At 38.5% G+C, this 72,089-nt stretch overlaps 2 protein-coding genes across 2 annotated transcripts; both read right to left on the reverse strand.

Moving 5' to 3' along the window:
• Positions 1 to 2,443: 2,443 nt before the first annotated feature.
• On the reverse strand, positions 2,444 to 8,579 carry LOC117305413. Its single transcript, XM_033790283.1, has 3 exons — positions 8,078 to 8,579; positions 4,960 to 5,268; positions 2,444 to 2,832 (listed from the first exon to the last, which is right to left on the reverse strand). Exons 1-3 carry the CDS (start codon positions 8,133 to 8,135, stop codon positions 2,444 to 2,446), a joined length of 756 nt encoding a protein of 251 aa, XP_033646174.1. The 5' UTR covers positions 8,136 to 8,579.
• A 27,764-nt stretch (positions 8,580 to 36,343) lies between these two features.
• On the reverse strand, positions 36,344 to 44,752 carry LOC117305414 (the record flags this gene model as incomplete). Its single annotated transcript, XM_033790284.1, has 6 exons — positions 36,344 to 39,459; positions 40,164 to 40,310; positions 41,189 to 41,548; positions 42,026 to 42,283; positions 42,833 to 43,174; positions 44,485 to 44,752. Coding segments are annotated over 6 exons (4,491 nt in total), but the record flags the coding sequence as incomplete, so codon positions are not given.
• Between the last annotated feature and the right edge of the window lie 27,337 nt (positions 44,753 to 72,089).

Consider the following 72,089-nt stretch of genomic DNA (forward strand, 5'->3'; position numbering starts at 1 on the left):
ACGAAGGCTCGAAATTTAATTATTGACTCTTGAACGACAACCCCCTGTTCCGATTGATATGGGGAGTCCTTGGGCCTATCGAGTTATTCCCCCTCCAAGTTAAAACACACCGGTGTAATTTACCAAACGTCAGAGCATGGATCTTGAAATCCCTACACCTCTCAGCAATTAGAACCAACTTTTTGTTTTTTATGACGTTGGGCCCTACACAAATTGGTTCTATTTGCTGAGAGGTGTAGGGGCATTTTTCAAGATCCATGCTCTGACGTTTGGTAAATTACACCGGTGTGTTTTAACTTGGAGGGGGAATAATTATTAGCTGTTCCGACCTACCGTCGGAACAGGTATTGTTTTCGTCGAGATTTTTATTAGCTGTTCCGACCTACCGTCGGAACAGGTGTTGTTTTCGTCGAGATTTTTATTATTTTTATTAGCTGTTCCGATCCAGTCGGAACAGCTATTGTTTTCGTCGAGATTTTTTATTATTTTCATTAGCTGTTCCGATCCAGTCGGAACAGCTATTGTTTTCGTCGAGATTTTTATTTTTATTATTATTATTATTATTATTATTCTTTGTTTCCGCCTAAAACCCCATAGCGTTTGTACAGCGTTTTTGTTTAGGCCCCGTCTCCTAAAGTATAAGGATAAAAGAGTTAAATCATATATCAAATTGAAGCTTAGAACATAAGCTTTACTGTAACAAAAAAGTGTTAAAATTCTTAATTAATGAACCACGTGGTCTTCATTTGAATTTTTAATTTGTAAACTTGATGCAGTCACTTTCATGTTATTGTGAATTATTCTCTTTGGTAATACAACACAGTATGTACCCTTCTATGAGTTGTTGACTTCTTGAGAGGAGTCTATACTATTTTGTTTCCTACCCGCGTTCTGGACACATTACTCTGTACACGCACAAAGTACGGACATTTAGGATTTTCGTTAGAAAGTGCGTTAAATCTGTCCTTGTAGTGTTTCAGTTCATTAAAATCAATCAAAGTACGTCTATAATAAACGATTAATTAAAAATCTTGGCATCATGGGTACAACGTAGTACCTCATAAACTGGATGCAGTCACTTTTAACGCATTGCAATAGCTTCTCCACGGTTAATGCAATACAAAATTGAGATTTTGCAAAAGGCATTGGATTGGGGTAAGTTGCATACCATCGTGTACCTTGTGAAATTTATTAGTACAAAAAATACAATTTTAAGACTACGACGTCATCACATGTTAATTTATGCTAATTAGATGCTTTAATGAGTTTTTCTTTGCAGCACTATATCTCAAGAAAGGTACGGCCGATTTTAAAGTTTTTTCAGTATTAGACTCATTAGGCATAGGAGAATTGCCTCGGGTAACCGTGACCCCGATTTGACCTCTACTTCTGGGTCAACCGGAAGTGGGACCATATCTGAAGAGTTACACAACCGATTTACTTTTTTTCTTTAGTAATAGATTCCTAAGGCATTACATTTTGTTGGGGAAATTCCGTGACCCCATTTTGACCTCTTCTTTTGGGTCAACCGGAAGTGGGACCATTTCTCAAGAACTACACAACCGATTTTCAAACTTTTTTTAGTTATAGACTACTTAGGCATTAAAAACTAACTTTGAAAACTAAGACCCCTATGTTGACCTTTATTTCCGGGTCAACCGGACAATCCCATCGGGTAGGTATGACCCCATGTTGACCTTTAATTCCGGGTCAACCGGAAGTGGGACCTTATCTCAAGAACTGCACAACCAATGTGCAAGTTCTCTTCAGTTATAGACCCTTTGAGCTCTAAAGATTGAACCTGGATTACCTTGACCCCAAATTGACCTTTACTTCCGGGTCAACCGGAAGTGGGACCATATCTCAAGAACCATGCAACCGATCTTCAGTTTCTTTTCAATTATAGACCCCTTGAACATTGAAAATTAAAAACGGAACAGCTCTGTGTTTGTTCACAAACACTTGATGTCTAGTTTATCTTTTTTCCTTTTGAGATTCAAAGTCGATGTCTCAACATTCGTATGGTCAATGCATGTTTGTTGTACGTATTACTTAGTTACTAGTTAAATTATTTGGATACTTTTTTAAACACAAAACACAATGTCCTTATTCAGGTCTACATTAAACTTTCACCGTTTGAAGAAATATTACTTGCTGAGGTGCTGTAGTTTTTGAGAAATTAGTAAAAAAGGGTCACGAAAATAATTTCCTTTCACGAGACGAACATTATTTCAGAATGTAAAACGTACTTTCGTAACACAGTTTTACTCATTTTTCAAAAACTATGTAAGCAGCTCAGCAACTGATATGTTAAGGTAAGCTTTCTACTATCATTATCTTCAAACTGTGTAAGTTTATTATAAATCTGTGGACATTCTGTTTTGTGATACCAAAAGTACCCAAATCCTTTGAAACGTGGGAACTTCATAAGTTAAGATCTACTCTACTTCATACCGTAATAGATCTTGACTTGAGCGGTGACTTCCAATGGCTCAATGTTCATATAACCACTGAAATGACACGTGACGTTAATCACTTCATCTTGATATTCATCCGCCCAGCGCGCTACATCCAGGCTACTGCGCGTGTCAATCAATCCATCTTGACCGTTCCCCGGGGTCACAGCTGACGTCACATAAACCTCGTCCCCAATAACCTCATCCCCATTGATTGTCCATGTGATAGTTGAGGCACCATCTGTGATGTTGTAAACATTGCAGTTGAATAAGAGGTTGCTTCTTGTAGTTCGTATGCAGATGGGTCCAGGTTCAATGTTATCAACTTGGTGCCAGACATTGCATGGGTCTTGCAGCTCAACAGTAGGATATGGGACTGTGAACAAAACAAAATTAACATTATTTAAAGGCAGTGGACACTATTGGTAATTACTCAAAATAATTATCAGCATAAAACCTTTTCTTGATTGTGGGGAGAGGTTGATAGTATAAAACATTGTGAGAAACGGCTCCCTGTGAAGTAACGAATTTTTTGAGAAAGAAGTAATTTTTCACGAATTTGATTTCGAGACCTCAAGTTTAGAACTTGAGGTCTCAAAATCAAGCATCTGAAAGCACACAACTTCGTGTGACAAGGGTGTTTTTTCTTTCATAGTTACCTCGCAACGCCGACGACCAATCAATTTAAAATTTTCACAGGTTTTTTATTTTATACATTTGTTGAGATACACCAAGTGAGAAGACTGGTCTTTGACAATGACCAATAGTATCCAGTGTCTTAAAAAAAAACTGGTTTTAGTTGATGTATTGATGTTTCTTTTAAATTTCGAAACACTTCAAAATTTGTACAGACACGTGCAATTTGGCCCTTGTGCCGCGATTTGTGGTTAAAAAAGTAAAAATAAAAATACAGTTTTTACATTCCGATTCGATAACATATACAAAAATAAATCAAAATGGCCTCTCATGCCATCAGCTAAACTAAACGAAAACTTTACCCGTCATTAATTTATGCATTTGACTTGAAAATCCGGAGCGGCTGTGTCCACACAGGAAGAGGTATCCTTGAAGGAGAATTTAATTTGCAAAGCATTTACGCTTCTCACATTTAAATTTCCGTGGCAAAAGACTGATATACTTTTAAACAACCACACTATTCTTCGAATTGAAATGTTTCTCCACAAGGTTAGAAAGCTGCTGTCTTGACTTCATAACCAAAAGTTTGTAATGTCATACATTTAAGAGTGAAAAAGTAATTATAGTCTATCGTGTAAAGAGTGAAAACCACTTGTTTTGTCTGCCATGCCACTCTTGCAAAGAGCCACATTAAGGAAAGGCGGCGAGAGCTTTTTCTAGAGTGAAATATGGATATTGTTAACTCATTGAGAGTGAAGTTCGTTCCGATTTCACTCAAAAAGCGTGAAACAGATTGATTTTCATTCTCAAAAGAGTGAAACTGCAACACTCGGACAAAAAAAAGTGAATTTGTCACTCTTGTTCCCAAACAAACTTAAAACATACTTTTGAAACATGTATTTACAAGAGCCGGCAGTAATAACTGTTGGATGTCATTGTACGCATAATAACTAGGAACACGTTGCCTTGGATCTGTCGAGTCGGTCTTTGAAAAGCGTCCTGTATCCGTTTGTTATAACATCGATATGGTTAGAAACATATTGTAAAAGTAGAATACAATGATCTACACAAATATGCCTCGAAATTGCGTGGTTTTCGTTTTACCTCGTCGACAAACACGGTCGGCCATTAAATATGGTAGTCAAAATTTTGACTCCCATAAATGGCCGACCGTGTTAGTTTGCGACGTAAAGTGAAAACCGTGCAATTTTGAGTGATACTTGTGTGGATCATTATATTCACCTTTTAAAACTAAAAAAATTCAAAACTAAAGTAAATTACAAGACACTGGTCACTATTGGTAAATTGTCAAAGACCAGTCTTCTCACTTGGTGTATCTCAACAAATGCATACAATAATAAGCCTGTGAAATTGTGAGCTCATTGGTCGTAGAAGTTGCGAGATAATAATGAAAGAAAAAAACACCCTTCGCACACGAAGTTGAGTGCATTAAGATGCTTGATTTCGTGACCTCAAATTCTAAATCTGAGGTCTCGAAATCAAATTCGCGGAAAATTACTTCTTTCTCGAAAACTACATCACTTCAGAGGGAGCTGTTTCTCACAATGTTTTATACTATCAACCTCTCCCCATTACTCGTTACGTAGTAAGGTTTATACTAATAATTATTTTGACTACTTACCAACAGTGTACACTGCCTTTAAAGGCAGTGGACACTTTTGGTAATTACTCAAAATAATTATTAGCATAAAAATTTACTTGGTCATGAGTAATAGGGAGAGGTTGATGGTATAAAACATTGTGAGAAACGGCTCCCTCAATACCGAGATAATGTAAAACAAATCAGTGTTTTAATTAACAAAGTCATCAAAAGCTGGGGCGGGGATGGGGGGGGGGGGCTACTTACCTACATGCAACTCTTTACTGCTCGTGAAATGGACGCCACCAACAACTCCATCACAAGTATACTCTCCGCCCGAAGACTCTTCAACTGACTCTAGAGTCAAGTTGCAGACCATTGTACCTGCTATCTCTAGTGTCTCATTAGGACCACAGCTAACAATTGGCTTAGTAGTGTTTACAGGGTAATTAGGCCTACTCCAATATAAAGAGATGTTAGTTATGTTGTTATGGAAATTTTGCACCGTGCAGACAAGAGTCACATTGGAACCAGCAAGTACAGTGGAGTGAGGTAGAAGCTCAAATGACTGTTGACCTAAATTTGTACCATAAAAAAAAATGACAAGAAAACAAAACATACTTGAATGGATGCTAAAACATAGGATCCGAACTGCCTATAGCTACCTGGCAATCTCGGTGGTATAGTTGGTACAATAACTTTGCTCTAGAATTGCAAGGGTCGTGGTTCGAATCCAACCGAATCCCACCCGAATCCCACATGAGTATGCTAACGTAAATATGGGTAAAACCAAATTGAATAAAATATATGTTGTTAAAGGAACACGTTGCCTTGGAATTGGATCGGTCGAGTTGGTCTTTGAAAAGGGTTTGTAACCGTTTGTTATAATATGCATATGATTAGAAAGATGTTGAAAAAGTAGAGTACAACGATCCATACAAATTTGTCTAGAAATTGCGTGGTTTTCCTTTCACTTTGCGAACTAATACTCGGCCATTTAAGGGAGTCAAAATTGACTCCCATAAAATTAATGGCCAACCGTATTAGTCGACGAGGAAAGGAAAACCGTGCAAGTTCGAGTGATACTTGTGTGAATTATTATATTCTACTTTTAAAATATCTTTCTAATCTTGATTTTATTACAAACGGTTACAAACGCTTTTCAAAGACCAACTCGACCGATCCAAGGCAACGTGTTCATTTAACAATGTATTCAAACGCTTACACGAGAATCGGGAGCAAAGTATATAAGCATCACGTTCACTTCAAGGTTTCAAAGTTGGTTTTGTTTCCACAGTATCAAATCTTTTCCAGGCAATGACGTATGCATATGTTTCAATAATAATACAGTTATAGCCAGGGTTCTATAATGAACGGTAATTCCCTCTTTCCCAGAACTGTGAAACTTTGGAACTCGCTCCCACGGTTGTGGTGTTGGCCTTAGGGGCATTTAGAGGCCTTCAATAGGGGAGGAGTTGCACCCAGAAACAGCAGCAGATTTTCAGATGGCTTGTCTTCAGCACTTTGAGTTCTCCAGGTTTTGTTTATGATAGCACCTCTGTGACCGATCTACACTCCACCAACAATCAAGCACCCTTTGCTTAACGTCCTCACTTAAAAATCCTGCCAAGTTTCTAACGTAAACGTACACGCAAACGTAAACGTAAATGTAAACGTTAACGTAAATGTAAACGTAAACGTAAACGGTAAATTTGATCAACACTCAACCTTGTTCGAGACGTAGAGTTACTGTGTTCATCCAAGAGTCAAAACATACAGAAACATTTGCAATTATAGTTCAAAAACCTCTAAGGAACGTTAGTACATAATTGGTTTTCCAAAACGAGGTTGCTGGCAGTATAAGCACCTTCTACATAAACTGACAAATCTGTATACGTTTGAGATCGATCAGCCAAGTGGGTACGCGAAATTAATGGAAAACGGATTCACAAGTCATATGACATCGATTTAAAAAAAAAAAAAAATCAAATCTAAATGACCGATAGTCTAAAAACGGGAAACAAAATTAGTTTTCATCAAATATTATGACATTTCATCAAATAATTATGACATTTTAGACAATAATATTTCGATTGATGTTTTCTACTATAGGTTTTCCCGGCCAATTTCAGCAAAAAATCATTCAATGTCATCAACATGCATTCAAATTCACGCAGTTTCCCCTAATTCTCTCAAACTAGGGTGTCTTTTTAGCTCTTAAAGCATTCAATTTCGTTTTCGTGCACACATGATTGCATTTTTCTCGTTCAGATTCGCTTCAGTCGTTCTATTTCATTTATAGGTATTCAAGACTACACTTTGACCATTCTTAAGTTGAATTTCTACTACCTATTTGCAATTGATGCATTCAAATTTAGACCCACCGAAGCGAACATGATTTTGCTGCTGGTTTGAGTTTTCTTTTTTCATTTATGTGCAACGAATTTCAACTTCTTTGCATTCAAATTAAAAGATGAGTTATGGCTTTGTGAGTAGACTGGAAGTTAAAGCTCCTGTACTGGCACATTAGCTGTCCTTTATAAGAGGTGTTTCCATGTACTTCACATTATATTTACATCATTTTTTTTCTAATTGAAATAATTGTTCCTTGTGCTTTGTTAGCCTTAAAGTTAAAGCCTGTATCCGATAACTTTAAAATGGAAACCAAATCTTTTGCTTTATCCTTGAGATTTTGTTGTACTGGTTTTCATGTTGTTGTCTTTGTTTCTGCTAATGTCCGGAACATGTCAAAAAAGAAGGTAACACAAACAATATAGGGAAACAAAAAGCTTAAAATTATAAGGGGTCGTTATAATTAATTTGAAAACCTATTAATCTCAATTTTATCTTGCTTTGTACCGACCACGGGCAGCCATTTTTTATTCACAACCGTTGGGCATAAACGTCAAACCAGTGTAGAAAGGAGTTTTCCCTGAAAGTATCTGCCTTTATAGGCAGCAACGAATGAGTATAAGCACACTACATAGAATTTGAATTTGAATGCAAACATTTGGAAAATGTTTGCCCATTAATGAAATTGAATGGTTGACCAGCTCTTGCTGCTGGCTTTAACGAAATTGAAGGAGTCTTGTGGCCTGATGAAATGTTATGATTTTATTTGACCAGTGAATGCTTAACTGTTGAAATTGAACAACTCTTTTTGACTCTTGAATGCTGATTCAAAGTGCAATCTTTTTCAAAACGAAATTGAATTAGCCAGGAGTTAAAATGAATGGATTTTTGTTGAAATTGACCGGGAAAACCTATATTAACTGTCATCATCAGTAGACCGTCGTGTTCAGTTTGTATGTGATCTTAGACGAGTTTTTAGTCTTACCGATTCTGTAATGTTCCTTTAATACGATGTAATCTATTGTACACTTACCCTGTGTAAACTCCATGGCAATCACGACGACGATGGTGTTAACGAGCAATAAGTACATGTTTAAAGCCACTTGTTTGTACAATTAAAACAAATGCAACACAACACTTCCCTATGAAGTTATTAACGGTGTGTGACTTATAATTTTTATGAATTTATGATGGTTGTTGTAATTGATATCATCGTCTTAATTCTTGTTTCGGAATCGTTTTCTTTGAACCTTCAGTTGGATTACTACACTACAAGAACTGGGGTGTTGAAATTGACACAATGGATGCTGTCACATATAAATTAATAAAATGAATAAAAATGTACATTAGATGGTGTGGGTAACTGCTCTATATTCCGACACCCCTATGTTCAGACACCCCCTACAAAAAATTATTCCGACAACCCAAACACCCCTATGTTCCGGCACCCCTATGTTAAAATAGCACTTAACTCTGCCAAAACAATAATATTTGTGTTGTTTTTAACTCTTTTTAAAGTTGGTATTTTGAGTATATTATTTTCGTTGTTGATAAGTTTGTTTGTTTGTTTTTTATTTCCAAATATCACAATAAATAATCATGAAACATACAAAAAATAAGAACAACGAGTGATAAGAGGAGGGCACCAGGAAAAAAGCCTTGGCTTATACAGAGCCTGGACCCTTTATAATGTAAATTAATAGGTTTTAGTTTATAGCAATAACAATATTGATTATTGAAATTAAGGTACGGTGAAAGGTATAGTGCATACAGCAAAAATAACACAAAACAATGATTGTTTGTAATTAAACTGTTTTGAAAAAAATGTGTTTGCTATGCAGCCATAAATACATATTGAGAGTTGATAACAAAAAGGAAAATTAACAGAACATTATTTAGGAAATTACAAAAACTTGATAATTTGGAATGGATAATCATGGTACGCGTGTAGTTACAGGTGGTGTCATTTTAGACGATACTGGTTGTAAGTAGGTTTTTCATGTATTTTTTGAAGCTGTGCACAGTTCTAAATGAAGGTATTGGGGTGAGCTGATTCCATAGTAGGGAGCCTAAGTGACAATACCCATGTCAAACACCATATAGTTGTGCTGTACAGCACAATTATTAATGATGGTGTTGTTCTCAGCACTTCAAGACTGTTAACTTGAACAAAATAAAACTGCTCATTATTACATAGTTTGGAAACGGCATAAAATCTCCCTAAACCGTATTCTATTCAAATTGAGTCATTGACTGGGATTGCTGGTGCATATAATTTGACCAGGAACATTTATAATGGTCAGTTTCAGATTCTCAGGTAGCAACAATGAGGTCTTAAAGGTACTGCAGCCGATTTCACGAAATGCTAGGATCAATCCTAACTCGGGTTAGGACGAGTAACCCGTCCTAACTTAGGACGGGTTCAATGTGTCCTAACGTATAAGTATACGGAACTGAACACGTGCTAAGTTCTAAGATTAATCGTAAGTTAGGATGAGTTTGGTGAAATCGACGGCTGGACACTTTGGGTAATTACTCAAAATAATTGTTAGCATAAAAATTTACTTGGGAACGAGCAATCGAGAGCTGTTGATAGTATAAAACATTGTGAGAAACGGCTCCCTCTGAAGTAATGTAGTTGTTTAGAAAGAGGCAATTCCTCATTCAATTAATAATAAAAGACTAAGCTGAAGCCTTTTAATTTTTATTCAACAGGGTCGTTATTGTTGTTGTTGTTGTTGTTCCGTTGGTTTATGGGATACACCAAGTGAGAATACTGGTCTTTGACAATAATGATTGCTAAACGTCTCCAATGCCTTTGAGACCTATAAGTTTTGATCACAACCATTGTTAGTGAGCTCGCCTAGATGTACATTCAGTAATTTTCACGTAAACAGTGACGAAACCAAAACACCTGAAGAACAAGAAACACTGCCAAACAGGAAAAATAAGAAAAGTGACATACACATAATATCAAACCAAGCAAACAAGCATTACTAGCCCAATCATTAAAAAAAGAAAACAAAATTATAGTAACAAATTACCTTAATGTTGGAAAACTCGATAAGGACATTATTATTTTTACAAATGTTGTCAAACAGTTGCAAGCCTAATACAAATCAATTTCAGACATGTTGCAGACATTGTGTTTTGTGTTCTATAAACATTATACCCAAACCATTTAAAAAATATGATATCATAATTGGATGTTCTTACACACACTCGGGCTCTAAGTTTGAGTCAAAACCTTGACTCCACAAAATGGCGTGCCGTGTTAGTTCAAGGCGTATAAAAATAAGGAAAACCGTGCAATTTATAGACACAACTTAGGCTGTTGTCTATACAAGCTATGGCAGGGCCTGTGCCTCATGATCTCTCTCCTCTCATGTACATAGTTAATTATTTATTATTGGGTTTAAAGAGACTGGACATAATTGGTAATTGTCAAAGACCAGTCGTCGCACTTGGTGTATCTCAACATATGCATAATATAACAAATCTGGGCAAACTTGAGCTCAATAGGTCGTCGAAGTTGCGAGATAATAATGAAAGAAAAAAATACCCTTGCCACACGATGTTGTGTGCATTTAGATGGTTGATTTCGAGACCTCAAATTCTCAATCTGAGGTCTCGAAATCAAATTCGTGGAAAATTACTTCTTTCTCGAAAACTATGGCACTTCAGAGGGAGCCGTTTCTCACAATGTTTTATACCATCAACCTCTCCCCATTACTCATCACCAAGTTAGGTTTTATACTTATAATTATTTTGAGTAATTACCAATAGTGTCCACTGCCTTTCTGTACAATTCAAAGCGCTTTAGATTGTGTTACATTTCTATATGTACTGTTTAGTTCTCTCAATAATTGTACTTTTTTTTCAACAATAGTATGGAATAAACGTATTATTGAATTGAATATTATTGTGTACATGTAGGTCGTTATATTCTTCTTTAAAACATCTTTCTGACCATACGCATTTTATAACAAACGGTTTTCAAACGCTTTTCATAGACCAGCTCGACCGATCCGAAGGCACCCTTTAAAATGTCGACCTAAAAATAACCTTTGCCGTTTGCTAACCCTATTGTGGAAATAAGCTGCACACAGCCATTATCACCCAGCATACAGCGTAGCTCATTTTTAACTGTAAGTATAACATAACTATATCATTGAGGTAGAAATATTTCTGCGCCTTGAACACCCAGCAGGGCGGATACATGCGCATTACAAGTCTTATTATTATTATGTTATTATTAATATATCCATGTTGAAGCCTTTTAATTTTTATTCAACAGGGTCGTTATTGTTGTTGTTGTTGTTGTTGTTCCGTTGGTTTATGGGATACACCAAGTGAGAATACTGGTCTTTGACAATAATGATTGCTAAACGTCTCCAATGCCTTTGAGACCTATAAGTTCTGATCACAACCATTGTTAGTGAGCTCGCCTAGATGTACATTCAGTAATTTTTACGTAAACAGTGCCGAAACCAAAACACCTGAAGAACAAGAAACACTGCCAAACAGGAAAAATAAGAAAAGTGACATACACATAATATAAAACCAAGCAAACAAGCATTACTAGCCCAATCATTAAAAAAAGAAAACAAAATTATAGTAACAAATTACCTTAATGTTGGAAAACTCGATAAGGACATTATTATTTTTACAAATGTTGTCAAACAGTTGCAAGCCTAATACAAATCAATTTCAGACATGTTGCAGACATTGTGTTTTGTGTTCTATAAACATATACCCAAACCATTTAAAAAATATGATATCATAATTGGATGTTCTTACACACACTCGGGCTCTAAGTTTGAGTCAAAACCTTGACTCCACAAAATGGCGTGCCGTGTTAGTTCAAGGCGTATAAAAATAAGGAAAACCGTGCAATTTATAGACACAACTTAGGCTGTTGTCTATACAAGCTTCGGCAGGGCCTGTGCCTCATGATCTCTCTCCTCTCATGTACATAGTTAATTATTTATTATTGGGTTTAAAGAGACTGGACATAATTGGTAATTGTCAAAGACCAGTCGTCGCACTTGGTGTATCTCAACATATGCATAATATAACAAATCTGGGCAAACTTGAGCTCAATAGGTCGTCGAAGTTGCGAGATAATAATGAAAGAAAAAAATACCCTTGCCACACGATGTTGTGTGCATTTAGATGGTTGATTTCGAGACCTCAAATTCTCAATCTGAGGTCTCGAAATCAAATTCGTGGAAAATTACTTCTTTCTCGAAAACTATGGCACTTCAGAGGGAGCCGTTTCTCACAATGTTTTATACCATCAACCTCTCCCCATTACTCATCACCACGTTAGGTTTTATACTTATAATTATTTTGAGTAATTACCAATAGTGTCCACTGCCTTTCTGTACAATTCAAAGCGCTTTAGATTGTGTTACATTTCTATATGTACTGTTTAGTTCTCTCAATAATTGTACTTTTTTTTCAACAATAGTATGGAATAAACGTATTATTGAATTGAATATTATTGTGTACATGTAGGTCGTTATATTCTTCTTTAAAACATCTTTCTGACCATACGCATTTTATAACAAACGGTTTTCAAACGCTTTTCATAGACCAGCTCGACCGATCCGAAGGCACCCTTTAAAATGTCGACCTAAAAATAACCTTTGCCGTTTGCTAACCCTATTGTGGAAATAAGCTGCACACAGCCATTATCACCCAGCATACAGCGTAGCTCATTTTTAACTGTAAGTATAACATAACTATATCATTGAGGTAGAAATATTTCTGCGCCTTGAACACCCAGCAGGGCGGATACATGCGCATTACAAGTCTTATTATTATTATGTTATTATTAATATATCCATGTTGAAGCCTTTTAATTTTTATTCAACAGGGTCGTTATTGTTGTTGTTGTTGTTGTTGTTCCGTTGGTTTATGGGATACACCAAGTGAGAATACTGGTCTTTGACAATAATGATTGCTAAACGTCTCCAATGCCTTTGAGACCTATAAGTTCTGATCACAACCATTGTTAGTGAGCTCGCCTAGATGTACATTCAGTAATTTTTACGTAAACAGTGCCGAAACCAAAACACCTGAAGAACAAGAAACACTGCCAAACAGGAAAAATAAGAAAAGTGACATACACATAATATAAAACCAAGCAAACAAGCATTACTAGCCCAATCATTAAAAAAAGAAAACAAAATTATAGTAACAAATTACCTTAATGTTGGAAAACTCGATAAGGACATTATTATTTTTACAAATGTTGTCAAACAGTTGCAAGCCTAATACAAATCAATTTCAGACATGTTGCAGACATTGTGTTTTGTGTTCTATAAACATATACCCAAACCATTTAAAAAATATGATATCATAATTGGATGTTCTTACACACACTCGGGCTCTAAGTTTGAGTCAAAACCTTGACTCCACAAAATGGCGTGCCGTGTTAGTTCAAGGCGTATAAAAATAAGGAAAACCGTGCAATTTATAGACACAACTTAGGCTGTTGTCTATACAAGCTTCGGCAGGGCCTGTGCCTCATGATCTCTCTCCTCTCATGTACATAGTTAATTATTTATTATTGGGTTTAAAGAGACTGGACATAATTGGTAATTGTCAAAGACCAGTCGTCGCACTTGGTGTATCTCAACATATGCATAATATAACAAATCTGGGCAAACTTGAGCTCAATAGGTCGTCGAAGTTGCGAGATAATAATGAAAGAAAAAAATACCCTTGCCACACGATGTTGTGTGCATTTAGATGGTTGATTTCGAGACCTCAAATTCTAAATCTGAGGTCTCGAAATCAAATTCGTGGAAAATTACTTCTTTCTCGAAAACTATGGCACTTCAGAGGGAGCCGTTTCTCACAATGTTTTATACCACCAACCTCTCCCCATTACTCATCACCAAGTTAGGTTTTATACTTATAATTATTTTGAGTAATTACCAATAGTGTCCACTGCCTTTCTGTACAATTCAAAGCGCTTTAGATTGTGTTACATTTCTATATGTACTGTTTAGTTCTCTCAATAATTGTACTTTTTTTTCAACAATAGTATGGAATAAACGTATTATTGAATTGAATATTATTGTGTACATGTAGGTCGTTATATTCTTCTTTAAAACATCTTTCTGACCATACGCATTCTATAACAAACGGTTTTCTAACGCTTTTCATAGACCAGCTCGACCGATCCGAAGCAGCCTTTAAAATGTCGACCTAAAAATAACCTTTGCCGTTTGCTAACCCTATTGTGGAAATAAGCTGCACACAGCCATTATCACCCAGCATACAGCGTAGCTCATTTTTAACTGTAAGTATAACATCTATATCATTGAGGTAGAAATATTTCTGCGCCTTGAACACCCAGCAGGGCGGATACGTGCGCATTACAAGTCTTATTATTATTATACTATTATTAATATATCCATGTTGATGTTATTTTATCAGTTACAAAACTACAATTATGTTAGTCCTGCATTATCCAATTTCGCTGTTTGCTTTGTCAGTGACACTCAGTACATGACACCCAGTACATGGTGTAGGCTAGGCCTATTATATCCTTGTTGAAGTTTTAACATAAATAAGTAACGTCCTGTTTTACGGCAATTATGATTGCAGGTGATGCTAGTTGTTGTGTATCTCATCATTTTCTAGTGAGTGAGGCATAGTCCAATAACCATTATCTCCTTTCTTTTCTTCTTGTTTTTTTTTTATCGTGGAATGGTCTGTTGAAACAAGCTCTTAGCTATCCCTATGGGATATTATGCTTGTCTTTTCATAGGGCACTCCTTAAAAAAAAAAATAAAAAAAAAAATGATCGTGCTGGTTGCGTGCATGCCTTATCCGTAATTCCTTGCTATTAAAGGAATACGTTGCCTTGGATCGGTTGAGTTGGTCTTTGAAAAGCGTGTGTAACCGTTTGTTATGGAATGCACATGGGTAAAAAGATGTAGTAATACAATGATCCACACAAACATGCCTCGAAATTGCACGGTTTTCCTTTTACCTCGTCGACTATAACACGGTCGGCCATTTATGGGAATCAAAATTGGCCGACCGTGTTGGTTCGTACAGTAAAAGGCAAACCTCGCAACCTCGAGGCAAACTTGTGTGGATCATTGTATTCTACTTTTAAAACATCTTTCTAACAATTATGCATTTTATAAAAAAATGGTTTCAAACGCTTTTTATAGACCAACTCGTCCGATCCAAGGCAACGTGTTCCTTTAATATAGGATTCGATCAGTTGTGCATGAGTGTCAGTCATTGGCGAACATTACAGTGGCTAGGAAACAACTCATATAGGATCACAAATACATACAAATTATACGGTGTTATGATGATGATAATAGAAAACATCCCTTGAATTATTTCTCTCTTAATGTCATATTTGATGAGAAATAACTAAAACTACAAAACTATGTGTCATGAGAAAAGAAATATAAAATTGGAACAGGTCATGCAGCGGGCACCCTAGCAGTATGTATGCAATACAATACACTACAAAGTACAATGCAACAAAACTGTATTGTTCCTCCATGGGGAGTTCTTTTGGCCTTTTCGCTTACATAAAAAAACACCAATAAAAGTACAAACTAAAGGGGTTAAACCGTACCACAGACAAAACAGTTGGCATAAATAAGTTAAAAAGTGTAAGACGATCAGAAAAAGGGCAAATACAGAAAAATAACACTAACTATACACAACAATTGAAAAAAAAAATATATATATATAATAGATTCTAACACCATGAGAAAAACTCAGGGTTTGCAACAACTTTGTTTTGATAATGACGTGTAATTTAAAGGCTGGACACTATTGGTAATTGTCAAAGACTAGTCTTCAAAGTTAATGTATCTCAGCATACGCATAAAATAAACAAACCTGTGAAAATTCGGTCTGTCGCTGAGCTCATTCGGTCGTCGAAGTTGCGAGATAATAATGAAAGAAAAAACACCCTTGTCACACGAAGTTGTGTGCTTTCAGATGCTGGATATTGAGACCTCAAATTCTAAATCTGAGGTCTCGAAATCAAAATTCGTGGAAAACTTACTTCTCGAAAACTACATTACTTCAGAGGGAGCCGCTTCTCACAATGTTTTATACTATCAACAGCTCCCCATTACTTGTAATCAAGAAAGGTTTTATAGTAATATTTATTTTGAGTAATTACCAATAGTGTCCACTGCCTTTAAAGAGAAATGGGCAGGAAATGTTTTTCAAAGGGGTCATAATATAGAGTCCCATATTGGGCCCCCAATGTTCTTTAATTTTAGACTCTGCGCAGCCTTGCTGTGTAATTGACGAAGTGAGTTGGTTTGGCCAGTAATTCTTGAAAGTGTTGAAGACGGTCGAACCTGTGCTTATAGCATTAAGGGAGTCAACGATGCCAAGATCGTCTATAGGCCTGCGAGTGGCTTTTGTCTACTTCGTGATTGGACTTGCAAGGAGTAGCATTTGTCCAGCTGATAGAGGTATAATAACAAGTCGAACTTATTTTAAGCATTTCAAATATTAATTTCGCTCATCTTTAGTGTGTATGCAATAGAAGTTCTTGCGTGGCACTTCTGTTCGTCCCTTTTCAAACCACATTATACTTGCAACCTTTATAATAGAAACATCAATCTCGAAGAGAAACGTTATTCTCAAAGTTTTGTCTGGTTTTAACTTACAAATAAAATCCCCCAAACAGTTTGCCAATCGATTGTAACCTTGATTTTAGAGTCCGCCCCGCCCCTTTATAACTAACAGTGTCGTATGAAGTGCACCCTCTCGTGTCCAGGTTGTTCCAGTGTGAACCCTAAGGGTGCGTTCGATTTATAGCTTCCCCCGGTCGACCCCGGTCTGCCCCGTTACGTTCGAATAGATTTGACGTTAATCCAGGGGCTCACCCGGGTCAGCCCCAAGTGCCCCGAGTGGAACGGGTCACTCAGGGCTGGGCCGAGGTGCATGACCTCACCACGAGAGGGTGAGTGATCGTTCAATTAGCTCTTGTCAGGGGCTCACCCGAATGAGCACTTAAGCTAATCGAACGCACCCAAAATCATTTCCCATTAGACCTGCGTATAAATACTCGGCACGCGCGCCTTCGGCGTGGAATGAGATGCATGCTGGTCTAGCTAGCGATTAGACCAGAATGCACCTCATTCAACAGTTAGTGCTGACGAAATGTGTTGTTGTATTGGGAAAAGTTTTATGGCAAACAGTGAAAATGCTACACAAATAAATAAAACGAAAAAAAAACCAAGATACACACAGAAAGTTCCGCAACTTCTGTAACGAGGAAATATTCCATTAACTGTTGTGCCCCTTGTTAACATGCCTGGAGAGTCTTTGTGCCCGTCGAGTGGTTTCACAACCAACCAAAACAAATCCAGTGTAACTCTCCAAATATCCGAGCAACAATCGTACAAAATGTCCCTCTCAGCAAAAAGCTATTATCCAAACTTTATCAAAATTGGATGTCACAAACCCCCATGTCATAGTGGGCAGACTTTGTACCCATGACCACGTTTGGGACCCTCTTATCTGTCTATTTTACATACTATTTTGAAGTGCCTTTAAACCAATTATTACTTGTTTTCTCCTTAGTTATTGGGGTGCACCCTCCTTTCATCCAGTCGTACCAAAATATTTTTATTTTCCACAATGTGCAGCTCTTGCAATCCACGATGTAACCAGCGCCACCAACGGCCAGGTCACAATCCAGCAAGGTATTCTTCAGCAAATTCCGTGCACTGCTTTTCGACCGGGCGAGAGTGTAGCCAGTGTTCTTTGGTACCGTGGCAACAGTCACATCGACCCTCGAAAAGAAAGACTGATTGGGCAGAACGACAATAGGGCAAACCAGAACTATGCTCTGACGTCATACAACGGACTGATCATTAAAGACGTCACCAAACAGGACGAGGGGAATTATGTCTGCATTGTTGTTTCTCGCGAAGCGATCAACAGATATAGCGTGGTTGAAGTACATGTTATAGGTGAGACGTTGTTCTATGGAAATATTTAGGGAGGTTCAGTTGCACGTTCCGCGTGATCGTAACATGAAATCAACAAATCATTACGTTTAAAATATTACGTTTTTTATAACATACGTGAAGTTACCATTAGCATACGTGAAGTTCCCATAAGGCACGTTTACGTACGTGCGCGCAGACGTCACACTTGAGCATGCAATAAGCCCAAAGTGGCGGCGTCACGCACACAAAAACAACACCATATTTTGACGCTCACGTTCACGTATTTGCTTGCGTAACGTTCAGCTAAACCTCGCTAATGTGACTTCCTATTAAATGCGCAACACTTTACTCAGTGACGCGTGTGAGGCGTTTTACCGACCAGTGTTTTCCGGCAAGGTGTGGGGATACGTTTTTTTTATGAGACCTAATCCTTTTACAACCGGGGTGAACCCCTTCTCTTTTCGACAAGTGCAATGGGTTATCTTTAAGGGACTTGCACAACACACACGGGACCAACGGCTTCACGTCCCATCCTAAGGGCCAAGCATCATAGTTAGGTGTCTTGCTTAAGGACACAGGTGTCGCGACCGAGACTCGAACCAACACTCTGCTGGGGGGGGGGGGGGCAACGTTTCTGAGGGATAGAATCTCCTGCAAAACCGTAACCGTAAAAGCGACCATAGCCATAAACAGTTTTAACATTCCAACAGGTAAACACACAATTTTTTTTTTTTTTTTTTGTGAATCATCATATTATTATTCTATCATTCTTCATTCTGGGTAAAGTGTGACCATATTTTAATACGTTACGGCACCGCTGCTAATAATAACAGGAGTCGAACTGCCTCTAGCCACCGCTAAATCTCGGTGGGTTAGTTGGTATGACACTGCTCTATAGATGCAAAGGTCGTGGGTTCGAATCACACCCAAGATATTATGACTGTCTGTGATGTTGTTCACAGAAATCGGGAAAGTACTGACTAGGGCCTGTACAGCTGCTCACACACGTCGGTGTATGTGGGTGAAACCAAACTAAATATTCTTTACCCTCAGGCAAACTTTCATCGAGTATTGCCATCATAAAACTAAACACATTGTTATCTTGTCAATGCAGAAGGCGTGTTTCAAGCCGTAGAAGCTGACCTCATAACTACGTCTAGCTTGGCTCAATCTTTACGTCACAGGATACCATGCCGGTGTGGTATGACGTCATCTTCAACGGTGTACTGGTCACAGGGAACCGGTGTTACGAGTGGAACTGATATTCTCGGTGCCAGGTTCCCCGGTGGAACTGTACTTCAGTTCCAAGGTCGAGTTGGTATCGGTGTAGCTTCGACCGGTTCGCTAATACTCAACTCTCTTCAAAACACCCGAAAAACTGCGAGGTTTTGGTGTCACGTTTTCGAGCTGGACGGGTCTTTGATGAATTGTTACGTCGACGCAAAGATAGTGAAAGGTTGATAACATTAGTTAATAAGAAAAATCACAAAAACTAAAAATGAAGAAGAAAAGAAAATGAAAAAATGAAGACATTCCAGATGGTATAACTGACAACCAACATCATATGTTATAGAAAGATAATTAAAGTACTTAGAGTGTACATCTTAAACTTATGACAACACAAATTATTGTTATCGATAGGGAAAAGAACAATCATTGAAAAACGTATAGAAAAAAAGCAAGATCAAAGATAACCAACAATTATTGTGTGCTTTCGACGCATAATAAAAGGTTTCAGGCCTAAAGTCTTTTAGTGTTTTGAGTGAGAAATAACCTCTTTCTCAAAAAACTATTTCATAGGGAGCCGTTTCTCACAATGTCTTAGGTTATCGACAGGTCTACATTGCTCGCTACTAAAAGAAGTTCGTTTTTGTTGCTAACATTTATGTTGAGTAGTAACCAATCGTGTCCAGTGTCTTTAACATGTGTTTCTTTCTCAATGTAGATGATGAAAAACCGTCAAACAATTCCCTTCAAGCTTCAACAGATTCCTTCTATGTTCTTAAAGGTGAAGATCAAACACTGCCGTGTACCGATGGACCAATTAGCGAGCAGACATGCGACGTACAATGGTTTAAAGATGCCTCATCAGAAATAGAACTTCTTGTGAACTATACCGCCTTGAATGACGTCACGTATGACGATGCGGGTTTTGGTCTCGGTAGTGATTTTGCTCTTTTAATAAAATCTGCAGATGAAGAAAATGGCGGGATATACATCTGCAAGATGAAGTCTGGTTTCCGGCGTATGGAGGTCCGAGTCATTGGTAAGGACTGAATAGACTCTGGTTCATAGAATGTACTGCACTCTAAAAGCTTGTAATAATCCCCTAATTTTCAGTACGGCATAGCTTTACAACTCTTTTAAAGCCATTATACACTTTCGGTACAGAAAAAAAGGAAAAAGTTCACAGATTTACAAATAATTTACAGGGTTTACAGAAGGTAATGGTAAAAGACTCATCCTGAAATGTTATTCAATGAAATGCTTTACTTTTTGAGAAAACATTAAAAAAATATCAAATCTCGATAGCGAGAATTACGGAATTATTTTAAACACATGTCATGACTGGGCGAAACGTGGGGAAACTAGGGTGAGTTTTCCCGTTATTTTCTCCCGACTCCGATGACCGATTGAGCCTAAATTTTCACAGGTTTGTTATTTGATAAGCTTTAAAGCCATTGGACCTATTCGGTTCAGAAAACAAAAACAAAAAATTCACAGATTTACAAATAACTTACAGGGTTTACAGAAGGCAATGGTGAAAGACTTCTCTTGAAATATTAATCCATGAAATGCTTTACTTTTTGAGAAAACAGCAAAACAATATAAATTCTCGTTAACAAGAATTACGGATTTATTTTAAACACATGTCATGACACGGCGAAACGAGCGGAAACAAGGGTGGTTTTTTCCGTTGTTTTCTCCCGACTCCGATGACCGATTGAGCCTAAATTTTCACAGGTTTGTTATTTGATAAAGAAGTTGTGGTACACAAAGTGTGGGCCTTGGACAACACTGTTTACCGAAAGGGGTCCAATGGCTTTAAAGAGGATATCTGTAGATTACAAAATTGACTGTATGTACTTCTCCAATCCTTCAATGCAGGTGATACGTTTCCACTTGACAAGGGCAACATTTCAAGATTTGAAGAAATAACTTTTGAGCCTGGGCAGAATTACACGCTAGAATGTACGGTTGGTTTGAACACCACAAAAAGCAGAACAGCATTTTGGTCATTCGGCCAAAAAGATGCAATAAACACCACCGTTATCGGAACATTCAAATCCCCGGATAGTTTGGTGAACGCAGAGAGCATTGGAAGGAACAGCTGTTATAGTATCACCGTTGATGGCGCTCTACTGCTGACCGGCTGCCTGATTGATAGTGACGTCAGATACTGGTGTCACGTGTTCCTAGACGGTGTACTGTACCGATACTATGTGGATTTGGTCGTCGTACAAGGTAGTGTGTTTGTTGAAGGTTGGGGAAAGGTGGGGTAGATCGGCGCTTGGGATTGTCACGTATGGTTAGAATGACGAAACGGTAAACATTGCCCCGATTTTAAAGAGCTGAAGTTTTCAGCGCAAGGAGTCAATGACAATACGCCTTTCTTAATATTTATGCATGAGGTACGTCACAATGCTAACCCAAATCGAGGCAATGGGCAAAGCCACTGCAAGTGATGGGGGACTTGCGCCCATAGCCTCATTTTGGGTAAGAATTATGACGTCATGTATAAGTATTGAGAGAGGCGTGTGAAGTTGCCTGGTCAAGGGTTAGACTGCTCGATTGCAATATCACAATTGGGTTGTGGGTTTGAATCATACCTGTGCTATCTTCTGATTTCACAATGACTAGAATAAAATGTTGTCGTCCAGTTACTGAATCCCAATTTCTTGATTTGTGTATTTCATAATCAACGTTAAACCATGGCATATGAGAGAGGTTTGCTGTTGTCAGCTTGGTGATTAATTAACTCCCATTGTGGGAGGTGGCCGAGTTCCCTTGACGGAAATAACATCCAAACAAACAGACAAACAAACATACAAACAACCAAACATAACCAAAGTAATGCCTAGCAGACAGAGGTTTTATACCGGCCAAAACATAATGGACATCCTCTTCAATTAAAAAGGTTACCAATAACGAGCAGTTTCACAATTAAAAAGACCTATACAACTTAAAGATGGCTTCATATTTTTTTGTTCACTCGTTGTACTTTAATACTCCACATTCTTTTGAATTACTTTGAAAACTGTGTGTTGTCTCGGCCTTAATAAAAATTGCAACTACCGTAAAGGAATTTTATTCTATTGTTTTCTAAATACCGTTTATTTTCTGCAGATTCGTCGAAGTCTTTCTTGGGTCCCTTCTGGATAATAATCCCCATTATCGCAATTGTCATCATCGTGTGTTTAGTGACTGTGCTCTGCTGGAAATCCCGAGTAGTCAAACCGTATTGCTCCTGTTACGTCATGGTTGATTTCGAAGGTAACTTGAACGGTAAATTTCTATTGATTATATAAAAAACTCAGCCAATCTAGAGCAAGTTCGAAGACAAACATTTAGTCGACAACTGACCAGCATTGATGCAGCAGCGATGGATTTCAATTTAGTACCACCGCGGTATTCAACATGTCATTGCCTTTCGCTATAGTGTCACTGGCTCCACTCTGCGCTTTGCAGAGGTTAGCATGGAACTGGCTAGAAAATATGGTTATGAGGCTGGTTCCAAATGGTCGATCACATTAGTCAACCAATGGCCGATCAGCCTTGGATCGAGTCAAAATAGTCAACCTTTACTATGGGGCACATTTTGAGAGTGACAGCATTAACAAGTGCGCCACCAAGAGGCTGCGATGAAGAACAGACCCTTGCCACGGAAGAGGCAAAGTGGATTGATCAAACCCACTTCTTTTTAGTAAAGTAGAACAAATCTGTCGTTGGATTGATCAAACCCACTTCTTTTTAGTAAAGTAGAACAAATCTGTCGTTTTAAAGTAATACAAGCTTGTCCATCTTCGATTAAGACCAACTTCTCCAGTGGTTGACAAGAATTATAAGTTATCCAAACAATGTGTTTTGATAGTTAACCGCCTACAGGCGTCATTATCCTTTTTATTATAGGTTTGTCAACGGCGCATTTTTGGGTTGGGTGTATACCCATATAAATTTACCCAGTTTAAATGGTGCCCCTTGTTTACCATAAAAGGGCTACTTGTGACAAATCTTGAGAATGGGGCTTACTTTACCATTTTTTTAATATATTTTTTTCTTTACTGTTGTCAGATTCTGACGCAGAGCGGATTAGAGAAGTCAAGGACGAAGTAATGGTGAGGGTTGCAAGAGTTCCAATAACGCCTTGGGCTACAGACGACACCCCATCATGCTACAAACCAATGGTAGACGTCTACATACCACCCCAATTGTTCATCAAACACAAACAAGCCGAGCACACCATACGGTATCAGTTAGAATCAGACGACCAACTCTTTGACGATGGTATCTCACAGCTAAAAAGTAAGCATGTTATCCTTGAGGGTAGGGCAGGGAGCGGGAAAACCACTCTCTTGCACAAGATTGCGTTTGAAATGTGCATTGGGAAAGCCGAAGCATTGGAGAGACAGGTTAGGTTGGTGCTGGTCTTAACAGCTAGGGTACTCCTTCAACATGAAAATCTTGGTGACGCAGTCTTTCAACAGTTAGGTCAACCAAAACACACAAAGATATCGCCAAGTTATATCAATTCATTTTGCCACAGACACACCTTGGATGTGGCGATTCTTGTTGATGACTGCGAGGAAGTTGGACAAGTCTTGGAGTTTATCAGAATGCAAGGTCTGTTTGGTGCTTACGTCGTTTTGGCAACAAGACAAATACGGGATGCAGATTTTAGATCTGAGTTTGATTGCCGTCATGTCACAGTCTCTGGCTTCACACCGACAAGTTCTCGAGGGTTCATCAAATGTGTTCTTGACAACAGCAAGAGGAGCGAAGAACTTGTCGGGTATCTTGACGATCATATTTTACCTCCCGATGTTGAGTCTCTTCCATTGAACCTTACGGCTCTGTGTCAGCTATCTTTGTGGACAGACGGTGAAGTTTTCAGACGTCGCCTTAAAACAAGCGAGTTGTTTTGTAAACTGGTCAAGTGTTTGTTTGATGGTGCTGCGTGCAGAACAAAACAACAGGGCGATGGTAGTGGTCAAACCATGGAATGCCATCAATCAACTCGAGATCAACAGGGCAATGGTAGTGGGCAAACCAACGCAGGCCATCAACCTACTCAAGATCAACAAGGCGATGGCAGTGGCCAAACCATGAAAGGCCATCAACCAACTCGAGATCAACAGGGCGATGGTAGTGGGCAAACCAACGCAGGCCATCAACCAACTCGAGATCAACAGGGCAATGTGAGTGGTCAAACCAACGAAAGCGATCAACTAAGCCAACATCAACAGAAAATGCTGGTTAATTTGGGAAAGATAGTAATACCAAGGGTTTTACAGAATCATGGCCTATTTTGTGAGCTGTCCCGAAAAGATGTTGATCAGTTTGTTGAAAGCACGAATAGTGCCTTTGACGAGGGTGTTAGAGTTGGGCTTCTCCGTGAGCGAGTTGGAGGTTCTGCATCTCAAACAGAACGAACGGCTTACTTTGTCCTAGAGATTCTCCAAGATCTCTCTGTCGGCATCAGTTTGACCCAAGCCGATAAAAGTCTGTCTTCCTATTTGGAAGAAATGGTGCCTTTTGGAACGACATTTGCCAAAGCGTTCCTGTTTGCTGGTTTGCCAAGTCATAATGCTTATCCTTCCATAAAGGGCATAATAGAAAAGACACTTGTAGATATTACAAGCAAACTGAAAAGTCTGAAACCAGTGTCTGGACAGTCCTTAGCTCCAATTGATCAGAATACGTTTTTGAAACTAAAACAAAGATACATGCAGATGATTGAAATGTATCTCCAACTCCAACATGAATCAGGAGGTGGAGTGAGCTTACCAATCAAGGTCAGATTATTGTCAGTAGGGAGTTCCCCTAAATGCAAGATTCGCTTAATAGGGGTCTCAAGTCATAAGTTACAGTTGCTTTCGTACTCTCTCACACACCTGCACCTGCAGACAAAATCGAAGATCAAGTCCATCAAGTTGCTTCGATTTGGCAAACACCCGTCGAAAGAGCTGAGGAAGTATCTGGGGGATTTTTTTCCATACGTGTTTGAAGACACTGATAAAGAAACGTCCAAACTTGAGGAGACAGAATTGGTTAATGTAACGCTGAGTTTGTTGTTGGAAAGGTTTGAATCTAACCTAAGGGGTGAGGTTGATGGGATTTCATCTAACCTTGACCTAGACACCGGTGTCATTCTTGCCATGCAGTCTCCATTTCTACAAGACGCCATGCTGTCGCAATCAGGTGAATGTTGCTCGTCAACCCCTGCTAGAGACTTTGCCCATTGTCTCCTCAAGCTGACGAATTTGGAGGAAATTGTCTTGATTGGGTCGATTCTAGACTCAAAGACCATCTGCGAGATGGCGAGAAACCTGAAGAATTTCAAGTTGTTGAAGATGCTAGATCTTCGTCTGAACAAGAAGATTGACAGTTCTGCTTTCAGTGAGGTCACACAATCAGTCTCTTCTTGCAGAAGCCTGGTTGATCTTAGACTATCTCTGTACGTGGTAACTCTGCAAGGGTACGATGAAGTCACGCGATGTCTTGAAAACGATAAAAATGGTTGGAAGAGATTGAAGAAACTGTTTCTGCTTCACGGTAATCCTACAGAAAGGTTTGTGGTATTTCTATCCGAAGTCATGAGGTACCTGAAGAATATCAATGAATTCAACATCGCAGCAATCAACTCGTCTGAGAAGTTGTCACATGAAGCTATTGCCGGTTTTGAAAGTGCTTTCAAGTCGATGGGGATCAGTCAGAAAAACATAGAGATTGAGAACATGGAAGATTTGAGGGCTAAAATAAAGCCGGCTTCCAAGGATCAGAAGCAACAAGCTGGGAGTATCGAGCCGGCAAAGGAAAGCGAAACATGCGGTGTTGATGAAACCTCTCCATTAATAGATGAAGATTTCGAACTACCCCAAAACAACCAAGAGGGGGTTGCACAAAAGAGCTAGAGAGTGAAGTCTAGCATTCTGAAAAATTTGCCGCCTCCCAATTTTTTGCTTTGTTTTATTATCAATAGAAATATATATAGTATAATAGTAGACTGCTCCTACTTTTATAATAGTATTTGTATTCATGAAATCAAAGTATTTAATGTGAACTGAATTACGTTCCGTGATACTGACATGTAAACGTGAGCTAAAACATGGCGGCGCCCTTGTCTGGCTACGTGACGTCACTTAACAATCAAAATAGACTCGTGCAGTCGTAACATCAACATTCATGTCATTTTGTTCTTGCTCCCGCCACACAGAAACATAATCGTCGCTGTTTAGGTTTTGTATGGGTGACCCTTGACCAAGTTGGCTCAATTAAAATCCAAGATGGCGCACTTCAAGGTCAAAGTGGCGCAGGTGGTTAAGTAGTACACATTGGCGCTCAGTGCACATTGTGCTATTACCAGAAACAATACATACTCCTATCTACCACTTGTGCGCTAGATCACCAGGTGGCCACTATTGTGTAAAACATTACGTTTAAGCATTTTAGGTGCTACACCGTGCCTTTTAGTTAAAACTTGTTCTTAATCTAAACTTGGGTTCGAATGTAATTTTGCAAACAATGTGCCTGTATTTTACACATTTTTTGTTGTTTGATGAGATACGAATATGTTTTTAAAGTACAGATTCATGTTAAATAGTTTGTAGTTTAAATTTGTATAGACTGTTATACGTGTTACTGATAGGAGTATTTTTTATTTTTTTTCATATTTAGCAAATCAAACGTTCCTCCGTGACAAGATACGACTGCTTTCTGAACAAGGTCGTTTTAATACGTTTACATTTTTGTCATGTAATTATATATATATAATGAATAGGTTAGATGGCCTTAGCTTTCGATCCAATCCGGACCTTCTTCAGAGGCATAAAACAAGTACAAACAAATACATATCCATTTATAGAAAAAGAGAGGGGGAAAGGGATTAAGGAAAGGATCCAGAAAGAAGCGGGAAAATTACAGCCAATCAAAGTTTCTATTTCAGAGACAATATTGGTGGCTATGAACCAATAGGAGTGAAGTGGCGAGGACAAAGGATGTTTAGAATGAAAGGATGGGTTACTGGACCATAAAAGTGGTAAATGTATTGTTCGACAACAATGCAGGGAGACATGAAAGGGTAGGATTAGAGAGCAAGTTGCATCATGACGCAACTAACAATGGTCAATTAATAAGAATAGCAAGATCAAAGGTATGATGATTTTAAAAATAGGTATGAGGGACCTGTGGAAAAAGGGGGGGGGGGTTACTTACATCAGATAGTTACAGTGATATATTCATTATATATAAATATATATATACATTGCCTTTAACCTTGTTTGTTGTTGTTATTGCTGTAACAATAAAACTCAGATAAATTCTACTAAGGGAGAGAAATAGGCTCAGAACAAGTAGTTTTATCAATTTGTACAAATCTCTGTATGTCCTCAATGAAGACCAGACTCAAAAATTTACGTTTTGATTTAAATCAAATTTCATCTTTCCAGTTACTGTCCTTTACGTTCGTTTTAAGTTTAACGTTTTTCTTGCAAAAATTTGCTTTTTATCATGTTTTGATGTCCTTGTTGTTTGATATGTAATATCACCTTTGTTCATTGTCTTTTAATTACCCTCTTGTATCCTCAATGTATTGATCTAACACTTTGTGTTAATGTTCCATTGAAGATGTTTGTACTTTGTTTTCACTGGTGATGAGTACGGAGTCTTAGAGCTCCACTCAAAAGAAAAAAAAAATAATAATAAAGCCCGGTTCATACTTCATGCGAACGCGAATGCGAAGCGAATTTGACGTGAATTTGACGTCACATCCTCCTTTCGCAGCGATTATTCGCAAGGGAGTAGAGCAGAGGGCAACTGCTGCGAATTGCCCGTTGCGAATTTGTGACGTCAAGATTCGCTTCGCATTCGCATTCGCAGGAAGTAAGAACCGGGCTTAAAACTGAAATCATACCAGCTTTTACATTATTTAGTGGTCGCACATTATTCGGGGTGCATTACAAAAAGGATAATAAAACAAAGTTAAGATCGAAATAAGCATCCTCGTCAAAGAGTTATATATTTGTTTCAATAATAGTAAGTTAGGGGCCTATACTTTGTTACAATAAATAATAAACATTTTGTGTAAGAAGTGTTGTTTCGATATTATTTTTCAAAGATATAATTTAAAGATGCTATGTCAGATTTTTGACCGATTTGACCCAACAATTTTGAATTTAAAATTCAAAAGGTATTTTGATTGGGGTCGAGAAAGTTACAAGCTTTCATTTGAGCCGTTGCTCGAAAAGTCCGCCAATTATTAGTAGCAGTGAAATAAAGTGCTCAAAATTAGTTTTTTTTCGGGATCCCGACAATATGTCACGTGACCAATTCTTATGTGTTTTATAAGAAACGGTTCCTGTCCATTAAAAGTAAAAGTTAAACTTTTTTCGTTAGAGCGGGTGATACTCTTTGAAATACCATTCACTAAAAAAAAACTATTTTTTAATGTTTGGGGCAAAAAAATCTGACATAGCATCTTTAAAACAAAATTTGATTTCAGAAACAAGAAATGCTCTTCGTTTTGCGCACACAAGTTTACGGGCGCTTATTGCGAGGAAGTATTCAACGTTACCTTTATGAAGCAGAATATAATTTTCAGACTTAAAGGCACTGGACACTATTGGTAATTACTCAAAATAATTATTAGCATAAAACCTTTCTTGATTACGAGTAATGGGGAGAGTTTGATGGTATAAAGCATTGTGAGAAACGGCTCCCTCTATAGTGCCATAGTTTCGAGAAAGAAGTGATTTTCCACGAATTTGATTTCGATACCTTAGATTTAGAATTTGAGGTCTCGAAATCAAGCATCTAAATGCACACAACTTCGTGTGACAAGGGTGTTTTTTCTTTCATTATTATCTCGCAACTTCGACGACCAATTGAGCTGAAATTTTCACAGGTTTGTTATTGTATGCATATGTTGAGATACACCAAGTGAGAAGACTGGTCTTTGACAATAGTGTCCAGTGTCTTTAAGTCACATGGAAAGACAGAAATGTTTTGCAATGGTTCACATACATCTAAATAAGATGTAGTCAATTCGATGAATAAATTTGTACACTTACCCTGTGAAAACTGCATGGTGACCACGATGGTTATGATTTTAACGAGCAATTCATTCATCTTTTAGCCACCTGAAATAGTTTGTACAAAGAAATTTCAATTCAAAAGTGTCCAGATAAGGTTAATAATATACCTACGGTGTGACTTGCATTTGTATCGTAATAACAATGGATATGCATTTTTTTACTTTCTGTTTCGGAATTGTTTATCATGGAATTTTCTTTTTAAAGATTACTACGCAATAATGTAGGTCCTACTAGTGTTCATAGGTTTGGAGGTACGTCGGACGGTCGACCACGTCAGAGCCAATGAACAGCTCTCCCCGGGTAGCTCCACCCACAATTTACATACACGACGACCGTTGGCGTATTTTTTTTCCTAGGACGAACGTTGGCAATTAACATAAAATGGGCTTGTTTTTGCCCGAAAAACACTCTCGCGCATGCACGAGCTGTAGTGATGACCGCAAGGGACCTTGGGCCACTGGTGGTGGTATGTGGAATGAAAATAGTTGTGGTAAATTAATGGGGAACAACCTGCCTTTCTTCTGCTATCGCTTCACACAATGGTGTACAGGTTGTGATGAACCAGTCTACCTCCTAATTCTTCCTCCATGGTCTTTGTAGATATACCATCCATGGTCTATTTTTAAACTGGGCACATTTGGTAACTATTGTCGAAGACCAGTATTTTCACTTGATGTATCCCAACATGCATAACATAACAAACCTGTGGAAAAAAAAATATATTTTTGTTGCAAAATTGTGTGTGCGCTCCAGATGCATAAGTGTTGTTTGTAATGCAGTGTACTATTAAATTTCATCAAAAAACATTCCGGACCACAACTGTTTATTATGACCGTCAGTCTATGTTCATAATTGCCCTCCCTCCCCCTCTCAACTATATCCAGACATATTTTATCGGGCAATTAAGACTTGGCAATGAAAGCAAGCGCGACGCATTTTATGGACAAAAAGGTAGAGTTGTAAAACAAAAATACGCAGTTTTACATGGTACTAAATATACATGTACACTGTACATGTAACATGTGTACATGTTTAATATGCGTGAGTGTATTTCCACAACATGTGCACATGTACGCATGTGCATGGGAAAATGTATAGTTAACTACGCCCATTTATGTAAATTGCCCACGTTCGTCCAAGGACAAAAAAATACGTCGACCGTTGCCCAAGGTTCCTTTATTGTGATTCATTACAGCAGGGTGAATATTCATGCATCGGCCTCTGCGATGACGAAACACCTTGTAAGCTTACCCGGGAATGAATATACGGCGTGCTCGTGAACGCACCCGCGAAATGAGACCATAGCAAGTCTTTATATTTTGCTTCATATCCCAGTGGAGGACTGTCTCCACTCACGCTGGCTGTTTTTGAACTCTTTGTTTCACTTGGTATGTCACAAGCACACTGTCAATTCATTCGCCTTTGAATAGCACAGGTAAGCTTACAAGGTGTTTCGTCATCACAGAGGCCGATGCATGAATATTCACCCTGCTGTTATGAATCACAATAAAGGATCCTTGTGCAACGTTCGTCGTGTATGTAATTTATGGGTGGAGCTACCCAGGGAGAGCTGTTCATTGGCTCTGACGTTGTCGACCGTCCGACGTACCTCCAAAACCTATGAACACTAGTAAGTACTGCACGCACGTGTCCATGATGTCCGGACGCTTGGGTGAACAAAGAGCAGCAGATGACGTCAAAATTTCCGAGCCCCCCCCCCCCTCTCCACTCCTCCTACCACACATCCACACCTAATTTTGAGTCAAAATAAATCACAAAAAAAGTATGACAATTACATTAAAGGTTCTGGACACGTTTGGTAATTACCAAAGACTAGTAGTCTCACATGGTGTATCACAACATAATGCATAAATTATTAAACTGTGAAAATTTGAACTCAATTGGTCATCGAAGTTGCAAGAGAGAAATGAAAGAAAGAAAAACTTATTGCACAAATTTTGCGTGCTCTTTTTCAGATGCCTAGAACTGGCTTCAGGCATGAAGGATTTGATTATTTGAGTGAGAAATTACCTCTTTCACAAAAACTACTTTACTTCAGAGGGAGCCGTTTTCCACAATGTTTTATACCACCAACAGCTCTCCACAGCTCTTTACCAAGTAAGTCGTTATGCTAACAATTTATTTTTATTTTAGTAATGACCAATAGTGCCCAGTGCCTTTAAAATAGCTTGATTTTCATAATATTAATAAACACAATAATTATGACGATGGAAAGCAATGCAGATCGAAAGAGTTGTTTCCTTCAATGATTTTAATCTCGAGCAGTTTCACTATTGAAAAATGTCAAGGGCATAACTGTTTATAACAGCGTATATGTGCCCAATAATTGTTCGTACTACTATTATACAAACATTGCAGATTATTTGGAAAATCAATTTGAACTAGAATCGAAACAAAATCTTATCTTGAAAAGCCTATTTCCCCGTTTCGTGTTTAGGTTTAGTCAGAAAATGATATTGTGCTTCATAAAGGTTGCGTTGAATACTTACTCGTAAATAGCGCCCGTGAGGTTGAGATGAAGTGACGTTGATGTGAATCGCTCAGAAACCCACCTTACTAGACTTCAGCTAAATCTTATCTTGTATATACAGTCAAGTTCCCTGTTTTGTGTTAAGGTTTAGTCAGAAAATGATATTGTGCTTCATAAAGGTTACGTTGAGTACTGACTCGTAAATAGCGCCCGTGAGCTTGCGTGTCATAATGATACCTTGTTCAATACAAGTTGAGATGAAGAAAACGCCCTCACTGGACCTCAGCTAAATCTTATCTTGAAAAGCCAAGTTCCCTGTTTCGTGATGTTAAGGTTTAATTAAAGACAGTGGACACTATTGGTAATTGTCAAAGACCAGTCTTGTCACTTGGTGTATCTCAACATATGCATAAAATAACAAACTTGTGAAAATTTGAGCTCAATTGGTCTTCGAAGTTGCGAGATAATAATGAAAGAAAAAACACCCTTGTCACACGAAGTTGTGTGCATTTAGATGGTTGATTTCGAGACCTCAAATTCTAAAGCTGAGGTCTCGAAATTAAATTCGTCGAAAATCACTTTTTTTCTCGAAAACTATGGCACTTCAGAGGGAGCCGTTTCTCAGGTAATCTCAGGTTTTATGCTAATAATTGTTTTGAGTAAATTACCAATAGTGTCCACTGCCTTTATATTGTGCTTCATAAAGGTTACGTTGAATACTTCCTCGCAATAAGCGCCCGTGAACTTGTGTGCGCAAAACGAAGAGCATTTCTTGTTTCTGAAATCAGATTTTGTTTTAAAGAAGCTATGTCAGATTTGTTGCCCCAAACATTAAAAAATAGTTTGTTTTGAGCGAATGGTATTTCAAAGAGTATCACCCGCTCTAACTTTTAATGGACAGGAACCATGACAAAAATTTGAAACGTTTCTTATAAAACACATAAGAATTGGTCACGTGACATATTGTCGGGATCCTGAAAAAAGCACTTTATTTCTCTGCTACTAATAATCGGCGGACTTTTTCGAGCAATGGCTCAAATGAAAGCTTGTAACTTTCTCGACCCCAATCAAAATACCTTTTGAATTTTAAATTCAAAATTGTTGGGTCAAATCGGTCAAAAATCTGACATAGCATCTTTTAAATTATATCTTTGAAAAATAATATCGAAACAACACTTCTTACACAAAATGTTTATTATTTATTGTAACAAAGTATAGGCCCCTAACTTACTATTATTGAAACAAATATATAACTCTTTGACGAGGATGCTTATTTCGATCTTAACTTTGTTTTATTATCCTTTTTGTAATGCAACCCAGCAAGCATAAACAGTATCAGTATGATTTCAGTTTTAAGCCCGGTTCATACTTCCTGCGAATGCGAATGCGAAGCGAATCTTGACGTCACAAATTCGCAACGAACAATTCGCAGCAGTTGCCCTCTGCTCTACTCCCTTGCGAATAATCGCTGCGAAAGGAGGGTGTGACGTCAAATTCACGTCAAATTCGCTTCGCATTCGCGTTCGCATGAAGTATGAACCGGGCTTTTTTCTCTTTTTTTTTCTTCTTTTGAGTGGAGCTCTAAGACTCCGTACTCATCACCAGTGAAAACAAAGTACAAACATCTCCAATGGAACATTAACACATACTGTTAGATCAATACATTCAGGATACAAGAGGTTAGTTAAAAGACAATGAACAAAGGTGATATTACATATCAAACAACAAGAACATCCAAATCCAAAATGAACATCATTTATCCAATGATAAAAAGTAAATTTTTGCAAGAAAAACGTTAAACTTAAAACGAACGTAAAGGACAGTAACTGGAAAGATGAAATTTGATTTAAATCAAAACGTACATTTTTGAGTCTGGTCTTCATTGAGGACACAGAGAGATTTGTACAACTTGATAAAACTACTTGTTCTAAGCCTATTTCTCTCCCTTAGTAGAATTGTTCTGAGTTTTATACTTACAGCAATAACAACAACAAACAAGGTTAAAGGCAGTGTATATATATATGTATCTTTTGTTTTTGAACTGTTGTATTGTTTTCAGCCTATATAAATGTAGTTGTTTATTACCACATACGACACAGAAACACTTTGGTTTGATCAACAGAGTGGCCTGAGCAGCCTTTTATTTGTTTATGCTGCAATGAGCTAAGCCATAACAAAATGCTTGTATTTTATAAAACTTAACCAGATCTCCGGCAGTTGCCTGCCATCCGCAAGATCGTCTAAAATGTGTTTAATGCAAACCAATAAGCTGAACTGATTCCCGGTAGTCGCATCACCCGCGAAATCAAAAGTAATAAATAAAGCAATTGAAGCCAAACTGATTTCCGGCAGTTGCATAAATCCATACAATAAGATTAACATGTGGACATTTCATTCAAAAAAGGTGGTCGCCGTAATTATGTAGTGAGTAATGTGAACGCAAAAGGACGTCCTTGTAATAAGGGAATACACAATCCAAAAATACGTTAGTGCGGTAACACTTCTCAGATTCAAATTTGTGGAGAAAAAAACTATGACAAGTGTTTCCATTATTATAGTACTTTAAGTTAAATATTTTACAAGTGCATTAAAATACCCGAAGCTACTGTACTTCCCACCACGTAACTTCTGTACCGCCATAGTAATTTTCAGACTCATTACCAAACCTACAAAATACAAACAATAAAATTCATTATACAATTTCTGTTGTGGGAATCTTTGTCAAAAATGAAGAAAAAGAGAAACCTTTTTCAATAACACTTAAAACTTAAGTTAAGCATATCTTGGGAAGATCATCAAACTATACAAATGTTTGTTTTGTTTTTTTTGTGTTTTGTTTTTTCGACTAAATAACAATGTCCGAAATTAACGCGGGTGATATTAAACATTCAAAATTTAACTGTAACAAAAACAAAACTAGTCTCCATTTTACATTTTGAAATAAAATAAAGAAAGGTTCGCGGTATATCTTTTGAGTAGTGTTGGTTCTGAAAAGAACTGATGTTAACTGATTTAGGAGTCATAAGAGATGTTAGATTTGCATCGGGATAATATTAATTTTGGTTTTTAACCATACACCGATGTGTGTTAGCACTGTATACTCAAGTACTTTCACGAGTTCTGTGAAAAATGGTCGTGGGTTCGAATACCACCCGAGATTTTTGGAGTAGTTATACCAGCGGTTCTTTTCACCATCAAAACTATTCACATGATGTTATCGCAAACCTCTTTAAGTTATACTCCAACCATGCAAGGTTTCAAATCCTACCTTACATGTACATGACATAAAATGACAAATTCATCATCGGACGACATACGATGGCCACGCCCATGGAAGCGCATAATAAAACTGTCAATATATCCGTAAACTTTAAAACATAAGAAAACAAAACTTGGGACTTTAAAATATAAAATACGTAAAATAAATGTTAAAAAGATTATGATTAAACACTGGAAATTGGGAGGGATTACGTTAAAGCAGAATTTCAAATAATATAATATTATCTGTGTATTAAAATGGAAGACACGTTTTAAAGTCAATGGTTGTATTAAAATCATGCTAAAAATGCTGGAAATAGTTTGACTTTGGCAATTTGTGCTGAATTACATTCGAGCACCATTTCAAAAATATAGTATTATGTTTAATAAAATGGAAGATATAATTTTTCGTCAATAAATTGATTTGTAATGCTTACTAATGCTGACAAATGTAAACGTATTAAAACGACCTTGTTCAGAAAGCAGTCGTATCTTGTCACGGAGGAACGTTTGATTTGCTAAATATGAAAGAAAAAAATACTTCTATCAGTAACACGTATAACTAATACAAATTTAAACTACAAACTATTTAACATGAATCTGTACTTTAAAAACATATTCGTATCTTATCAAACAACAAAAAATGTGTAAAATACAGGCACATTGTTTGCAAAATTACATTCGAACCCAAGTTAAGATTAAGAACAAGTTTTAACTAAAAGGCACGGTGTAGCACCTCAAATGCTTAAACTTAATTTTTTACACAATAGTGGCCACCTGGCGATCTAGCGCACAAGTGGTAGATAGGGGTATGTATTGTTTCTGGTAATAGCACAATGTGCACTGAGCGCCAATGTGTACTACTTAACCACCTGCGCCACTTTGACCTTGAAGTGCGCCATCTTGGATTTTAATTGAGCCAACTTGGTCAAGGGTCACCCATACAAAACCTAAACAGCGACGATTATGTTTCTGTGTGGCGGGAGCAAGAACAACTTGACATGAATGTTGATGTTACGACTGCACGAGTCTATTTTGATTGTTAAGTGACGTCACGTAGCCAGCCAAGGGCGCCGCCATGTTTTAGCTCACGTTTACATGTCAGTATCACGGAACGTAATTCAGTTCACATTAAATACTTTGATTTCATGACTACAAATACTATTATAAAAGTAGGAGCAGTCTACTATTATACTATATAGATTTCTATTGGTAATAAAACAAAGCAAAAAATTGGGGGGCGGCAAATTTTTCAGAATGCTAGACTTCACTCTCTAGCTCTTTTGTGCAACCCCCTCTTGGTTGCTTTGGGGTAGTTCGAGATGATCTAAATCTTTATCTATTAATGGAGAGGTTTCATCAACACCGCATGTTTCGCTATCCTTTGCCGGCTCGATACTCCCAGCTTGTTGCTTCTGATCCTTGGAAGCCGGCTTTATTTTAGCCCTCAAATCTTCCATGTTCTCAATCTCTATGTTTTTCTGACTGATCTCCATCGACTTGAAAGCACTTTCAAAACCGGCAATAGCTTCATGTGACAACTCCTCAGACGAGTTGAGTGCTGCGATGTTGAATTCATTGATATTCTTCAGGTACCTCATGACTTCGGATAGAAATACCACAAACCTTTCTGTAGGATTACCGTGAAGCAGAAACAGTTTCTTCAATCTCTTCCAACCATTTTTATCGTTTTCAAGACATCGCGTGACTTCATCGTACCCTTGCAGAGTTACCACGTACAGAGATAGTCTAAGATCAACCAGGCTTCTGCAAGTAGAGACTGATTGTGTGACCTCACTGAAAGCAGAGTCGTCAATCTTCTTGTTCAGACGAAGATCTAGCATCTTCAACTGCTTGAAATTCTTCAGGTTTCTCGCCATCTCGCAGATGGTCTTTGAGTCTAGAATCGACCCAATCAAGACAATCTCCTCCAAATTCGTCAGCTTGAGGAGACAATGGCCAAAGTCTTTAGCAGGGGTTGACAAGCAACATTCACCTGATTGCGACAGCATGGCGTCTTGTAGAAATGGAGTCTGCATGGCAAGAATGACACCGGTGTCTAGGTCAAGGTTAGATGAACTCCCATCAACCTCACCCCTTAGGTTAGATTCAAACCTTTCCAACAAACTCAGCGTTAAATTAACCAATTCTGTCTCCTCAAGTTTGGACGTTTCTTTATCAGTGTCTTCAAACACGTATGGAAGAAAATCCCCCAGATACTTCCTCAGCTCTTTCGACGTGTGTTTGCCAAATCGAAGCAACTTGATGGACATGATCTTCGATTCTGTCTGCAGGTGTGTGAGAGAGTACGAAAGCAACTGTAACTTATGACTTGAGACCCCTATTAAGCAAATCTTGCCTTTGCCTAAAGGGGAACTCCCCACTGACAATAATCTGACCTTGATCGGTAAGCTCACTTCACCTCCTGATTCATGTTGGAGTTGGAGATACATTTCAATCATCTGCATGTATCTTTGTTTTAGTTTCAAAAACGTATTCTGATCAATTGGAGCTGAGGACTTTCCAGACACTGGTTTCAGACTTTTCAGTTTGCTTGTAATATCGTCAAGTGTCTTTTTCATTACGACCTTTATGGAAGGATAAGCATTATGACTTGGCAAACCAGCAAACAGGAACGCTTTGGCAAATGTCGTTCCAAAAGGCACCATTTCTTCCAAATAGGAAGACAGACTTTTATCGGTTTGGGTCAAACTGATGCCGACAGAGAGGTCTTGGAGAATCTCTAGGGCAAAGTAAGCCGTTCGTTCTGTTTGAGATGCAGAACCTCCAACTCGCTCACGGAGAAGCCCAACTCTAACACCCTCGTCAAAGGCACTATTCGTGCTTTCAACAAACTGATCAACATCTTTTCGGGACAGCTCACAAAATAGGCCATGATTCTGTAAAACCCTTGGTATTACTATCTTTCCCAAATTAACCAGCATTTTCTGTTGATATTGGCTTAGTTGATGGCTTTCGTTGGTTTGACCACTCACATCGCCCAGTTGATCTCGAGTTGGTTGATGGCCTGCGTTGGTTTGGCCACTACCATCGCCCTGTTGATCTCGAGTTGGTTGATGGCCTTTCATGGTTTGGTCACTGCCATCGCCTTGTTGATCTTGAGTAGGTTGATGGCCTTTCATGGTTTGACTACTGCCATGGCGCGGTTGATCTCGAGTTGGTTGATGGCCTGCGTTGGTTTGCCCACTACCATCGCCCTGTTGATCTCGAGTTGGTTGATGGCCTTTCATGGTTTGACTACTGCCATGGCGCGGTTGATCTCGAGTTGGTTGATGGCATTCCATGGTTTGACCACTACCATTGCCCTGTTGATCTCGAGTTGGTTGATGGCCTGCGTTGGTTTGCCCACTACCATCGCCCTGTTGATCTCGAGTTGGTTGATGGCCTTTCATGGTTTGACTACTGCCATGGCGCGGTTGATCTCGAGTTGATTGATGGCATTCCATGGTTTGACCACTACCATCGCCCTGTTGTTTTGTTCTGTACGCAGCACCATCAAACAAACACTTGACCAGTTTACAAAACAACTCGCTTGTTTTAAGGCGACGTCTGAAAACTTCACCGTCTGTCCACAAAGATAGCTGACACAGAGCCGTAAGGTTCAATGGAAGAGACTCAACATAGGGAGGTAAAATATGATCGTCAAGATACCCGACAAGTTCTTCGCTCCTCTTGCTGTTGTCAAGAACACATTTGATGAACCTTCGAGAACTTGTCGGTGTGAAGCCAGAGACTGTGACATAACGGCAATCAAACTCAGATCTAAAATCTGCATCCCGTATTTGTCTTGTTGCCAAAACGACGTTAGCACCAAACAGACCTTGCATTCGGATAAACTCCAAGACTTGTCCAACTTCCTCGCAGTCATCAACAAGAATCGCCACATCCAAGGTGTGTCTTTTGCAAAATGAATTGATAGAACTTGGCGATATCTTTGTGTGTTTTGGTTGACCTAACTGTTGAAAGACTGCGTCACCAAGATTTCCATGTTGAAGGAGTACCCTAGCTGTTAAGACCAGCACCAACCTAACCTGTCTCTCCAATGCTTCGGCTTTCCCAATGCACATTTCAAAGGCAATCTTGTGCAAGAGAGTGGTTTTCCCGCTACCTGCCCTACCCTCAAGGACAACATGCTTACTTTTTAACTGTGAGATACCATCGTCAAAGAGTTGGTCGTCTGATTTTAACTGATACCGTATGGTGTGCTCGGCTGCTTTGTGTTTGATGAACAATTGGGGTGGTATGTAGACGTCTACCATTCGTTTGTAGCATGATGGGGTGTCGTCTGTAGCCCAAGGTGTTATTGGAACTCTTGCAACCCTCACCATTACTTCGTCCTTGACTTCTCTAATCAGCTCTGCGTCAGAATCTGACAACAGTAAAGAAAAAAATATATATATAAAAAATGGTAAAGTAAGCCCCATTCTCAGGATTTGTCACAAGTAGCCCTTTTATGGTAAACAAGGGGCACCATTTAAACTGGGTAAATTTACATGGGTATACACCCAACCCAAAAATGCGCCGTTGACAAACCTATAATAAAAAAGGATAATGACGCCTGTAGGTGGTTAACTATCAAAACACATTGTTTGGATAACTAATTATGCTTGTCAACCACTGGAGAAGTTGGTCTTAATCGAAGATGGAGAAGCTTGTATTACTTTAAAACGACAGATTTGTTCTACTTTACTAAAAAGAAGTGGGTTTGATCAATCCACTTTGCCTCTTCCGTGGCAAGGGTCTGTTCTTCATCGCAGCCTCTTGGTGGCGCACTTGTTAATGCTGTCACTCTCAAAATGTGCCCCATAGTAAAGGTTGACTATTTTGACTCGATCCAAGGCTGATCGGCCATTGGTTGACTAATGTGATCGACCATTTGTAACCAGCCTCATAACCATATTTTCTAGCCAGTTCCATGCTAACCTCTGCAAAGCGCAGAGTGGACCCAGTGACACTATTGAAATCCATCGCTGCTGCATCAATGCTGGTCAGTTGTCGACTAAATGTTTGTCTTCGAACTTGCTCTAGATTGGCTTTTTTATATAATCAATAGAAATTTACCGTTCAAGTTACCTTCGAAATCAACCATGACGTAACAGGGGCAATACGGTTTGACTACTCGGGATTTCCAGCAGAGCACAGTCACTAAACACAGGATGATGACAATTGCGATAATGGGGATTATTATCCAGAAGGGACTCAAGAAAGACTTCGACGAATCTACAGAAAACAAACGGTATTTAGAAAACAATAGTATAAAATTCCTTTACGGTAATTGCAATCTTTATTAAGGCCGAGACAACACACAGTTTTCAAAGTAACTCAAAAGAATGTGGAATATTAACATACAACGAGTTAACACAAAAATATGAAGCCATCTTTAAGTTGTATAGGTCTTTTTAATTGTGAAACTGCTCGTTATTGGTAACCTTTTTAATTGAAGAGGATGTCCATTATGTTTTGGCCGGTATAAAACCTCTGTCTGCTAGGCATTACTTTGGTTATGTTTGGTTGTTTGTATGTTTGTTTGTCTGTTTGTTTAGATGTTCTTTCCGTCAAGGGAACTCGGCCACCTCCCACAATGGGAGTTAATTAATCACCAAGCTGACAACAGCAAATCTCTCTCATATGCCATGGTTTAACGTTGATTATGAAATACACAAATCAAGAAATTGGGATTCAGTAACTGGACGACAACATTTTATTCTAGTCATTGTGAAATCAGAAGATAGCACAGGTATGATTCAAACCCACAACCCAATTGTGATATTGCAATCGAGCAGTCTAACCCTTGACCAGGCAACTTCACACGCCTCTCTCAATACTTATACATGACGTCATAATTCTTACCCAAAATGAGGCTATGGGCGCAAGTCCCCCATCACTTGCAGTGGCTGCGCCCATTGCCTCGATTTGGGTTTGCATTGTGACGTACCTCATGCATAAATATTAAGAAAGGCGTATTTCATTGACTCCTTGCGCTGAAAACTGCAGCTCTTTAAAATCGGGGCAATGTTTACCGTTTCGTCATTCTAACCCAACGTGACAATCCCAAGCGGTGATCAACCCCACCTTTCCCCAACCTTCAACAAACTCACTATCTTGTACGACGACCAAATCCACGTAGTATCGGTACAGTACACCGTCTAGGAACACGTGACACCAGTATCTGACGTCACTATCAATCAGGCAGCCGGTCAGCAGTAGAGCGCCATCAACGGTGATACTATAACAGCTGTTCCTTCCAATGCTCTCTGCGTTCACCAAACTATCCGGGGATTTGAATGTTCCGATAACGGTGGTGTTTATTGCATCTTTTTGGCCGAATGACCAAAATGCTGTTCTGCTTTTTGTGGTGTTCAAACCAACCGTACATTCTAGCGTGTAATTCTGCCCAGTCTCAAAAGTTATTTCTTCAACTCTTGAAATGTAGCCCTTGTCAAGTGGAAATGTATCACCTGCATTGAAGGATTGGAGAAGTACATAGAGTCAATTTTGTAAATGTAAAAAAGATATATTCTCGTTAAAAGAGTTGTAAAGCTATGCCGTACTGAAAATTATGGGATTAGGCCGAGTAAAAAAAGGAACATGTTTAGCGTCCGGGTTTCTCAAAAAAAGGAAGGAGGAAGGGCTTTTTCTTTTTTGTTTTTTATTTCAAGACGGCCGCCATCCTTTTTAAAATGTCAAAAATATCCGTGTTTTTTCTACTGCTCAAATACACAACACATAAATGAAACATTTTGGACGAGAAATTCAGACAAGACATTCAGATTGTTTTAGCTGAGATCGTTTAAAATAACCCGTTTTTCATAAAAAAAAAGGAGACGGCCTCTTAAAAGGAAGCGGGCGGGAACGCTAAATAAGTTTTTTTTACTCGGTTATTACAAGCTTATAGAGTGCAGTAGATTCTATGAACCAGTCTATTCATTCCTTACCAATAACTCGGACCTCCATACGCCGGAAACCAGACTTCATCTTGCAGATGTATATCCCGCCATTTTCTTCATCTGCAGATTTTATTACAAGAGCAAAATCACTACCGAGACCAAAACCCGCATCGTCATACGTGACGTCATTCAAGGCGGTATAGTTCACAAGAAGTTCTATGGCTGATGAGGCATCTTTAAACCACTGTACCACGCATGTCTGCTCGCTAATTGGTCCATCGGTACACGGCAGTGTTTGATCTTCACCTTTAAGAACGTAGAAGGAATCTGTTGAAGCTTGAAGGGCATTGTATGACGTTTTTTTATCATCTACATTGAGAAAGAAACACATGTTAAAGACACTGGACACGATTGGTTATTACTCAACATAAATGTTAGCAAAAAAAACGAACTTCTTTTAGTAGCGAGCAATGTAGACCTGTTGATAAACTAAGACATTGTGAGAAACGGCTCCCTATGAAATAGTTTTTTGAGAAAGAGGTTATTTCTCACTCAAAATACTAAAATACTTCAGGCCTAAAACCTTGTATTATGCGTCGAAAGCACACAATACTTGTTGGTTTTCTTTGATCTTGCTTTTTTCTATACGTTTTTCATTGTTCTTTTCCCTATAGATAACAATAATTTGTGTTGTCATCAGTTTAAGATGTACACTCTTAATACTCTAATTATCTTTCTATAACATGTGATGTTTCTTGTCAGTTATACCATCTGGAATGTCTTCATTTTTGTCATTTTGTTTTCTTCTTCATTTTTAGTTTTTTGTGATTTTTCTTATTGACTAATGTTATCAACCTTTCACTATCTTTGCGTCGACGTAACAATTCATCAAAGACCCGTCCAGCTCGAAAACGTGACACCAAAACCTCGCAGTTTCTCGGGTGTTTTGAAGAGAGTTGAGTATTAGCGAACCGGTCGAAGCTACACCGATACCAACTCGACCTTGGAACTGAAGTACAGTTCCACCGGGGAACCTTGCACCGAGAATATCAGTTCCACTCGTAACACCGGTTCCCTGTGACCAGTACACTGTTGAAGATGACGTCATACCACACCGGCATGGTATCCTGTGACGTAAAGATTGAGCCAAGCTAGACGTAGTTATGAGGTCAGCTTCTACGGCTTGAAACACGCCTTCTGTATTGACAAGATAACAATGTGTTTAGTTTTATGATGACAATACTCGATGAAAGTTTGCCTGAGGGTAAAGAATAGGGACTTTTCGTTTTCGACGACGGATGGTTCTGCGACGGTTGTTCAGCTAAACGTTGTCGTTTTCAGCACAACGAAGATTCATCCTAAGTATTGTCGTACAAATTGAGGGACGACCGTCCTCAAAGCCGACGCATGCGCAGATGACGCCAAATGTCATCTTTACCGTCGCAGAACCATCCGTCGTCGAAAACGAAAAGTCCCTAATATATATTTTGGTTTCACCCACAAACACCGATGTGTGTGAGCAGCTGTACAGGCCCTGGTTAGTACTTTCCCGATTTCTGTGAACAACATCACAGACAGTCATAATATCTTGGGTGTGATTCGAACCCACGACCTTTGCATCTATAGAGCAGTGTCATACCAACTAACCCACCGAGATTTAGCGGTGGCTAGAGGCAGTTCGACTCCTGTTATTATTAGCAGCGGTGCCGTAACGTATTAAAATATGGTCACACTTTACCAAGAATGAAGAATGATAGAATAATAATAATTATGATGATTCACAAAAAAAAATAAAAAAATGTTGTGTGTTTACCTGTTGGAATGTTAAAACTGTTTATGGCTATGGTCGCTTTTACGGTTACGGTTTTACAGGAGATTCTGTCCCTCAGAAACGTTGCCCCCCCCCCCCCCCCCCAGCAGAGTGTTGGTTCCAGTCTCGGTCGCGACACCTGTGTCCTTAAGCAAGACACCTAACTATGATGCTTTGCCCTTAGGATGGGACGTGAAGCCGTTGGTCCCGTGTGTGTTGTGCAAGTCCCTTAAAGATAACCCATTGCACTTGTCGAAAAGAGAAGGGGTTCACCCCGGTTGTAAAAGGATTAGGTCTCATAAAAAAAACGCATCCCCACACCTTGCCGGAAAACACTGGTCGGTAAAACGTCTCACGCGCGTCACTGAGTAAAGTATTGCGCATTTAATAGAAGGTCACATTAGCGAGGTTTAGCTGAACGTTACGCAAGCAAATACGTGAACGTGAGCGTCAAAATATGGTGTTGTTTTTGTGTGCGTGACGCCGCCACTTTGGGCTTATTGCATGCTCAAGTGTGACGTCTGCGCGCAAGTACGTAAACGTGCCCTATGGAAACTTCACGTATGCTAATGGTAACTTCACGTATGTTATAAAAAACGTAATATTTTAAACATAATGATTTGTTGATATCATGTTCACGATCACGCGGAACGTGCAACTGAACCTCCCTAAATATTTCCCTAGAACAACGTCTCACCTATAACATGTACTTCAACCACGCTATATCTGTTGATCGCTTCGTGAAGAACAACAATGCAGACATAATTCCCCTCGTCCTGTTTGGTGACGTCTTTAATGATCAGTCCGTTGTATGACGTCAGAGCATACTTCTGGTTTGCCCTATTGTCGTTCTGCCCAATCAGTCTTTCTTTTCGAGGGTCGATGTCACTGTTGCCACGGTACCAAAGAACACTGGCTACACTCTCGCCCGGTCGAAGAGTAGTGCACGGAACTTGCTGAAGAATACCTTGCTGGATTGTGACCTGGCCGTTGGTGGCGCTGGTTACATCATGGATTGCAAGAGCTGCACATTGTGGAAAATAAAAATATTTTGGTACGATTGGATGAAAGGAGGGTGCACCCCAATAACTAAGGAGAAAACAAGTAATAATTGGTTTAAAGGCACTTCAAAATAGTATGTAAAATAGACAGATAAGAGGGTCCCAAACGTGGTCATGGGTACAAATTCTGCCCACTATGACATGGGGGTTTGTGACATCCAATTTGATAAAGTTTGGATAATAGCTTTTTGCTGAGAGGGACATTTTGTACGATTGTTGCTCGGATGTTCGGAGAGTTACACTGGATTTGTTTTATTTGGTTGTGAAATCACTCGACGGGCACAAAGACCCTCCAGACATGTTAACAAGGGGCACAAAAGTTAATGGAATATTTCCTCGTTACAGAAGTTGCGGGACTTTCTGTGTGTATCTTCTTCTTCTTTTTTTCGTTTTATTTATTTGTGTGGCATTTTCACTGTTTGCCATAAAACTGTTCCCAATACAACAACACATTTCGCCAGCACTAACTGTTGAATGAGGTGCATCTGGTCTAATCGCTAGCTAGACCAGCATGCATCTCATCCCACGCCGAAGGCGCGCGTGCCGAGTATTTATATGCAGGTCTAATGGGAAATGATTTTGGGTGCGTTCGATTAGCTTAAGTGCTCATTCGGGTGAGCCCCTGACAAGAGCTAATTGAACGATCACTCACCCTCTCGTGGTGAGGTCATGCACCTCGGCCCAGCCCTGGGTGACCCGTTCCACTCGGGGCACTTGGGGCTGACCCGGGTGAGCCCCTGGAATAACGTCAAAGCTGTTCGAACGTAACGGGGCAGACCGGGGTCGACCGGGGGAAGCTATAAATCGAACGCACCCTTGGCCTCGAACAACCTGGACATGAGAGGGTGCACTTCATATGACACTGTTAGTTATAAAGGGGCGGGCGGACTCTAAAATCAAGGTTACAATCGATTGGCAAACTTTTTGGGGGAATTTATTTGTAAGTTTGAATTAAAACCAGACAAAACTTTGAGAATAACGTTTCTCTTCGAGATTAATGTTTCTATTATAAAGGTTGCAAGTAAAATGTGGTTTAAAAAAGGGACGAACAGAAGTGCCACGCAAGAACTTCTATTGCATACACACTAAAGATGAGCGAAACTAACATTTGAAATGCCTAAAATAAATATGACTTTTTATTATACCTCTATCAGCTGGACAAATGCTACTCCTTGCAAGTCCAATCACGAAGTAGACAAAAGCCACTCGCAGGCCTATAGACGATCTTGGCATCGTTGATTCCCTTAATGCTATAAGCACAGGTTCGACCGTCTTCAACACTTTCAAGAATTATTGGCCAAACCAACTCACTTCGTCACCGTTTTCAAATAGGTCCGGTTGTTGTTCAGTGCACATCACCTACAAGAAAATGTCAACCTTACAAGTTGCAAATAATATTGACAATTGTTTTGTCATGCAAATATCGAGAAGAATATAAACAGCATGCAAAATGTCGTAAAAACAAGCTATATTATACATGTTGCCTTATCCAAAAATTACACAGCAAGGCTGCGCAGAGTCTAAAATTAATGAACATTGGGGGCCCAATAATTATGGGACTCTATATTATGACCCCATTGAAAAACATTTCCTGCCCATCTCTTTAAAGGCAGTGGACACTATTGGTACTCAAAATAAATATTAATATAAAACCTTTCTTGATTACAAGTAATGGGGAGCTGTTGATAGTATACAACATTGTGAGAAGCGGCTCCCTCTGAAGTAATGTAGTTTTCGAGAAGTAAGTTTTCCACGAATTTTGATTTCGATACCTCAGATTTAGATTTTATGGTCTCAATATCCAGCATCTGAAAGCACACAACTTCGTGTGACAAGGGTGTTTTTGTTTATTTTATGCGTATGCTGAGATACATTAACTGTGAAGACTAGTCTTTGACAATTACCAATATTGTCCAGTCTTTAAATTACACGTCATTATCAAAACAAAGTTGTTGCAAACCCTGAGCTTTTCTTATGGTGTTAGAATCTATTATGTTTTTTAGTTAGCTGTTTCGTAGCGAAGCGCAGCGAAACAGCTATTGTTTTTGTTCGGTTTTTTATTTGGTTGTTTCAGGATTATTCAGTACTTGCATTTTTTTGCATGGTTCCTAAAGAGCAATTGCAATGAAACTTTCAGTGATGAAGGGCATTGGTGCAAGGAGGGCCCTAAACGAAATTCGTCATGATGACATCATCACCGGTCACGTGACGTCATCTTAAAGGTGTTTTATTTAAATCTTTGAAAATCTATATCAAATCAACCACAAGAGACCGTAGATTTCTGTTAACGGGATTAGGTAGGAATAAATTAGGTCTTAATTTTATTTCGTGTGCGTGACCTCACATGACCTCTACTTCCGGTCGAAACGGGCCAAAAACGAAAGTACCCTGTAACTCAAAAGTGGTAAAAGTTATGAAATTCTTTCTCCGCGTTAAAAGTGTCTAGCAAGGGTGGGCAATTCAAAAAAAGTATTGATGATGTCATAAATTGCAACAACCCTCCAGTGGCAAGTTGAAAATTCTTCAAAATGGACTTTTTGAAGATGTCTGTGGCGAAGTTTTTGGTAATCACTTTAAATTGTACACACACGTTTACTGTCTGGCAGGCATCATTTTGTGAAGTTTCAAATCAATGACGTCCTCGGGGGTCACGTGACGCAGCATTAAAGGTGCACTTTTTGAAGTCGTATAACTCTCGAAGGAATGACGCCATTATGTTGAAACTATGTAGAATATTGTATATTGGCAAGTTCTCGTGAATTATGAAATGACGTCATGATGACGTCATCACATGATGTTTAATGATTTTTTTTCATTTTTGCACCTTTAATTTTTATTTTTATTTTGTCTGATTCAGTACTCGCAATTTTTTGCATAGTTCCCAAAGAGCAATTGCAAAGAAACTTTCAGGGATTGAAGGTTATGTTGCAATGATGATCCTAAAGCAAGAATGTCATGATGACGTCATCACTGGTCATGTGACGTCATCTTAAAGGTGTTTTCTGTTAAATGTTTGAAAATCTATATCAAATCAGCCAAAAGAGACCGTATATTTCTGTTTGCGGGATTGGGTAGGGATTAATTAGGTCTTCGATTTGTTTCGTGTGCGCGACCTTACATGACCTCTACTTCCGGTCGAAACCGAAAGTGCCCCTTTAATTCAAAAGTGGCAAAAGTTATGAAGTTACTTTCCAAGGACGTAGGTGTCTAGCAAGCAAGGGTGGGCAGTTCAAAAAAATATTGATGACGTCAAAAATTGCAACAGCGCCCCCTTGCGGCAGGTTGAAAACTCTTCAAAATGGACTTTTTGAAGATGTCTGTGGTGAAGTTTTTTGTAATCACTTTAAATTTTACACACACGTTTACTGTCAGGCAGGCATATGTGTGAAGTTTCAGATCAATGATGTCATCGGGGGTCACGTGACGCGGCAGTAAAGGTGCAATTTTTGAAGTCGTATAACTCTCGAAGTAATGACGCGATTATGTTGTAACTTTGTAGATTGTTAGATATTGGCAAGTTCTCGTGAATTGTGAAATGACGTTATGATGACGTCATCACATGATTTGTTTCCATTGTTGCGCCTGTAACACATCAATTGCTATCTGAACATGGTTCAATCCAAATAATTTTTTTATTTATGCCACATTGGCCAAATTGATTGGAATACAAAACAAATTTCAAACTCAGTTGAGAAATTTAAAAAATGTTACTGACGAAACAGCTCTGCATTTGTGCACAAATGCAATCATGTCTAATATTAATTCTTACCTAAAAACCAACAACGTAAACTAAAATGCACAAGCTACGTTGAAAGTTTTAGACAAACATTGAGGGCGTCAAACTAAAGACAAAATGTTGTAAAGGACAAATTTTGTAAAAAGGACAAATATTGTGTAAAGGAATCAACGAACGAAAGTTTTTACGAACTGACCATAAATGAACATAGAGGGCGCGTATAATGGCGAGTCGCGAATTTCTTTGCACAGTGGTTTTTAAGGCCAAGATTTTCCCATTGGCTGCAAGACAGCATCTTCATCGTAAGAAAGTCACTTCCCCTATTATTAAACCTATTATCATTTAATAAAGAATAGCTGTATGGGTTGAAACATGTGATTTCATAGAGCCATAATAACAAAAACAACTTTTATTTCACAGTTGACCGCCCCGCCTTTGCTTGCAGTGCATGGGTCCATGCATGATGGGTTCATGTACATGTACATGCATGTACAGTCCATGCATGGTGGCGATCATTGATAAAAACCTGTGCTTTCATGGCTGATCATGTGTGTGCTATGGACCTGCAAAAAAAGGATAAGCTCTTGTAGAAATTTGAGTTCCCCATGATATTGTAACACAAAAATCCTGTGTCAATAATCACAACAATACGGAGCAATGGAACACAATTAAATCCGGTATTTCAGCTTGAATCTCTCACTGTTTTATTCCAGACGTCCAATCTTGAATACACAAATCTAGACTAATTTTCACTCTGTACAAGAATCCAGCTAGGAGACGCTTCCCAGGCCGAACGGGTACCCCAACCGTAAGCAAAGAATCAACACTTTGGAAAGCAGGAAATTTATTTCTTACGTCAACATTTTCACAGGTTAGCAGGGGATTTTGGTTTGTGCCCGTGCGCACTTCACGTTAGCATTAGGGTCTATGGAAGGTGCAATAAAGTAAAACTTGTGCTGAAAGGATTGAAAGATTGTGTCACTGATGTCTTGTTGTGTTTTGTAAAAAGTTGTCGTGTAATCATGAGCGACAGAGGTGGTTAACCAAGCAGGAATTTGATCGCGACTACTTTCATAGTACGTAGTCTTAGCCGCACGATTAACCAAGTGGGTTGAATAGCAATAGTCGCGACTCGACTAAGCAATCAAAATCCGCAATTTCCCATGAGTTGTTCCAAAAGATATGGTTACGACTACGTTCCAAAAGAAATTATGTATTATGGTGTTGTGATAATACTTACGAAGGACTTGTACAAGTCTACACTCATGCTTTTAATCTTATGCTAGTAAGCCGATTGTATGTCACACAACCAGATCTACAGTTGCTCAATAAACCATTGTGTTTCAACTTATAACAAAAAGTCTCCAACCTTATAACAATGGTTGTTCCTTGGCTACGCAGCTACTCAGAGACGTTCCAAGATACGCTTGCTTTCCTTCAAGTTACGCTATAATATCAAAACGGTATACATTTTCAAGCCCGAGTCAAGCTACGCTTACGTTCCAAGATAAGCAGCTACATTTACGTTCCAAGATACGTTCCAAAAGATATGGTTACGTTCCAAGCTACGCAGCTACGCAGCTACGCTTTACATTCCTAGACACGTTTAGGTTCCAAGTTACGCTATATAGTATCAAAAGGTACGCTTTCAATCCCGAGTCGATAGGCTCACGTTTCAAGATTTGCAGCATCACTTACGTTTCAAAAACAATCTCATAAGGACGCTTTCGAATCCCTCAAGATTCCTTTCCCCCAAGATTGAAAAATCTTTCACTGTGAATACTAACAGGGCCCCGCAGTTTCATTTGTTTAGCAAATCATACTGCTAACAAAATTTCTTCACTATCAAAAAATTTAGTCGGGCATCAGCCAAAAGTCCACAATTACTTTTCATCTGGTTCTTAGAGCAGACTGTATCACTGATTTTATTTTATTTTCATGTTATCCCTGATCGTAAGCCACCAGAGAAGGCCAGCTTTCAGCTGCATATGGCAAAATGCTCCATATGGATACAACAATAGTTTTTAACTTTTAAGTCGTCTTGCAATTGCATGGCCAGCATCTGAGGCCATAGAGCAAATAATAGCTTTAATAATAGGAGAACACTGGCCCAGCGAGAAGTGATGTACAATGAAGATGCTGTCTCGCCGCCAATGGGAAAATCTTGGCCTTAAAAACCACTGGGAAAAGAAATTCGCGACTCGCCATTATACGCGTCCTCTATGTTTATTTATGGTCAGTTCGTAAAAACTTTTGTTCGTTGATTCTGAAATTTGTCCTTTACACAATTTGTCCTTTACAAAATTTGTCTTTAGTTGACGCCCTCAATGTTTGTTTAAATTTGTCAACGTAGTTTGTGCATTTTAGTTTACGTCGTTGGTTTTTAGGTAAGAATTAATTTTAAAAAATAAGTATTTTTTTTCAAGGATAGTTTTTTAGTGTTCATTTTAAAACATTTCGTGCAATTGTTTTTAAGGGACAAACATTTTTGTATTATTAATTTTTTATTTATTTAGTGTATTTTTTTCTAATGGATTATTTTTTTGGATAGTTTTTTTTATTGTTAATTTTAGAAACATTTCGTGTAAGTATTTTTAAGGGACAAACATTTTTTGTCATAACCTTTTTTTTTAAATTAGTGTGATTTTTCTCTAATGGATTATTTTAAGGATTAAACATTTTTTATTGTTAACTTTGTTTTTCATTTAGTGTAATTTTTTTCTATTGGATTAATATTTCCAGTTTTGACTAATTCTTCAGCTGTTCCCTTTAGTCTAAATTTACAGTATACTGTTTTTTTTTTTTCATTTTCAACTGTTGGTGCTTTGTGTTTACGATCAACACATAAATGTCGTTAATTTATTATTCGTTTTATCTGTTATCTTTAACTATTTGTAATTGTTCTTTGATTTTCGTTTTTTATGTTAGTTTTCAAAAATATAGTTAGTTTTTATTTTATTTAGCTTTTGGCCCTTTTGGCCGCCCATTTATAGGTGAGGGGGTCTGGGTACTGATTAAGTGCATCATTGTGAAGAAACAATTTGTTAATTCAAAAGTAAAAACACGAATTTACTTGACATGTTTGTGAGATGTAGACGTCGTGAGCCCTGTTATGTATAATGTTATCTTTGGTATACGCTTACTTTCCACTGATACGTCGGTGTGGCAGTAGTTTATGTGCCCCCCCCCCCACTCCACCCCCCCCCCCCATTTTATCGTAAATACTCGGTACGCGCACAATAGACGTGGAATGAGGTGCATGCTGGTCTAGCTAACTATCAAATTTGGGTACTAGCTAGACCAGCATGCACCTCATTCGACAGTTTGCACTTGCGCAATGGTATTTGCGAATAGGTCTGAGTGTGCAAACCTCTTCTAAAAGCTTGACCCACTGACTCTCCAGCAACCCTGGTTAACTTTCCATGTAGCCTTTGAGGTCGGATAATCAAACACCATCCTATTGTTTTTTTTTTTTTTTTTTTTTTCTGACCAAAATTAACCATGTAAAGTGAAAAAAAAAACACGGACAAAAACTTAATCTTTAAAAAACGGGGAGGCTTTTATGTCTACAGCAATAAACGTATACTAATTCAATTTGATTATAGTACGTACTTGCTCTACGGTGGGCAGATTGGTTGCTACGGGTGAAGTACCTCAATAGCTGGGTGTTATATAGCGCATCCCGTTAGCAAGTAAAAGTTTCTAGTAAAAAAGACATTATTATTCACAATGCAGAATACTTGTGAGGGGTGTTCTAAAACACATCTCAAAATATACAACATGCTGCTCCCTTTTTTTCACTTCAGTGTATGGTCCCGTGTTCTCTTCTGTCTGGGTCTCAAACGGGACTTTCCAAAATATTTTTAGATCCTATTTCGTCATTTATTGTTTTGTGTTGTTGTTTGCCTTTGGGGAGAAGTCGGTATAAACTGACGGCCGTTATGGATAAATTTGCAAACAGCACTATGACCAGAAAATACATCAGCTCATTTATAAATCAGTGAACAACATTTTTCATAGGAAAGAAAACAATGGTTCTGATTGCAGGCTTCAAATAAAAATCTCAAGTTGGATTCGGATTATTTACGACTCTGGAAAACTCAACAAATTAATCTGATTGTATTCACAGCACACGACCTTAGCCGGGACCTTTCCCGGATGTTCATCTACAATGTCAACACGGGGACATGATCATTAATCATGATCATGTGTGGTTCTCCCACGTTTTCCAAAATGATGCTACACGCCCAGTATGATCTTATGATCTTATGAACTGTAAAAGTTGAGTTGTTATTGCCAGGTAATCAGGAGGTACACATTTGCCTTGAATGTTTGATTCACGAAGTTGATGGAGCTGGCAGTAACTGGTACCAATTTCAGAATGGTTAATAACTTATTGTAAGTATGACCATCTTATCGAAGAGTTAGTACAGAGCCCCCATAAAGGGACAGGTAAGAACAAAATGAAGGGTCAAATAACAACAATATGTCGTTCCGTCATTATATTGTTTCGTTCCCTCGAGTGACTGTGTTAATTCGAAGTGCTATTCGGTTAACTCGAAAACATTTTATTCTCTTAAAAAAAAAGAACGCGCCGAGGATCATCTCGACGTTTTTAGTTATAACCACAGCACGAGTAAAAACAGTCAATGTTTGTTTTACAACATCCGAAACAAAATGGTGTGTGGTACAATGGTTGTTAGGGAAAAGAAGAAAAAAGGAAGACAAAAAAAAATGTGACGCACTGTGAACCAATCAAGCGCTTGATGTGCGCATGCTGGCGGCACCATCTGTCCTTGTTTAACAACAAACACATTTATAGACCTTTTGTAGATGAAAACTTTGAAAACACAAAGTTTAAGCTGTGTTACTACAAGCCTGGTACCAAGTGCTGCCATTGGACCCGAAAAATAAACACCTTTTGGGGCGTTTCGACAGGGCTATGACTGAAGGGCCCATCGAAGTACGTTGTTATTGTATAAAAAAAAAACATGAAAGGGAAAAGGGGAAATCCCCAGCTGGCTAGACAAATTAGTTTACCAACTCAACTCGAATACAAAAAGGTGCAAAGATTACAAGATTTGCTTTTTAAAAATCATCTAATGTAAACAACAAATGTATTTGTTCTATTAAGCACCAACGCGCATAACGTTATCTTGCATGCACTTTAGTCAAGTGTTTTGTTTCTTTTCTTGTCAGACGCAGCCATCAAACTCAAAGCGAAATAATATATATAATAATAAGCGAGATTAATTAATGCATGACATCTAATAACCACCCAACCCTTAAAGATTATGATACTGCGTTCAAAAATAGTAGTCCGTACTCCAACATGAACACACCCCTTTTAGTTCGGGTGTCATAGAGGTAAAATGCAAAATAACATTTGGTCATCCCCATTACGAAACAGCTAAAAATAAAAAAAAAAGCAATAACAAAAAAAACTTTAACAAAAACAAGAGCTGTTTCGCTGAGCTTCGCTACGAAACAGCTAAAAAAAACTTTAACAAAAACAAGAGCTATTTCGCTGCGCTTCGCTACGAAACAGCTAATAATAATAAAGTGAAGTTTAGTGTAATCACTTCAAATTTTATACACACGTTTACTGTCAGGCAGGCATCATAATGTGTGAAGTTTCAGATCAATGACGTCATCGGGGATCACGTGATTGCACTTTTTGAAATCGTATAACTCCCGTAGTTACAATGCGACTTTGTTGAAACTTGGTAGGTTGTTAGATATTGGCAAGTTCTAGTGAATTATAAAATGCTGTTATGATGACGTCATCACACGATTTGTTATGATTTTTTAAATTTGTGCACCTTTAAGTCATCAGTTGCTAACTAAATATGGTATAAAAGGAGTTTCTCTTTTATTTATGCCTAATTGGGCTAACTGCTTTGAATACACACAAAAAACATAATTCAGTTGATAATTTGTTGACGAAAAAGCTATGCATTTGTGCACAAATGCAATTATGTCAAGTTTTATTTTTTGTTTTATTTTTTTTTTTATCGATGACATGCAAAATAATGTGTTGTCGGTTGTTCACTATTTTCTCGTGACCCAGCCAGACGGCCGATCGATGTCAAACTTCTACAGGTTTGTCAGTAATGGTGGATTACACAGAGTGCCCACACTCAGCAACTGTTTTGTTAGCAAAGTAACACAATTCTGTAAAAATTAAGAAAACTTACCTAGGCGGGACATGGTGACATCTGCATCTGTATTTGTTAATTACTGTACAGACGCCTGGTGTGGCTATATCCCGTATATCTGTACCATCAGACGAGTCACTTCGATGTGCAACTTGTAGTCTGATCACCCCAATTTTAAACCCTAAATGTTCCACCTTTCAACTTTTTATTCAATGTTCAGAGCTCGACACTTTTGGTTGCTTAGTTACAATCACATCGGTCAAAGTTCATGCCATAATGTTTTGTTGTTTCTATAGCAAGCAAGTTACTAATCGACAAGTTTTTGAGGACTTTGAGGTTAAAGTTTGATCGTTCAGATCTTCAAACTCACATCGGGAAGATGCCCGGGAATCCCCATCCTACCACCAACACTGACGTCAACTTTTTAACAATTTAACTGCTGTTTAAAGACACTAGACACTATTGGTAATTGTCAAAGACCAGTCTTCTCACTTGGTGTATCTCAACATATGCATAAAATAACAAACTTGTGAATATTTGAGTTCAATTGGTCGTCGAAGTTGCGAGATAATAATGAAAGAAAAAACACCCTTCGCACACGAAGTTGTGTGCATTTAGATGGTTGATTTCGAGACCTCAAATTCTAAATCTGAGGTCTCGAAATTAAATTCGTGGAAAATCACTTTTTTTCTCGAAAACTATGGCACTTTAGAGGGAGCCGTTTCTCACAATGCTTTATACCATCAAACTCTCCCCATATTACTCGTAATCAAGAAAAGTTTTATGCTAATAATTATTTTGAGTAATTACCAATAGTGTCCACTGCCTTTATATTGTGCTTCATAAAGGTTACGTTGAATACTTCCTCGCAATAAGCGCCCGTGAACTTGTGTGCGCAAAACGAAGAGCATTTCTTGTTTCTGAAATCAGATTTTGTTTTAAAGAAGCTATGTCAGATTTGTTGCCCCAAACATTAAAAAATAGTTTGTTTTGAGCGAATGGTATTTCAAAGAGTATCACCCGCTCTAACTTTTAATGGACAGGAACCATGACAAAAATTTGAAACGTTTCTTATAAAACACATAAGAATTGGTCACGTGACATATTGTCGGGATCCTGAAAAAAACACTTTATTTCTCTGCTACTAATAATTAAATTCAAAATTGTTGGGTCAACTCGGCCAAAAATCTGACATAGCATCTTTAAATTATATCTTTGAAAAATAATATCGAAACAACAATCCTTACACAAAATGTTTATTATTTATTGTAACAAAGTGTAGGCCCCTATTATTGAAACAAATGTATAACTCTTTGACGAGGATGCTTATTTCGATCTTAACTTTTTTTTATTATCCTTTTTGTAATGCACCCCAGCAAGCATAAACAGTATCAGTATGGTTTCAGTTTTAAGCCCGGTTCATACTTCCTGCGAATGCGAATGCGAAGCGAATCTTGACGTCACAAATTCGCAACGGGCAATTCGCAGCAGTTGCCCTCTGCTCTACTCCCTTGCGAATAATCGCTGCGAAAGGAGGATGTGACGTCAAATTCACGTCAAATTCGCTTCGCATTCGCGTTCGCATTAAGTATGAACCGGGCTTTTTTCGCTTTTTTTTCTTCTTTTGAGTGGAGCTCTAAGACTCCGTACTCATCACCAGTGAAAACAAAGTACAAACATCTTCAATGGAACATTAACACATACTGTTAGATCAATACATTCAGGATACAAGAGGTTAGTTAAAAGACAATGAACAAAGGTGATATTACATATCAAACAACAAGGACATCAAAACATGATAAAAAGCAAAGTTTTGCAAAAAAAACGTTAAACTTAAAACGAACTTAAAGGACAGTAACTGGAAAGATGAAATTTGATTTAAATCAAAACGTACATTTTTGAGTCTGGTCTTCATTGAGGCCACAGAGAGATTTGTACAATTTGATAAAACTACTTGTTCTGAGCCTATTTCTCTCCGTTAGTAGAATTGATCTGAGTTTTATACTTACAGCAATAACAACAACAAACAAGGTTAAAGGCAGTGTATATATATATATATATCTTTTGTTTTTGAACTGTTGTATTGTTTTCAGCCTATATATAAATGTAGTTGTTTATACAATAAGATTAACATGTGGAAATTTCATTCAAAAGAGGTGGTCGCCGTAATTATGTAGTGAGTAATGTGAACGCAAAAGGACGTCCTTGTAATAAGGGAATACACAGTCCAAAAAAACGTTAGTGCGGTAACACTTCTCAGATTCAAATTTGTGGAGAAATAAACTATGACAAGTGTTTCCATTATTATAGTACTTTAAGTTAAATATTTTACAAGTGCATTAAAATACCCGAAGCTACTGTACTTCCCACCACGTAACTTTTGTACCGCCATAGCAATTTTCAGACTCATTACCAAACCTACAAAATACAAACCCTATAAAATTCATTATACAATTTCTGTTGTGGGAATCTTTGTCAAAAATGAAGAAAAAGAGAAACCTTGTTCAATAACACTTAAAACTTAAGTTAAGCATATCTTGGGAAGATCATCAAACTATACAAATGTTTGTTTTGTTTTTTTTTGTGTTTTTTTTTTTCGACTAAATAACAATGTCCGAAATCAACGCGGGTGATATTAAACATTCAAAATTTTACAGTAACAAAAACAAAATTAGTCTCCATTTTACATTTTGAAATAAAATAAAGAAAGGTTCGCGGTTTATCTTTTTAGTAGTGTTGACTCTGAAAAGAACTGATGTTAACTGATTTAGGAGTCATAAGAGATGTTAGATTTGCATCGGGATAATATTAATTTTGGTTTTTAACCATACACCGATGTGTGTTAGCACTGTATACTCAGTACTTTCACTAGTTCTGTGAAAAATGGTCGTGGGTTCGAATACCACCCGAGATTTTTGGAGTAGTTATACCAGCGGTTCTTTTCACCATCAAAACTATTCACATGATGTTATCGCAAACCTCTTTAAGTTATACTCCAACCATGCAAGGTTTCAAATCCTACCTACATGTACATGACATAAAATGACAAATTCATCATCGGACGACATACGATGGCCACGCCCATGGAAGCGCATAATAAAACTGTCAATATATCCGTAAACTTTAAAACATAAGAAAACAAAACTTGGGACTTTAAAATATAAAATACGTAAAATGAATGTTAAAAAGATTATGATTAAACACTGGAAATTGGGAGGGATTACGTTAAAGCAGAATTTCAAATAATATAATATTTATATCTGTGTATTAAAATGGAAGACACGTTTTAAAGTCAATGGTTGTATTAAAATCATGCTAAAAATGCTGGAAATAGTTTGACATTGGCAATTTGTGCTGAATTACATTCGAGCACCATTTCAAAAATATAGTATAATGTTTGATAAAATGGAAGATATAATTTTTCGTCAATAAATTAATTTTGAATGCTTACTAATGCTGAAAAATGTAAACGTATTAAAACGCCCTTGTTCAGAAAGCAGTCGTATCTTGTCACGGAGGAACGTTTGATTTGCTAAATATGAAAAAAACAAAAAATACTTCTATCAGTAACACGTATAACTATACAAATTTAAACTACAAACTATTTAACATTAACACATACTGTTAGATCAATACATTAAGGATACAAGAGTCTATTTAAAAGACAATGAACAAAGGTGATATTACATATCGAACAACAAGAACATCAAAACAAAATAAAAAGCAAATTTTTGCAAGAAAAACGTTAAACTTAAAACGAACGTAAAGGACAGTAACTGGAAAGATGAAATTTGATTTAAATCAAAACGTACATTTTTGAGTCTGGTCTTCATTGAGGACACAGAGAGATTTGTACAATTTGATAAAACTACTTGTTCTAAGCCTATTTCTCTCCCTTAGTAGAATTGATCTGAGTTTTATACTCTTACAGCAATAACAACAACAAACAAGGTTAAAGGCAGTGTATATATATATATATATATGTATCTTTTGTTTTTGAACTGTTGTATTGTTTTCAGCCTATATAAATGTAGTTGTTTATTACCACATACGACACAGAAACACTTTGGTTTGATCACCAGAGTGGCCTGAGCAGCCTTTTATTTGTTTATGCTGCAATGAGCTAAGCCATAACAAAATGCTTGTATTTTATAAAACTTAACCAGATCTCCGGCAGTTGCCTGCCATCCGCAAGATCGTCTAAAATGTGTTTAATGCAAACCAATAAGCTGAACTGATTCCCGGTAGTCGCATCACCCGCGAAATCAAAAGTAATAAATAAAGCAATTAAAGCCAAACTGATTTCCGGCAGTTGCATAAATCCATACAATAAGATTAACATGTGGAAATTTCATTCAAAAAAGGTGGTAGCCGAAACTATGTAGTGAGTAATGTGAACGCAAAAGGACGTCCTTGTAATAAGGGAATACACAATCCAAAATACGTTAGTGCGGTAACACTTCTCAGATTCAAATTTGTGGAGATATAAACTCTGATAAGTGTTTCCATTATTGTAGTACTTTAAGTTAAACATTTCACAAGTGCATTAACAAATCCGAAGCTACTGTACTTCCCACCACGTAACTTTTGTAGCGCCATAGTAATTTTCAGACTCATTACCAAACCTACAAAATACAAACCCTATAAAATTCATTATACAATTTCTGTTGTGGGAATCTTTGTCAAAAATGAAGAAAAAGATAAACCTTTTTCAATAACACTTAAAACTTAAGTTAAGCATATCTTGGGAAGATCATCAAACTATACAAATGTTGTTTTTTTTTTTTTGTGTTTTGTTTTTTCGACTAAATAACAATGTCCGAAATTAACGCGGGTGATATTAAACATTCAAAATTTTACTGTAACAAAAACAAAACTAGTCTCCATTTTACATTTTGAAATAAAATAAAGAAAGGTTCGCGGTATATCTTTTTAGTAGTGTTGACTCTGAAAAGAACTGATGTTAACTGATTTAGGAGTCATAAGAGATGTTAGATTTGCATCGGGATAATATTAATTTTGGTTTTTAACCATAAACCGATGTGTGTTAGCACTGTATACTCAGTACTTTCACGAGTTCTGTGAAAAATGGTCGTGGGTTCGAATACCACCCGAGATTTTTGGAGTAGTTATACCAGCGGTTCTTTTCACCATCAAAACTATTCACATGATGTTATCGCAAACCTCTTTAAGTTATACTCCAACCATGCAAGGTTTCAAATCCTACCTACATGTACATGACATAAAATGACAAATTCATCATCGGACGACATACGATGGCCACGCTCATGGAAGCGCATAATAAAACTGTCAATATATCCGTAAACTTTAAAACATAAGAAAAAAAACTGTGGACTTTAAAATATAAAATACGTAAAATGAATGTTAAAAAGATTATGATTCAACACTGGAAATTGGGAGGGATTACGTTAAAGCAGAATTTCAAATAATATAATATTTATATCTGTGTATTAAAATGGAAGACACGTTTTAAAGTCAATGGTTGTATTAAAATCATGCTAAAAATGCTGGAAATAGTTTGACTTTGGCAATTTGTGCTGAATTACATTCGAGCACCATTTCAAAAATATAGTATTATGTTTAATAAAATGGAAGATATAATTTTTCGTCAATAAATTGATTTGTAATGCTTACTAATGCTGACAAATGTAAACGTATTAAAACGACCTTGTTCAGAAAGCAGTCGTATCTTGTCACGGAGGAACGTTTGATTTGCTAAATATGAAAGAAAAAAATACTTCTATCAGTAACACGTATAACTAATACAAATTTAAACTACAAACTATTTAACATGAATCTGTACTTTAAAAACATATTCGTATCTCATCAAACAACAAAAAATGTGTAAAATACAGGCACATTGTTTGCAAAATTACATTCGAACCCAAGTTAAGATTAAGAACAAGTTTTAACTAAAAGGCACGGTGTAGCACCTCAAATGCTTCAACTTAATTTTTTACACAATAGTGGCCACCTGGCGATCTAGCGCACAAGTGGTAGATAGGGGTATGTATTGTTTCTGGTAATAGCACAATGTGCACTGAGCGCCAATGTGTACTACTTAACCACCTGCGCCACTTTGACCTTGAAGTGCGCCATCTTGGATTTTAATTGAGCCAACTTGGTCAAGGGTCACCCATACAAAACCTAAACAGCGACGATTATGTTTCTGTGTGGCGGGAGCAAGAACAAATTGACATGAATGTTGATGTTACGACTGCACGAGTCTATTTTGATTGTTAAGTGGCGTCACGTAGCCAGCCAAAGGCGCCGCCATGTTTTAGCTCACGTTTACATGTCAGTATCACGGAACGTAATTCAGTTCACATTAAATACTTTGATTTCATGATTACAAATACTATTATAAAAGTAGGAGCAGTCTACTATTATACTATATATATTTCTATTGATAATAAAACAAAGCAACAATTTGGGGGCGGACAATTTTTCAGATTGCTAGACTTCCCTCTCTAGCTCTACTGTGCAACCCTCATCTTGGTTGTTTTGGGGTATTTCGAGATGCTCGAAATCTTCATCTATTAATGGAGTGGTTTCATCAACACCGCATGTTTCGCTCTAAATGGCCGGCTCGATACTCCCAGCTTGTTGCTTCTGATCCTTGGAAGCCGGTTTTATTTTAGCCCTCAAACCTTCCATGTTCTCAATTTCTATGTTTTTCTGACCGATCTCCATCGACTTGAAGGCAATTTCAAAACTATCAATAGCTCCAAGAGACAACTCCTCAGACGAGTTGAGTGCTGCGATGTTGAATTCCTTGACATTCTTCAGGTACTTCATGACTTCGGATAGAAATACCACAAACCTTTCTGTAGGATTACCGTGAAGCAAAAACAGTTTCTTTAATCTCTCCCAACCATTTTTATTTCTTTCAACTCTTTCAAAACATTGCGTGACTTCATCGTACCCTTGCAGAGTTACCATGTACAGAGATATTCTAAGATCAACCAGGCTTGTGCAAGAAGAGACTGATTGTGTGACCTCACTGAAAGCAGAATCGTCAATCTTCTTGTTCAGACGAAGATCTAGCATCTTCAACTGCTTGAAATTCTTCAGGTTTCTCGCCATCTCGCAGATGGTCTTTGAGTCTAGAATCGACCCAATCAAGACAATCTCCTCCAAATTCGTCAGCTTGAGGAGACAATGGGCAAAGTCTCTAGCAGGGGTTGACAAGCAACATTCACCTGATTGCGACAGCATGGCGTCTTGTAGAAATGGAGACTGCATGGCAAGAATGACACCGGTGTCTAGGTCAAGGTTAGATGAACTCCCATCAACCTTGTCCCTTAGGTTAGATTCAAACCTTTCCAACAACAAACTCAGCGTTACATTAACCAATTCTGTCTCATCAAGTTTGGACGTTTCTTTATCAGTGTCTTCAAACACGTATGGAAGAAAATCCCCCAGATACTTCCTCAGGTCTTTCGACGGGTGTTTGCCAAATCGAAGCAACTTGATGGACTTGATCTTCGATTCTGTCTCCAGGTGTGAGAGAGAGTACGAAAGTAACTGTAACTTATGACTTGAGACCCCTATTAAGCGAATCTTGCCTTTGCCTTTAGGGGATCTCCCCACTGACAATAATCTGACCTTGATCGGTAAGCTCACTTCACCTCCTGATTCATGTTTGAGTTGGATATACATTTCAATCATCTGCATGTATCTTTGTTTTAGTTTCAAAAACGTATTCTGATCAATTGGAGCTAAGGACTGTCCAGACACTGGTTTCAGACTTTTCAGTTTGCTTGTAATATCGTCAAGTGTCTTTTTCATTACGACCTTTATGGAAGGATAAGCATTATGACTTGGCAAACCAGCAAACAGGAACGCTTTGGCAAATGTCGTTCCAAAAGGCACCATTTCTTCCAAATAGGAAGACAGACTTTTATCGGTTTGGGTCAAACTGATGCCGACAGAGAGATCTTGAAGAATCTCTAGGACAAAGTAAGCCGTTCGTTCTGTTTGAGATGCAGAACCTCCAACTCGCTCACGGAGAAGCCCAACTCTAACACCCTCGTCAAAGGCACTATTCGTGCTTTCAACAAACTGATCAACATCTTTTCGGGACAGCTCACAAAATAGGCCATGATTCTGTATAACCCTTGGTATTACTATCTTTCCCAAATTAACCAGCATTTTCTGTTGATGTTGGCTTAGTTGATGGCTTTCGTTGGTTTGACCACTCACATCGCCCTGTTGATCTCGAGTTGGTTGTTGGCCTGCGTTGGTTTGCCCACTACCATCGCCCTGTTGATCTCGAGTTGGTTGATGGCCTTTCATGGTTTGGCCACTGCCATCGCCTTGTTGATCTTGAGTAGGTTGATGGCCTGCGTTGGTTTGCCCACTACCATTGCCCTGTTGATCTCGAGTTGGTTGATGGCCTGCGTTGGTTTGCCCACTACCATCGCCCTGTTGATCTCGAGTTGGTTGATGGCCTTTCATGGTTTGGTCACTGCCATCGCCCTGTTGATCTTGAGTTGGTTGATGGCCTTTCATGGTTTGACTACTGCCATGGCGCGGTTGATCTCGAGTTGATTGATGGCATTCCATGGTTTGACCACTACCATCGCCCTGTTGTTTTGTTCTGTACGCAGCACCATCAAACAAACACTTGACCAGTTTACAAAACAACATGCTTGTTTTAAGGCGACGTCTGAAAACTTCACCGTCTGTCCACAAAGATAGCTGACACAGAGCCGTAAGGTTCAATGGAAGAGACTCAACATAGGGAGGTAAAATATGATCGTCAAGATACCCGACAAGTTCTTCGCTCCTCTTGCTGTTGTCAAGAACACATTCGATGAACCTTCGAGAACTTGTCGGTGTGAAGCCAGAGACTGTGACATGACGGCAATCAAACTCAGATCTAAAATCTGCATCCCGTATTTGTCTTGTTGCCAAAACGACGTAAGCACCAAACAGACCTTGCATTCTGATAAACTCCAAGACTTGTCCAACTTCCTCGCAGTCATCAACAAGAATCGCCACATCCAAGGTGTGTCTGTTGCAAAATGAATTGATAGAACTTGGCGATATCTTTGTGTGTTGTGGTTGACCTAACTGTTGAAAGACTGCGTCACCAAGATTTCCATGTTGAAGGAGTACCCTAGCTGTTAAGACCAGCACCAACCTAACCTGTCTCTCCAATGCTTCGGCTTTCCCAATGCACATTTCAAACGCAATCTTGTGCAAGAGAGTGGTTTTCCCGCTACCTGCCCTACCCTCAAGGATAACATGCTTACTTTTTAACTGTGAGATACCATCGTCAAAGAGTTGGTCGTCTGATTCTAACTGAAACCGTATGGTGCGCTCGGCTGCTTTGTGTTTGATGAACAATTGGGGTGGTATGTAGACGTCGTCCATTGGTTTGTAGCATGATGGGGTGTCGTCTGTAGCCCAAGGTGTTATTGGAACTCTTGCAACCCTCACCATTACTTCGTCCTTGACTTCTCTAATCAGCTCTGCGTCAGAATCTGACAACATTAAACAAAAAATATATATAAAAAAAATGGTAAAGTAAGCCCCATTCTCAAGATTTGTCACAAGTAGCCCTTTTATGGTAAACAAGGGGCACCATTTAAACTGGGTAAATTTATATGGGTATACACCCAACCCAAAAATGCGCCGTTGACAAACCTATAATAAAAAGGATAATGACGCCTGTAGGCGGTTAACTATCAAAACACATTGTTTGGATAACTTATTAGGCTTGTCAACCACTGGAGAAGTTGGTTTTAATCGAAGATGGAGAAGCTTGTATTACTTTAAAACGACAGATTTGTTCTACTTTACTAAAAAGAAGTGGGTTTGATCAATCCACTTTGCCTCTTCCGTGGCAAGGGTCTGTTCTTCATCGCAGCCTCTTGGTGGCGCACTTGTTAATGCTGTCACTCTCAAATGTGCCCCATAGTAAAGGTTGACTATTTTGACTCGATCCAAGGCTGATCGGCCATTGGTTGACTAATGTAATCGACCATTTGGAACCAGCCTCATAACCATATTTTCTAGCCAGTTCCATGCTAACCTCTGCAAAGCGCAGAGTGGAGCCAGTGACACTATAGCGAAAGGCAATGACATGTTGAGTACCGCGGTGGTACTCAATTGAAATCCATCGCTGCTGCATCAATGCTGGTCAGTTGTCGACTAAATGTTTGTCTTCGAACTTGCTCTAGATTGGCTGAGTTTTTTATATAATCAATATAAATTTACCGTTCAAGTTACCTTCGACATCAACCATGACGTAACAGGAGCAATACGGTTTGACTACTCGGGATTTCCAGCAGAGCACAGTCACTAAACACACGATGATGACAATTGCGATAATGGGGATAATTATCCAGAAGGGACCCAAGAAAGACTTCGACGAATCTGCAGAAAACAAACGGTATTTAGAAAACAATAGTATCAAATTGCTTTACGGTAGTTGCAATTTTTATTAAGGCCGAGACAACACACAGTTTTCAAAGTAATTCAAAAGAATGTGGAGTATTAACATACAACGAGTGAACACAAAAATATGAAGCCATCTTTAAGTTGTATAGGTCTTTTTAATTGTGAAACTGCTCGTTATTGGTAACCTTTTTAATTGAAGAGGATGTCCATTATGTTTTGGCCGGTATAAAACCTCTGTCTGCTAGGCATTACTTTGGTTATGTTTGGTTGTGTGACAATCCCAAGCGGTGATCAACCCCACCTTTCCCCAACCTTCAACAAACACAATACCTTGTACGACGACCAAATCCACATAGTATCGGTACAGTACACCGTCTAGGAACACGTGACACCAGTATCTGACGTCACTATCAATCAGGCAGCCGGTCAGCAGTAGAGCGCCATCAACGGTGATACTATAACAGCTGTTCCTTCCAATGCTCTCTGCGTTCACCAAACTATCCGGGGATTTGAATGTTCCGATAACGGTGGTGTTTATTGCATCTTTTTGGCCGAATGACCAAAATGCTGTTCTGCTTTTTGTGGTGTTCAAACCAACCGTACATTCTAGCGTGAAATTCTGCCCAGGCTCAAAAGTTATTTCTTCAACTCTTGAAATGTTGCCCTTGTCAAGTGGAAATGTATCACCTGCATTGAAGGATTGGAGAAGTACATAGAGTCAATTTTGTAAATGTAAAAAAGATATATTCTCGTTAAAAGAGTTGTAAAGCTATGCCGTACTGAAAATTATGGGATTAGGCCGAGTAAAAAAAGGAACATGTTAGCGTCCGGGTTTCTCAAAAAAAAGGAAGGAGGAAGGGCTTTTTATTTTTTATTTTTTATTTCAAGACGGCCGTCATTCTTTTTAAAATGTCAAAAATATCCGTATTTTTTCTACTGCTCAAATACACAACACATAATGGAAACATTTTGGACGAGAAATTCAGACAAGACATTCAGATTGTTTTAGCTGAGATCGTTTAAAATAACCCGTTTTTCATTAAAAAAAAGGAAAAAAAAAGAGGCGGCCTCTTAAAAGGAAGCGGGCGGGAACGCTAAATAAGTTTTTGTTTACTCGGTTATTACAAGCTTATAGAGTGCAGTAGATTCTATGAACCAGTCTATTCATTCCTTACCAATAACTCGGACCTCCATACGCTGGGATCCAGACTTCATCTTGCAGATGTATATCCCGTCATTTTCTTCATCTGCAGATTTTATTACAAGAGCAAAATCACTACCGAGACCAAAACCATCATCGTCATACGTGACGTCATTCAAGGCGGTATAGTTCACAAGAAGTTCTATTTCTGATGAGGCATTCTTAAACCATTGTACGTCGCATGTCTGTTCGCTAATTGGTCCATCGGTACACGGCAGTGTTTGATCTTCACCTTTTAGAACGTAGAAGGAATCTGTTGAAGCTTGAAGGGCATTGTTTGACGGTTTTTCATCATCTTCATTGAGAAAGAAACACTTGTTAAAGACACTGGACACGATTGGTTATTACTCAACATAAATGATAGCAAAACAAAACGAACTTCTTTTAGTAGCGAGCAATGTAGACCTGTTGATAAACTAAGACACTGTGAGAAACGGCTCCCTATGAAATAGTTTTTCGAGAAAGAGGTTATTTCTCACTCAAATACTAAAAGACTTCAGGCCTGAAACCTTGTATTATGCGTCGAAAGCACACAATAATTGTTGGTTTTCTTTGATCTTGCTTTTTTCTATACGTTTTTCATTGTTCTTTTCCCTATAGATAACAATAATTTTTGTTGTCATCAGTTTAACATGTACACTCTTAGTACTCTAATTATCTTTCTATAACATGTGATGTTGCTTGTCATACCATCTGGAATGTCTTCATTTTTTCATTTTCTTTTCTTCTTCATTTTTAGTTTTTTGTGATTTTTCTTATTAACTAATGTTATCAACCTTTCACTATCTTTGCGTCGACGTAACAATTCATCAAAGACCCGTCCAGCTCGAAAACGTGACACCAAAACCTCGCAGTTTCTCGGGTGTTTTGAAGAGAGTTGAGTATTAGCGAACCGGTCGAAGCTACACCGATACCAACTCGACCTTGGAACTGAAGTACAGTTCCACTGGGGAACCTGGCACCGAGAATATCAGTTCCACTTGTAACACCGGTTCCCTGTGACCAGTACACCGTTGAAGATGACGTCATACCACACCGGCATGGTATCCTGTGACGTAAAGATTGAGCCAAGCTAGACGTAGTTATGAGGTCAGCTTCTACGGCTTGAAACACGCCTTCTGCATTGACAAGATAACAATGTGTTTAGTTTTATGATGGCAATACACGATGAAAGTTTGCCTGAGGGTAAAGAATATTTAGTTTGGTTTCACCCACATACACCGACGTGTGTGAGCAGCTGTACAGGCCCTAGTCAGTACTTTCCCGATTTTTGTGAACAACATCACAGAGAGTCATAATATCTTGGGTGTGATTCGAACCCACGACCTTTGCATCTATAGAGCAGTGTCATACCAACTAACCCACCGAGATTTAGCGGTGGCTAGAGGCAGTTCGACTCCTGTTATTATTAGCAGCGGTGCCGTAACGTATTAAAATATGGTCACACTTTACCCAGAATGAAGAATGATAGAATAATAATATGATGATTCACAAAAAACAAAAATGATGTGTGTTTACCTGTTGGAATGTTAAAACTGTTTATGGCTATGGTCGCTTTTACGGTTACGGTTTTGCAGGAGATTCTATCCCTCAGAAACGTTGCCCCCCCCCCCCCCAGCAGAGTGTTGGTTCGAGTCTCGGTCGCGACACCTGTGTCCTTAAGCAAGACACCTAACTATGATGCTTGGCCCTTAGGATGGGATGTGAAGCCGTTGGTCCCGTGTGTGTTGTGCAACTCCCTTAAAGATAACCCATTGCACTTGTCGAAAAGAGAAGGGGTTCACCCCGGTTGTAAAAGGATTAGGTCTCATGAAAAAAACGTATCCTCACACCTTGCCGGAAAACACTGGTCGGTAAAACGCCTCACGCGCTTCACTGAGTAAAGTATTGCGCATTTAATAGGAAGTCACATTAGCGAGGTTTAGCTGAACGTTACGCAAGCAAATACGTGAACGTGAACGTCAAAATATGGTGTTGTTTTTGTGTGCGTGACGCCGCCACTTTGGGCTTATTGCATGCTCAAGTGTGACGTCTGCGCGCACGTACGTAAACGTGCCTTATGGAAACTTCACGTATGCTAGAGGTAACTTCACGTATGTTATAAAAAACGTAATATTTTAAACGTAATGATTTGTTGATTTCATGTTCACGATCACGCGGAACGTGCAACTGAACCTCCCTAAATATTTCCCTAGAACAACGTCTCACCTATAACATGTACTTCAACCACGCTATATCTGTTGATCGCTTCGCGAAGAACAACAATGCAGACATAATTCCCCTCGTCCTGTTTGGTGACGTCTTTAATGATCAGTCCGTTGTATGACGTCAGAGCATAGTTCTGGTTTGCCCTATTGTCGTTCTGCCCAATCAGTCTTTCTTTTCGAGGGTCGATGTGACTGTTGCCACGGTACCAAAGAACACTGGCTACACTCTCGCCCGGTCGAAAAGTAGTGCACGGAATTTGCTGAAGAATACCTTGCTGGATTGTGACCTGGCCGTTGGTGGCGCTGGTTACATCATGGATTGCAAGAGCTGCACATTGTGGAAAATAAAAATATTTTGGTACGATTGGATGAAAGGAGGGTGCACCCCAATAACTAAGGAGAAAACAAGTAATAATTGGTTTAAAGGCACTTCAAAATAGTATGTAAAATAGACAGATAAGAGGGTCCCAAACGAGGTGATGGGTACAAATTCTGCCCACTATGACATGGGGGTTTGTGACATCCAATTTGATAAAGTTTGGATAATAGCTTTTTGCTGAGAGGGGCATTTTGTACGATTGTTGCTCGGATGTTCGGAGAGTTACACTGGATTTGTTTTATTTGGTTGTGAAATCACTCGACGGGCACAAAGACTCTCCAGACATGTTAACAAGGGGCACAAAAGTTAATGGAATATTTCCTCGTTACAGAAGTTGCGGAACTTTCTGTGTGTATCTTCTTCTTTTTTCGTTTTATTTATTTGTGTAGCATTTTCACTGTTTGCCATAAAACTGTTCCCAATACAACAACACATTTCGCCAGCACTAACTGTTGAATGAGGTGCATCTGGTCTAATCGCTAGCTAGACCAGCATGCATCTCATTCCACGCTGAAGGCGCGCGTGCCGAGTATTTATATGCAGGTCTAATGGGAAATGATTTTGGGTGCGTTCGATTAGCTTAAGTGCTCATTCGGGTGAGCCCCTGACAAGAGCTAATTGAACGATCACTCACCCTCTCGTGGTGAGGTCATGCACCTCGGCCCAGCCCTGGGTGACCCGTTCCACTCGGGGCACTTGGGGCTGACCCGGGTGAGCCCCTGGAATAACGTCAAAGCTATTCGAACGTAACGGGGCAGACCGGGGTCGACCGGGGGAAGCTATAAATCGAACGCACCCTTGGCCTCGAACAACCTGGACATGAGAGGGTGCACTTCATATGACACTGTTAGTTATAAAGGGGCGGGGCGGACTCTAAAATCAAGGTTACAATCGATTGGCAAACTTTTTGGGGGAATTTATTTGTAAGTTTGAATTAAAACCAGACAAAACTTTGAGAATAACGTTTCTCTTCGAGATTAATGTTTCTATTATAAAGGTTGCAAGTAAAATGTGGTTTAAAAAGGGACGAACAGAAGTGCCACGCAAGAACTTCTATTGCATACACACTAAAGATGAGCGAAATTAATATTTGAAATGCTTAAAATAAGTATGACTTTTTATTATACCTCTATCAGCTGGACAAATGCTACTCCTTGCAAGTCCAATCACGAAGTAGACAAAAGCCACTCGCAGGCCTTTAGACGATCTTGGCATCGTTGACTCCCTTAATGCTATAAGCACAGGTTCGACCGTCTTCAACACTTTCAAGAATTATTGGCCAAACCAACTCACTTCGTCACCGTTTTCAAATAGGTCCGGCTGTTGTTCAGTGCACATCACCTACAAGAAAATGTCAACCTTACTAGTTGCAAATAATATTGACAATTGTTTTGTCATGCAAATATCGAGAAGAATATAAACAGCATGCAAAATGTCGTAAAAAAAAGCTATATACATGTTGCCTTATCCAAAAATTACACAGCAAGGCTGCGCAGAGTCTAAAATTAAAGAACATTGGGGGCCCAATATGGGACTCTATATTATGACCCCTTTGAAAAACATTTCCTGCCCATTTCTCTTTAAAGGCAGTGGACACTATTGGTACTCAAAATAAATATTAATATAAAACCTTTCTTGATTACAAGTAATGGGGAGCTGTTGATAGTATAAAACATTGTGAGAAAAAATATTGATGACGTCACAAATTGCAACAGCGCCCCCTTGCGGCAGGTTGAAAACTCTTCAAAATGGACTTTTTGAAGATGTCTGTGGTGAAGTTTTTTGTAATCACTTAAAATTTTACACACACGTTTACTGTCAGGCAGGCATTATATGTGTGAAGTTTCAGATCAATGACGTCATCGGGGGTCACGTGACGCGGCATAAAAGGTGCAATTTTTGAAGTCGTATAACTCTCGAAGTAATGACGCGATTATGTTGTAACTTTGTAGATTGTTAGATATTGGCAAGTTCTCGTGAATTGTGAAATGACGTCATGATGACGTCATCACATGATTTTTTCCTTTTTGCGCCTGTCACACATCAATTGCTATCTAAACATGGTTTAATCCAAATAATTTTTTTATTTATGCCACATTGGGCAAATTGCTTTGAATACAAAACAAATGTCAAACTCAGTTGAGAAATTAAAAAATGTTATTGACGAAACAGCTCTGCATTTGTGCACAAATGCAATCATGTCTAGTATTAATTCTTACCTAAAAACCAACAACGTAAACTAAAATGCACAAGCTACGTTGAAAATTTTAGACAAACATTGAGGGCGTCAAACTAAAGACAAATGTTGTAAAGGACAAATTTTGTAAAAAGGACAAATATTGTGTAAAGGAATCAACGAACAAAAGTTTTTACGAACTGACCATAAATGAACATAGAGGGCGCGTATAATGGCGAGTCGCGAATTTCTTTTCACAGTGGTTTTTAAGGCCAAGATTTTCCCATTGGCTGCAAGACAGCATCTTCATCGTAAGAAAGTCACTTCCCCTATTATTAAACCTATTATCATTTAATAAAGAATAGCTGTATGGGTTGAAACATGTGATTTCATTGAGCCATAATAACAAAAACAACTTTTATTTCACAGTTGACCGCCCCGCCTTTGCTTGCAGTGCATGGGTCCATGCATGATGGGTTCATGTACATGTACATGCATGTACAGTCCATGCATGGTGGCGATCATTGATAAAAACCTGTGCTTTCATGGCTGATCATGTGTGTGCTATGGACCTGCAAAAAAAGATAAGCTTTTGTAGAAATTTGAGTTCCCCATGATATTGTAACACAAAAATCCTGTGTCAATAATCACAACAATACGGAGCAATGGAACACAATTAAATCCGGTATTTCTGCTTGAATCTCTCACTGTTTTATTCCAGACGTCCAATCTTGAATACACAAATCTAGACTAATTTTCACTCGTGTACAAGAATCCAGCTAGGAGACGCTTCCCAGGCCGAACGGGTATCCCAACCGTAAGCAAAGAATCAACACTTTGGAAAGCAGGAAATTAATCTTTTACGTCAACATTTTCACAGGTTAGCAGGGGATTTATGTTTGTGCCCGTGCGCACTTGACGTTAGTATTAGGGTCTATGGAAAGTGCAATAAA

This window comes from Asterias rubens, chromosome 22 (genome assembly GCF_902459465.1).
Source record: "Asterias rubens chromosome 22, eAstRub1.3, whole genome shotgun sequence".
In the NCBI taxonomy this organism is placed as follows: Eukaryota; Metazoa; Echinodermata; class Asteroidea; order Forcipulatida; family Asteriidae; genus Asterias; species Asterias rubens.

Excerpts from the sequence above, each read along its gene's own strand:
- LOC117305413 (XM_033790283.1), bottom strand. The coding sequence starts at position 8,135 with ATGTACTTATTGCTCGTTAACACCATCGTCGTCGTGATTGCCATGGAG. Across the intron at positions 5,269-8,077 it reads TGCCATGGAGTTTACACAGG|GTCAACAGTCATTTGAGCTT; the intron begins GTAAGTGTACAA and ends GTACAAATTTAG. Across the intron at positions 2,833-4,959 it reads CAGTAAAGAGTTGCATGTAG|TCCCATATCCTACTGTTGAG; the intron begins GTAAGTAGCCCC and ends TTTTGTTCACAG.